At 44.7% G+C, this 72089-nt stretch overlaps 2 long non-coding RNA genes across 2 annotated transcripts; one reads left to right on the top strand and one right to left on the bottom strand.

Moving 5' to 3' along the window:
- The first annotated feature begins 22203 nt into the window (after positions 1-22203).
- On the top strand, positions 22204-26748 carry LOC133154765 (uncharacterized). Its single transcript, XR_009714526.1, has 3 exons — positions 22204-24604; positions 25131-25271; positions 25676-26748. It is a non-coding gene; the product is annotated as an uncharacterized LOC133154765 (long non-coding RNA).
- On the bottom strand, positions 24601-26849 carry LOC133154766 (uncharacterized). The gene is made up of 3 exons (XR_009714527.1): positions 26776-26849; positions 26562-26630; positions 24601-26307 (listed from the first exon to the last, which is right to left on the bottom strand). It is a non-coding gene; the product is annotated as an uncharacterized LOC133154766 (long non-coding RNA).
- Positions 26850-72089: the final 45240 nt, after the last annotated feature.

The following is a 72089-nucleotide window of genomic DNA, read 5'->3' as shown; positions in this document are numbered from 1 at the left end:
CAGCACCTATTTAGGGAAAACACTGTAAATCTTGATGAATGTACTATTACCCAAAGTGATTCTGTAATGAATCTCTGTGTTATATTTGACCAAACTCTCCTTTCAAAAACATATTAAGAACATAACTAGAATTGCGTTTCTTCACCTCCACAATATTGCTTAGATCTCTTCGATTCGTTCAACCCGTGATGCAGAAATTATTATACATGCGTTTGTTAGGTTGTGGCTTGATTATTGTAATGCTTGTTTCTCTGGTCTTCCTGTGTCTAGTATTAAAAGTTTACATTCAGTACAAAACGCTTCAGCTAGACTGCTCACGAGGATGAGAAAGTTAAGGTTAAAGTCCCAATGATCGTCATCAGAAATTATTATACATGCGTTTGTTAGGTTGTGACTTGATTATTGTAATGATTTGTTCTCTGGTCTTCTTCCTATGTCTAGTATTAAAAGTTCAAACCATCACCAGGAAACACCAACCAATGTGGGTTTCATGATCATGTCATATCTACAGTTGAAAACTGAATTATATTTCCACCCCAAATCCTCAGACATCAGATAGTTGATAGATTGGGGTTTGAGGAGCTTTTCTTGCGGCTTGCTATGAGCTTGGAATGAATGCATTCACACTTTCTATCTCAGGCTGCTAATCCATCAGCAGATCAGCCATTTAGCAGCAGCACAAGACTTCAAAACCTGAAAAGCCAACGTGAGGGAGAGTGCTAATAGTTGAACAGCTGCTTATGGAACAAGTGTTGCACACACGCACACTACTTCCCATACGGCATGGGGCCAGATGACAAAACCGAAATATCATTCCTTTGTTGAGAGCCGTATGCAACGAAATTTCGTTTTGTGTGCACCAAGTGTTTACAAAATGACAATAAAGTCTGTCTAAGTCTAATATTTTCGATATAGTGATTGATCGAACATTTATTGATCCCGGGCGTGGAGAAATTCAGGCCCCGGCAGTATCCATACCACAGAGCGGGTATACAAGATACACACAGATGGCATGAGCGCAACTCAATAGGATCTCATAAGGCTGCCACACAACGGGACCACAAAGAAAGTCAGAAAGTGCGAAAGATAAAAGCCATCAAAGCAAAGCACAGCAAAAAGACAAAGGAAAAAAGTAACAGCGGCTAACCAGCACCCCTCAATATCAGAGAAGACCCCAAAACACACAAAATAGCCTCCACGGTGCTTTTTTGGAGTCATCATCATTGGTTTAAAGTCCGCTTTCCAGGCGCCGCTGGGTTGGACTGGGTTCTCGATATGGCTTTCTTCCACCGGGAACGGTCCATGGCCATCTCGTGGTTGATGCCGAGTGCCTTCATGTCGGCTACCACGGTCGTCTGCCAGGTCTTTTTAGGTTGGCCACTGGGTCTTGTTCCTTCTAAGTTATACGACATAACTTTCTTCACCCAGTCGTTCTCGTTCTTCCTCACTACATGTCCGTACCATCGCAGTCTGCCTCTCCTCACCACATCCACTATGGCCTCCACTCCCATCTTCTTTCTCAGTTCTGCACTGGTCTTTTCCTCCCTCATAGACACACCACACATCCATCTGATCATCCTCATTTCTGCTCTGTTTAGTTTGTCTTCGTGTTCTGTTTTCAGGGCCCATGCCTCACTTCCACGGTGCCTTTTTGGAGTGTAAATCAGTAATTGACAGCGTCCAGCCAATGATATGATATGGGGTTCAGTTACGCCAAATAGCCAATCATAGCATTGACAGTGCCTGAAAATGTGTCCTGCTCATTCGTGCTGTGCAGGTTAGCTAGCTAACAACAGTGGGGCAGAGTCAAGAGATGCAAATGCTAAGTGAGCTAACCCCTAATCATGGCGAAACAAACGAGTGACACATCCACTCGCCAAGCCAAAGTAAATAAGAGATGCGGTGGTTCTTTCAAGATGGAATGGCTGTCCGTGTGTGTAAATAAAAGAACAAAAGGTAAAACTGGGTGTGATTTTCTCTTTTTTGAGTGAGAAAGGTCTACTATGCAAACCATGCAGTGAAGCCAAAGTGTCAGGCGAGTTTACGGAGGGGAAAATATGGACTGAAAAGTTTGGCTACCTCAAGCGTCACATTCAGCAGAAATGTCATTTGAAAACTGTTGGAATTGTACAAAGACTCAAGATGGGACAGGGGATCGGTACATTATTGCGAGAGAGTGCAAAAGACAGACAGAAAAGGAACGAGCTGTCACACCGAACAAAATCCGACCCGAGCAAGTTGAAGCTCTCATTGACAGTCTTATATTTATTTATTTATTTATTTATTTATTTATTTATTTATTTATTTATTTAGAGCAGGACACATTTTCACATAATTAATTAATTAATTAATAAGTTAAATACATAATTAATTAATTGATTAATTATGTATTTAACTTCCCAAATATGCGCCGTCTGTCTCTTACTGTAAATATTGTAAATATTCAGCATTCCCAACCCACCGACAAAATGTGGATTTTTTGTTTTGTTAAACCTAACCTAAGTAACCTCCATTTCGTCCCAGTTGCTCACTAATTTTACTGAGGTGCTGGTTGGTCTCTTCTTCTGGGCATATCAGACTTTTTCTGTGCTTCTGCCCCAGCAGCTGTTTATGAATTGAAATAAATTTGCTGTGAGTGTAGCCTTGCTTGCAAGCCTTCTTCCTGCTACTTTTTCTGTGCCAGTCAGCACACCGGATCAAAATGAGCTTCTTTTGTAAGATGTTCTGGAGCTCTGACAGACCAGGTCCCCCCTCCCCCCTTTTTCTCGCTTTCCTGAACTGCTGTCTCAGGGTCTTCAGTTCTCTCCTGAGTTGGGAAATCTCAGCCTCGCGTTGGTTGGCCTAATGATGATTTTGGCCTTAGGTTGCGTGATGCCAAACCTCTCAACCCCAATACTGGTAATCAACGTGCATATCAGCTGGAAACGCCATCCTCGCCAAACTGGTACTACTCGGCAGGACTGTGGACTCGGTTCGGACTCGGGAACTCGGACTCGGTCGGACTCGGTCATTTTTGCCGGACTCGGACTCAGTGCTGATTTTGACCGAGTCCACCGAGTCCGACAATAAAAAAAAAAGAGGCAAGACGCAGCCAGAGAGTGTCAGGTTACAGTCAGCGCGGTAGGAGTTGGAAGAAGCAGTAAAAACTCCACCAAACTCGTCGGAATGACCCGTGATATATGTTATATCCTTACTATTTTCCAGGTTCTTAGATAGCAAGAATAGGTCGGACAACGACGTTAATGATAACTGCTTTATTCCTTACTCACAGTGCGTTCACAGGGCGTACCACAACAACACAGAATGCAGAAGACTGGAGGCAGTCAGCCAAAGGAAAGGAAGGAGGAAGTCGACCACATGAGGTGCTGAGCTGCACGATGTGCCAGGAAAACCTCCCAATTATGCCATCGCATCTAATTTGACCAATGATCAGAACCTGAATCAAACTGGATTCGCCTGTTGATGAATCGTTAGAAGACTTGGAAGCCTACATCGACGCATTTTATTGTAATACGCCCAACAACAAACCCGAGGCCATGAATACGCGAGCCAAGTCGAACTCAAACGAAAAGGAAATCTCTGACATCAGTGAGTCTATAACATCTATAAAACTACAACTCAAGAAGCTTGATCTACTCGAGCAACTGACTACGGATGTAAAAGAACTGAAGCATTCTGTGGAGTTTAACAACTCACTGATCGAGGTGTTAAAAGCTGACAATGCGTCACTTCGGACCGAAGTAAACCACCTCAAACGCTTGACAGCCGAACTACAAAAAGACAAAGTCAACATGGCGAACTCCATTCTTGATCTGCAGTGCCGCAGTATGAGGGATAACATCATTATACACGGACTTACAGAAACAAAAGATGAAACTCACCGGAAATCAGAAGAACTTGTCAAAACATTTCTTGTCAACGAATTGAAAATGAAGCCTGAGGACGTCGGAGCTGTTCGCTTCTCCAGAGTACATCGCCTCGGGAGGATTAGGACCGACCAACAGAGGAGGCCCCGTCCCATTGTGGCTAAAGTCGTTGACTCAAAGATGAAGTCTGCCGTCATGTCGAGGGGCAGAGAGCTCAAAGGCTCCAACTACTCCATCAGCGACCAGTTCCCTCCGGAGATCATGAATAGACGGAGGCTGCTTCACCCGATCATGGCCGAGGCAAAGAAAGCCAAAAAGACCGCTCGACTGTTCATTGACAAACTTTACATCGACGGCAAACTGTACAGGAACCCCCAAACAACTTATTGGCTGAGTGGAGGAGATGGAGACATTAATTCTCAACTCCAAGAAGAACTGTCTACTAACTTGAAACATGCCGCCTCCCCATAACTGTAAACACAGGCGCGTGATGATGACGTCACCAAAACCAGCGTCCCTGTCGTCATGACAACCACTGAACCTGGAGACGGTGAATGACTGATTTCTCTCTTTTCCCCCCATCTCACCACTCGCCCCCCTCTTTTCTCTTTTCTCTTTTCCTCCCTCATACATATATTTTCTCAGTTTGGCTTGGGAACTGGCCTGAATACTACTGACTGGGCAGGACGAAGCAATTGTCTATTTGTCTGCTCTGTGACAATACAGCGGGTGATGTCTACAGAGTATTCTTGTGTGTTTGAGTGTGTAGGTGTATGTGTGTACGTCTGTCAGGCCAGTTTTGGGGTGGATGAATGTATGTATATGTCCATGGTCTTAAGTATGTGTCTTTGTTGTTGGATCTCAGTAAATCCCACTCGGTACCCTGTGCATGGCACTTAATGAAATGGACAGTGAAGGAGACGAGGTGATAAATTGCATTGACTATCATCGAAATATAAGTTGTAATCAGTATACTCCCGAACAATTAAAACAGTTAACAAATATAAAAAACTGCTCCTTTTTGCATTTAAACATCAGGAGCTTGAATAAACATCATGATGATTTAGTTACTCTACTTACAAACACAGGTTGTAGCTTTGACGTAATTGGCTGCAGTGAAACTTGGCTGAATGATCGCTCATACACTGACATCTTAAGTCTAAATGGCTATAAGTTGTTGATTAAGAACAGATGTGGCAGACCTGGCGGTGGCGTGTGCCTATATATTTCTTCTACATACAACGTGAGGATTTGTGATGACATTATCATAGCAGACAACCACAGTGACTCCCTTTTTGTTGAAATAAGCGGGAAAAGCAGGCAAAACCTCATGATTGGTATAATCTATCGTCCCCCAGACGCTGACTTCGAAACCTTTAGGTCCAAACTGGAGGAAGCATTATTTTCTATAAATGATAACAACAAAAGCTGTGTCCTCCTTGGCGACTTCAATGTTGATCTTTCCAAGGATGATACAGCCAAAAATGACTTTATAAACACATTACACTCTTCATCCTTCTTTCCCACAATAGATGCTTATACCAGAGTCACTCACTCAACTAAATCAGTTATTGATAATTTCATCACAAATCTTACAAACGCCACACTTACTTCTGGGACTGTACTCTCTGAGATTTCTGATCATTTCCCTATTGTATTATTCATTGACCTCCCTGCTAAGCCCTCACCTACTCGTCATTCAATAAGATTAAAAATACTTAATGAAGAAACCATACGACGTCTAGGTGAGGACCTGCAGACCAAGACATGGTCGGGAATATATGACTGTAGTGATGTTGATACTGCATTTGAAACTCTAACCAAAGAAATATCCGACTCTATTCAAAGAACCATTCCTGAGAAAGTAATCATATGTAAAAAAACTACTCAAAATCCATGGATCACTAAGGGCATATTAAAGTCTATTAAGCATAAAAATAAATTATATAAAAGATACATAAATGAACCTAACCATAAAAATAAAAATGCATATATTAATTATAGAAATAAACTTACACATATTATCAGAAAGCGGAAGAGTAAGCATTTTGCCGACTTGATAAATGAATCACAGGGTGATTCCAAGAAATCTTGGAATGTACTGAACGGGGTCTTGAACAGAAGCCAAAAAACTCCTGTATTCCCTGACCACGATCATAATATGGGCAACATCATCAGAAATAATGGTCTTGCCAACGATTTCAATAACTACTTTGTCTCTATCGGTAGAAACATATCCAGTAAAATCAGTCAGCCTCAGGATGCCTCGTTTAAAGACTATCTATCAGGTAATTACCTGGGCTCTTTCTTTCTGAAACCAACTAACTGCAATGAAGTGTATGAAATAATCATGAATATGAAGAATTCAAACTCAGCTGGAATAGATGGCATCTCAAGTAAAATTCTGAAAAGCATCTCCAATATAATAACTGCACCTCTTACATATTGCATCAATCTGTCTATACTCTCTGGAGTAGTGCCACAAATAGCAAAAATAGCACGTATCACACCGGTCTTTAAATCAGGAGATAAAAACAATCTTAGCAACTACAGACCAATATCAATCTTGCCTACTCTTTCCAAGGTTTTGGAAAGAGTAGTTTACAATAAACTTAACAACTATCTAAACAAACTAAACATCATTGCCCCATCCCAGTATGGTTTCAGAAAGGAAAACACTACATATATGGCAGTACTTGACTTGACTGATAAAATCTACGGGGCAATCGATAGAGGCGAATATGGTATTGGGATTTTTCTGGACTTGTCTAAAGCTTTTGACACCATTACGATTGATATTCTTATAAATAAATTACAACACTATGGTATTAGAGGCCTGGCGTTAGACTGGTTCCGCAGCTATCTGTTTGGAAGACATCAATATGTCTCCATTAACAACCATAAATCTTCATACAAGCCCATCAATTATGGAGTTCCTCAAGGGTCCATCTTAGGGCCGCTCCTGTTCATCCTGTACATAAATGACATTGTTAATACTTCACCCATACTACATAAAGTATTATTTGCTGACGATACAAACTTGTTTCTTTCCCACAAAAATCCAAATACACTTGAACAAATTATAAATAGTGAGTTAGCGAAAATAAATACATGGTTTAAATGCAATAAACTCTCCCTAAATGTCAATAAAACATACTACATTGTATTCCGGTCCCATAAAAAAAAGGACATTGACCAAATTTGCATAGAAATTAACGGACAAAACATTGAAAGAGTCAGCTCTACTAAATTCCTGGGGATCCACATTGACGAATTCTTGAACTTTAAAACACATATTGATGATCTCACAAGCAAACTGTCTAAATATGTGGGTTTATTCTTCAAATTGAGACATTATCTCCCACTCACTGCACTTCTTATTCTATACAAATCCTTATTTGAACCTCATTTAAAATACTGCAATATTATATGGTGTAACACATTTCCAACCCATCTAAAAAAGCTGGAGATACTTCAGAAAAAGGTCATACGCGCCATAACATGGTCTGAGTTTAACGCCCCCACTAAAACAATCTTTCACCAACACAATCTTCTGAGGCTTGTTGAATATAACTATTTCCAGAATGCTTGCGTCATGTATCAGACTGTCCATAAACGAAACCACAAACTCTGTCAACTCATCCCAATCTGTACTCCCAGCCACACCCACACCACCAGGAATAGAAATCTAATCATTGGGAAAAAACGGAAACTAAAATCTACAAGCTTTAGTATTGTGTGCAGAGGGCCACAGATTTGGAATGAGCTTGATGAAACACTAAAAATGTTGCAATCCATATCCATCTTTAAGGCAAATCTAAAAAATCAACTCCTATCAATGTATATTTAATGTGCTGGTTATAAACTGCATGAACACCTGTGTCCTGTTGTTAATATATTAGTTGTTAATTTATAAATTGCAAATGTACTTTACATCAAATCCAGAGTAACCAGAATACTGAGGTTGTCTATTGCTTGTCGTATGGTTGTTGTGTGCTGTACTTTGTTGTGTGTTTATTATTGTTGTCTATTATATATCTGTATGTTGTCCAAAATGTAAGGATATCTGGCCAATATCTGATACTTATGGGAAACCAGGCCCCCTATTAAAAGCTTTAAATAGCTTGCTTGGGGTGACCTTTCACGCATCCAGAATTACTGTTTGTTGTTCCATGTTGTATGTCTTGGATATCGCGTGAATAAACTCAAACTCAAATGCGCCCATCCCACTTCCGGGGGTTTTCTACTACGGAGTTTGAGTTAGCCCAAAATACACAACATCTCTTCCCCTCTTACAATGAACGTGCTATATGCACCTATAACTTGACATCTTTAAGATCTATCAATAACTACCATTAAACAATTATCATACATGGTCCAGACAATTATGAGAATAATATTCCCATGAAACCTTAACTTTGGGTGAGCGTGGACTACCTCAAATTATACCGAATTATAGCGAAAAACCGATGTCGTACGGCGTCGTACGGCGTCAGCACTATGTTGTTTTCAATAAAAACATGAAGAACTCACGTTTGCGTCAGTCTATTTAAATTTTTATAAAGGATTATTCTCATTTGATGTCTTTAAATTCATCCGCGTTCTGCCATTGAAGCGGGGTGCATTCAAAAACCAGTCGTACAGACGGAAACGTTTTGTGATCAAATCTTTCATAACGAGAATGATTTGAGTGAATTGATTTGAATGAATAATTGAGACGAAATTTCAGTTCTGAAGGCTCCTTTTGTCCCAAGCAAAGTGACAGATGGTGGGGAGGCGGGATAAAAATTGTAAAATCAATTCAGTCAAATCATTCTCGTTATGAAAGATTTGATCACAAAACGTGTGGCTTTTTCTTAAATGAACATGTTTGACATTGCGATCGTGTCAGCTTTTAATTATATTGCGCTGTCATGTTAAAACAAATTAATAAATGCAACAATATTAATTTGCTTTGAAAATACCTGAGTAATAAAATAAAATGGATGGATGGATGAATGATGATCACAAATTAAGTATAAAGTCTCCTTTGTAATATATACTCCTTGTAGCCTGTACCCAAAAAGAGGAGTTTCTTTGCATCGAGGTTTATGCAAAGAGCTCACGTAATTATATTGTTGCGTTTTGGTGAAGTGAATGAGTGTTCTGTCTGTACGACTGGTCTTTGAATGCACCCCGATTCAATGGCAGAACGCGGATGGCATCAAATGAGAATAATTCTTTATAAAACGTGAGTTCTTCATGTTTTTATTGAAAACAACATAGTGCTGACGCCGTACGACATGGGTTTTTTGCTTTCCAAATAAGGGGTCGTCACTAATTATTTGTGTTTGGATAAATGTCTGAGCTATAATGGTGTAATTAATGATTAAAACTTGAAAGTATCTGTTTATTGTATTCGTTTATATGTTTAATAAAGACAAAGCCATCACAAAACTGTTGTAATTATTTAGATTTTGATCTAAATTAGCCTTGAATAAAGACTAAGCAGTCACATGAATTAACAGAAAAAATGGACAGCCGGACTCGGATTCGGACTCGGACTCATGGCCAAGAGGCCGGACTCGGACTCGGTGCAAAAATCCGACCGAGTCCACAGCCCTGCTACTCGGACTCCTTGTGAGTGGCAGGCCATAATCAAAATACTTTGGTGGTTCCAGGACCTGGTCCTCCTCCGTCTCACTAGAGACAATGTTTAGCACTGACTCTGCGCGTTGCTCTGCTTGCTTACAAGCAATAGTTACAATGCAAAAAGCGATTTCGTTCTGTTTATTTTTTTGTTTGGGATTATTTTGTGTGTGTGTGGGGGAACTTGGTCTCGAACTCCAAAAGACTTAATCTTGTCTTGGTCTCAAAAACATTTCATTTGCTAATGGGACGTCGAACGCTCGCTTCTCTTCCGGGAGGGGGGGGGGGTTGCTAATGGGACATTGAACGCTGCGCACTCGCTTCTCTTCCAGGGAGGGCGTGCTAATGGGACGTCGAACGCTTCGCTTGATTTCATTTGTGTGGCGGGCGCCATCTAGTGTTGAAACTGAGAAGTGCAACAGAGTTGAGCTCAAGCTTCTTGTGCGGGCCATATTTAATTATGTTGTCAGAATTTTCTGCGGGCCAATAAAAACTGGAGCCCGCGGGCCGTAGTTTGGACACCCCTGGTTTACACTTTGCTGAGGCTCATCGGAGATTGCGAGCTGAGGCTCATGGGAATTTGCGGATGGCTAATGCTATAACGATAGCTGTCAGGTTTATTTCAATGACTGAATAACTATTAAGAGAAGAGCAACAGCAAACAAACCACAAGTGAGACAGAATATTAAGTATTTTCTCGCGAGGAGAACGATAGAGAGAGAGGAAACTCGGTTACAATCTCCATCAATTCTGAGTTCTCCCTCCACGTGCTCCTCTATTTAATGTTTTGGTTGCCCTGGTTACAGAGGCGTTGCTACACTAAAGGGAGGGAAGATTGTGTCTGTAGCAACGCTGATTAGCAAAAGAATGTAGTGTGGTGTAAATTAGCACTTCATTGTCGGCCCGTGACCCCCGCAGAGTTTGTCCATCTGTTCTTCTCCAGTTGTTAGCCGAGTCGTCCGCGAATGAGATCAGATAACTTCTATTGCCGCTTTCCTGTGGAACAAAGCAACTAGACCTTTGCTAGACTTTATCTACTTAGTAAATTAACACGCAATAACAAGAGTGACTTGTCCTAAACATTTGAACAAGACTTGAGTAAATATGGGATAACTTGTACGCAACCACTTCAAACTGTGTTTAACACTTAATAAAGAAAAACAGTTCTGATCAACAACAATCTATGAACCGAACCTACAGTTAACTAAAAGGAATGAAGTTTCTTTCGACCAAATAAGAACATTTCGCCTATGCAAATAAACTCTGCTCATTGTTAGTGAAGGCCTCATACAGGAACAAAAACACACAGATAACATAAGGACAGGAAGGATACATATGGCTGACAGGGATCAAAAGACTTCCCTGTCACTAAAGAGAAAGAGCCTAGATAAAAGGAAAGCCATAAACTCGTAAATGACAAGGCTTTACTTAAATTATTCCAACACTGACCCAGCTGTAATCTCTCTTCTGTGGTACATCATAAAAACAGCAAGGCCAAACAGCAAGCATCTCTTGCAGTACTATTGGGGTAAAGCATTGATTAGAGAACGCATGATAACATATATATATACATTTTTCTAACAATTCCCCCCTGTTTATCATAAGTTCTCAGAGACCATCTCATCACCTAAAATCGGCCACTTCAAAAAGATTTTCAGCCGTAGGATCATAATTCATAAGAACAAATTTACACCCGGGAGGAGATTGAGCCTTAAAAATCAATATCAGAGTCGGGAAACAAATCGGACAGGTTTACCACAGGAGCTTCAAAGATGGAGCCATCACCAGAGCGACAACCCTCGTCAGTCGCAAAGTCTTCCCCTTGGAGCAACGGAAAAGTCTCAGCCGCTGGAGAGATAGCAGTTGTAATTAACCTGTTAATTAGAGACCGGAGACACGGAATACAACAACACCCACACAAGGTCAAAACAGCAGAAAAAACGGCAAGGGAGACTAGGACCGAGGACACCAGGGTACGGTACTTTCCGAACACGTTTAGCCAGTCGTTCCAAACCTCCGTGTTCACTCCACTGTGTTCCTTCATTTTTCCATTCAAGGTCCTCAGGCCCTCAAGGGCCTGGGACAGGCTTCCATCAGCGGCAGTATTATTTGGAATAAACGTGCAGCATTGCTCACCAAACATGGCGCAGACACCACCCTCTTTTGAGAGCAGCATGTCAAGGGCCATTCGGTTCTGGAAAGCCATGAGGGAAGTCGCGGCCAGTTGGGAGTGGACCGCCCTGAAACCCGCCTCGGTCCAATTTCCAAGCCTCTGCACGTTGTAATGGATGTAGTTGATCCTGTCGACATTTTTGTTAAGAGTACACCACCAACACAGGGCGGATTCAAAACCAGCTGCTATCTGATTCACCAGCTTATACTCATCCGGTACTCCTCTGGGAACACCAATGGCATCTATGTATGTTGGATCTGTCGCGCCCTGCCATTCGGCGCTTCGCTTCGTTCTTAACCAGAATTTGGGTACCATAGACTTAACAAAAGATCCCAGATCATAAGGAGTCATGGGAATCAATTGAACAGGAAGCAAAAGGGTCACCAAAGCGCAAATTCCAGAGCTATTGAAAGGCAACCCATCATAAAGTTCGTTACTATTACACCAAAACCAAATATCACTACGAGCAATGGGTAAAAAAAGGGGCAGTAACATTTATCAGGGAAGCACACATTGGTGCGGCTAGAGCACCCAGCTTCACACCGGTACCAGGCAGCTTGATGCACGTGAAATTACCCTTAGCTACAGTGGAAGAAAAAAGGGGCTTATTTTTTGTTATGGGAGAAACGGGATAAATCCTATCCCATATAAAACAATCATGAGCAGGTGGTATGGATGAGTTCAACATTAAAACAACAACACACTTTGGAACAACGTTTGCAGGTATAATTCTTAAAAGGGGTCTTGGTCCCATACACACAACGCAACTGGTGTTAGCCATCTTAGCGGCTTGTTCAGTCATAAGGAGCCAGTTGTTAGTCTGACCACTTATTCCTGTGGAGGCCATGAAATAGCTGTCTATATCAGTGAGGCGCACACTCGTGATCTTCACCCCAACTGTTTCAGTATAATTATTCATACCGGGACGGTCGGCCACCGACATTAGTTTTGTTAATGCAGATTACGACAGGGAAATGAGGATCAACACCGGAGGACCAAGCCCACAACTGAAACCCCCAACAGGAAGTGTTAAACAAAGTGGCATTTGGAGGCCGAATTTGGCCATCAGGGAGTGCAAAGGTCAAAAGGAGGCTTGTGCCTTGTTTTTTTAAAGTTACTCGTCTAGCAAAAAACACAGCCTCTTCACTGGATCCAGAGGGCCAATATTCTAACGCTTGTGTGGTGACAAGGGTGCTCCAGTCAGTGCTAACTGGATGACCAGTTAAATACCACCAATATCCGAGCCATTTGTCCCCAGTAGTGGGGAGGCCATTTTGAAAACCCTTTAAACTCTTCATAGGTAAGGTAATAGTGGAAGATGTGTTAGGAGCCACAGTGAACATTAATGAGTTATTGTAAGTCCAAGACAAAAGCCACGGTACGCAAGTCGGAGCGTGAATAATGTGAGGCGCGCAGACAACATGATCAAAAGGGGGTTGGGTGTCACGCTTACGTCTAGCAGTCTCATCCCATGAACTATATTGGTTAGTATGAGCGCTAGCCAGGTTAGTGTTTGTCTGATGAAAAGAGGCTAGAGGCTCATAGCACACAACCCATGCTACTACAGCAACACACGTGAGAACAGTCATCCAGAAGGCGCAGGCCCGCACTCTCTCAAAGGATTTATACAGTAACATCCTAATTCAAATTTTTAATCCTAACCTTTATATTTAGATCTCCCCAGAGTCAACGCCCTGAGCTTCAGGTTGGTGTCTTAGAATTCTTCTGCTAGCTTTCGTGTCAACCCTGGATCTTGACACCAGGATCAGGCACTATTACCAGACTTTGCTCACCTTCCGTACTTAGGTTGGATCTGTGGAGATCACCTTTTTACAATGAGATAAATGAATCCACGTGTTGCGTTCAGCTATTTTCAAGGCATGAGGCGTTGTGAGCAATACCAAAAAGGGACCTTCCCACTTGGGTGAATGCCAATTCTTCTTCTTGATACTCTTGATCAAGACCCAGTCTCCCGGTACCACTTTGGGGTCTTCCTGCGGAGAAATGGGGTCATCATCAGTGTTAATGGTCTGGTTCTTGTGACGTTCTAGCATTTTCCTCATGTAATCGGCTAATGTGGCTTCTTCAGGGATGTCCCATGTGGTTTTAAACTGAGGAAGCCTATAAGGTTTTCCAAAAACGATTTCATAGGGAGTTAGCCCCGTTGTACTTGTTATATTAATGTACATTTTGACCAAGTCTAAACACTGAGTCCATGGCCGTTTGGTTTCTTCCATACATTTCTTTAGCCTGTTTTTTATAGTTCCATTAAATCTCTCAACCAGGCCTGCAGACTGTGGTCGGTATGAGCAATGATTTTTTATATTTATGTGGAACATTCTCCCAATGTTTTGTACTACCTGATTAACAAAATGTTGACCATTGTCACTATAAATTGTTTCTGGAATACCATATCTTGGAATGTTATCTTTGCATAAGGCTCTTGCCACTGTGAGTGCATCAGCATGTTTGGTAGGAAAAATTTCTACCCATTTAGAAAACGCATCTATTATGACCAGACAATATTCTTTTCCTTCGCTTTTATTTAATTGGATATAATCCATATGTATTGTCTGAAACGGATATAATGGAGTCGGGAACTTCCCTCTCCGAGGTCTTAAATTACCTTGTGGATTATGTTTAGCACAGATCAAACATGCTCTACAAAATTGCTGTGAAAAACCCGCAAATCCGTATGCTGTGTAAATAGCTTCAACTTGTTTTACCATACCCCCCGTCGAGACGTGGGTGACTCCATGACTCGAAATAGCAGCCCACTTAAACAAGTTCCGAGGCAAAACCGGCTTGCCCAGAGGTCACACAAAAAGGCCATCGTTGTTTTTTATTGCCCCTCGCCTCTCCCGAGAGAGCCGCTCCTGAGAGGGGCTCTGAGACTGCATGTCAAGCAGCACATCAGAGGAGACGTGTGACATCGAACCACAATCAGTGGAAGACGAGAGGACATGGAGCAGGCCCTCTGCGGCAGCCTTGGCAGATTTATCAGCAAAAGCATTACCAAGTGAAACAGGATCAGTCCTGGTAGTGTGAGCAGCACATTTGCAGACCGCCACCCTAGCGGGCAATTGCACAGCGTCCAAAAGTTGAGGCAGCAATGTAGAATGGGTAACGGGCTTGCCCGTAGAAGTTATCATGCCACGGTTGCTCCATTGTTGAGCAAAAACGTGCACCGTAGCAAAAGCATACTGGCTATCAGTCCAAATAGTGACAGACTTGTTAGCAAACATTTTGCAAGCCTCAGTGAGAGCAATGAGTTCAGCGGCCTGTGCCGACATATGGGATGGCAGTTTGACAGCTCTTAAAACCTCAGTAGCAGAGACAACGGCATACCCAGAGAGGGTCACGCCAAGTTCACTTTTCTTTGACGACCCATCAACGAAAACCACATGACTGTCAGGTAAAGGTGTGTCCTCCAGATCGGGTCGAGCCTTTGCAACTTGTTGAGCAGCATCAACACAATCATGGAATTCGCCATCGTCAGGAAGGGGAATAAGAGTAGCAGGATTGAGTGTCGTGCACCTCTCAACAGTCAAATGCGGCCGAGAAAGCAACGTAGCCATGCACGACAGATGACGTGCAGGCGACAAGAAGGTCATATTTGTTTGCAGCAAAAGAGCCGAGACCGCATGGGGAACCTTCAGAGTCAAAGGATGAAATAACACAACACTAGCACTGCTTTCCACAGCCATGGAGGCCGCCACCACGGCCCTCACACATGGCGGGAGAGCACAAGCAACACTATCCAATTTCGAAGAATAAAAGGCAATTGGTCGAAACTTTGAGCCATGCGATTGAAGCAAAACAGAGGTCATATAATGACCTTTGCAATCAACAGTTTGGACAAACGCTTTATCATAGTTAGGTAGGGCCAGAGTGGAGCTGGAGACCAGAGCCTGCTTGATTAGCACAAAAGCATCCTCAGCCTCGGGAGTCCATTTTAATTGAGTGGACATTGAGATGTTCTCTTCATACATCAATCTGGACAGAGGAGCAACAATTTGTGCATAGTCAGGTATCCAGCTTCTACAATAACCTGTGAGCCCCAAAAAAGACATCATTTGTTTCTTTGTGAGTGGTTTAGGAGCTAGCAAAATAGAGGTCTTCCTACTTTCAACTATAGTCCGACCTTGGGAACTCAGATTGTGGCCTAAATATTTAATTTCAGTGGACCACAACTGGAGTTTATTTTTGCTGACTTTGTGGCCTTCTTTTGCCAAGTGATGCAGCACTGCAAGCGTGTCTGTCTGACAAGAGGCATAATCAGGGGACGCCACCAAAATGTCATCAACATAGAGCAAAATCTGACTCCCCATTGGTGGGACAAATTTTGCCATGCTGGCTGCCATCACCTGTGAGTAAATTGTAGGGCTTTCACAGTACCCCTGAGGCAATCGGGTAAAGGTGTACCTCAACCCAGCATATGTGAAAGCAAACCAAAACTGACTTTCTTCAGCAATAGGGACAGAGGAAAAGGCATTGCTAATGTCAATTACTGAAAATATCTTCGCATCAGGTGTTAACGACAAGGGCGGTATTCATTTTTAGGTCTAATAACAACAGGAAGTGCTCCTTTCACCAAACCTACGTCAGAGGGACCTGTCGACCAAAGTTCACTTGGAATCCCAGCGAGGATTTGCTCGTCATCTGACGACAGCACAAAATGTCAAAATGAGGATGCTTTCTCAGAACAGGAGTCAACGTGAACTCCACTAACAAATGACAGGACCTGGTTCATGTTTTGTTTAGAAAACTTAGTAGAAGGACTATAAAAGGAGTCAGGCCCAACTTGAGTCCAATCAAAAGCCACCAGTGCATCTTTGGCCATAAATCCCAAACTCTGCCATGTGGCCGTAAAAGGCCGAAACAATGAGATGTGGAGCGGAGTGGGAGACATGTGCAATTTCTGCACCTCAGAGGGAGCCGGCCCTATGACAACACAGGCACGGCTTTCACCATCATGCAGGAGGAAAGATGTCTTCAAGGAGGCAGGCGTAACAGCCTCAAGCATGTTTTCGTAGTTGTGATCAGGACCAGGCGTGTCTTTATGCCACATGGTTACGTGCAGGTTGGTTGGGTCCATCGCCTGTTCAGGGCAGCGCAACAGGGTGCCTGCCTGGGCTAAAAGAGGGGTTCCAAACTGCGCAACTTCTGCATCAGTCAAATCCAATGAATAGAAATAATAGCAATGAAACTGGCCAAAAATCTGTAATTGATGTCGCCTTTTGACAACAATTTTGTCATTAATGGGCACAAGGGAAAGACTAAGTGCAGTGAGAGCATCTCTTCCTAGCAAATTAACAGGGCAATTGGGCATCAGCAAAATAGGAATGCAACAACTTCCCCCTTCTGGGTCCCGTATCCAGACTGGACGAGACTGGGGTACTGGGGTTGTCACACCATTTGCCGCTCTCACCCAGAAAGTCTTTCCTCCTTCTCGCACATCAGCAGGTATGTCGCGACATGTGGTCACACACGCGCCTGAGTCACACAAAAACGTTATGGGAGTCCCATTTACCGTCAAAGTTATCAAAGGTTTCTCTACATTGTTCATCAACAAGTCCTGAATGTTCAAATCTACATCAGCAGGGGGAGCTGTCGCCAGGACAGCCTTTTCAATTTTCTGTTGACCATCGGTTAGTCATAAGGGAGGATCAGCCTGACACTTATGGGGATTTGGACAGTATCTTGCTATATGGCCCTCTTTGCCACATGACCAACAAAGAGGAGGTCGGGAGTCATATCGCTTTGACTGACCCTGGGCGGGCTGGCCGTTTGGGTCATAATCGAACGCACCACGATTATACCCTCCTCTGCCTCTGCCACGGAAATTCTCACGACCGCGCCCTCTCTGGCGTGGTTCGAAGGTTCTGTTTTGATAAAACACCTCAGATGAATCATCATTTGCAAAAAAGATGGCGGCCACTTTCCCTTTTTCTTTTCCCTTTTTTAAATTGACAACCTTTTCAGCGTGTATAGCATGATCAATAAATTGTGACAATGTAGAGGTTGGGAAAGTACTCATGTGTTTAGCAACCCAGCTTTGGATTGCCGGTCGTGAATTTGCATGTAGAGCATTTTTGAGTTGTTGGTTATAGACATCAGTACCAGGCTCCAAACCACTATTGGCTTTGAACACCTTCTCCAATCTGTGTCTATAATCTTCAAACAACTCATACTCTTTTTGTTTGGTTTGGCTAATATCTGTATAATTTGCTCTACGTTGAAATTTTATTTTTATCCTACCCAATAGTTGGTCAATTTGAGTTTTCAATGGCACCCCATTATATTCTAATGGACGGCCTTGGTCATCAAAAGGATTCCACCCGCCCTTGACACTGGCCCAATCTTTGGTCAAGGTTGCCATAAAAACCTGCTGCACCTCATCACCTCTCAAGTTATAGGAAGCAATGAGTTGTATTATGTCGGTGCAGTATTGTTCAACGTCTTCAGAAGGCAATGCTATTCCTTCTGTAGCTGATTTTACATCAGCTTGTGTCCATGTTCTGTATACTAAAATTGTGGGGCCCCCGTCATCATGAGGATTTGCTACTTGAATCATTGGGTAAGCGTCAGCTACTACTTCCGCTCCCATGTAGCCTGGGCCGCAGCTCGCCGCGGGGGCTGAGGGAGAGGGAGCTTCTGACTTCACGCGGCTCCGCGTCACCATGGCATGAGCAGAATCACTATATTTTGGAGGATCACCAAAATGACAATTTGGGGTACAAAGTCGGAAAGGATGGTTCGCTTTGGCGTCCCACAACGCCTTTCTTTGTAATTTGATCATCCTTTTCTTCTTCATTTATCACACCCTCAGCTACGGCCCTCAAGCGAGGCCGCGCTGATGTCGTTTCATCATCTTCCTGCCTATGCAACAACAAGCTCTCTTTGGATTTTTCTTCACTTCCCTTATTCTTCAATTTTTCTTTCAGTTGTCCACATTTTCTTTTCAGTTTCCAATTCCCATTGTACTATTAAATGATACCCGTCTTTATTCTTTTTATTCGCGCCACACTTGGCTTTAATTGATTGCTTTAGGTCGTTTAATGATTTTGAGCTCAGCTGGCCATCAAAGTTGTAATCGGTTATCCATTTGTCAAGATATTTTACATTTTCTGGGTCGACCCATTCCATTAATTTCCAATCCTTGCATTTTAGTTCATGTCGGGGTAGGGACTTTCGCTTACTATTTAAGTTTCCCATGGTTTATTTTTCTAAATTTTGGAGTTGGTAATTTGGATGGCACCTACAGTGTCCTAAAACCAACTTTATTCACAGGACAGTGGTTAAAAGTTCAATGTGTGGTAAGTCTCCTTTCACCTCCCCCAAAAGGGAGCGGAGAGTTGTTACCTCTGCACCCACACAAAGCCACCGTTTACAATCCTGTGTGTTTATATAGAGGAGCGCTCAAATGAGATCACTCTCAGTCAAACCGTACACAAGCATACCACGCGCGATTTTATTTTTTATTTTTTTTAATAACAGAGGAGTCCGCCCCTCCTGCTGCGGAATTTAACTAGCTTAAAAGCTAGGGGGCTCCACATCCGCCCCTGCAGAATTTAACTGTTACTAATTGTACTTGATAGGGTCTAGAATTCTCAAGGTTTTTTTGTTTTGTTTTTTTTAATAACAGAGGAGTCCGCCCCTCCTGCTACAGAATTTAACTAGCTTGAAAGCTAGGGGGCTCCACATCCGCCCCTGCGGAATTTAACCATTTCTATTTAGTAGAATTAATATTCCTACTCACGGTCTGCTGATTCTCTTCCTCGGAAGATCTCGTCAACCCTCCCGGTGTCCAGCCGGACTGATCGAGACAGTCCCGTCAAAGGGCTTTTGTTTACCTCGGCCGAGGATTTTCGCCTGCGTCGAAGAGCCCGCTGGAACCGTTCAGGGCGTGTTGAGGTCCCGGAACGAGCCCCCAATTTCTGTCAGGTTTATTTCAATGACTGAATAACTATTAAGAGAAGAGCAACAGCAAACAAACCACAAGTGAGACAGAATATTAAGTCTTTTCTCGCGAGGAGAACGATAGAGAGAGGAAACTCGGTTACAATCTCCATCAATTCTGAGTTCTCCCTCCACGTGCTCCTCTATTTAATGTTTTGGTTGCCCTGGTTACAGAGGCGTTGCTACACTAAAGGGAGGGAAGATTGTGTCTGTAGCAACGCTGATTAGCAAAAGAATGTAGTGTGGTGTAAATTAGCACTTCATTGTCGGCCCGTGAACCCCGCAGAGTTTGTCCATCTGTTCTTCTCCAGTTGTTGGCCGAGTCGTCCGCGAATGAGATCAGATAACTTCCATTGCCGCTTTCCTGTGGAACAATGCAACTAGACCTTTGCTAGACTTTATCTACTTAGTAAATTAACACGCAATAACAAGAGTGACTTGTCCTAAACATTTGAACAAGACTTGAGTAAATATGGGATAACTTGTACGCAACCACTTCAAACTGTGTTTAACACTTAATAAAGAAAAACAGTTCTGATCAACAACAATCTATGAACCAAACCTACAGTTAACTAAAAGGAATGGAGTTTCTTTCAACCAAATAAGAACATTTCGCCTATGCAAATAAGCTCTGCTCATTGTTAGTGAAGGCCTCTTACAGGAACAAAAACACACAGATAACATAAGGACAGGAAGGACACATATGGCTGACAGGGATCAAAAGACTTCCCTGTCACTAAAGAGAGCCTAGATAAAAGGAAAGCCATAAACTCGTAAATGACAAGGCTTTACTTAAATTATTCCAACACTGACCCAGCTGTAATCTCTCTTCTGTGGTACATCATAAAAACAGCAAGGCCAAACAGCAAGCATCTCTTGCAGTACTATTGGGGTAAAGCATTGATTAGAGAACGCATGATAACATATATATATATACATTTTTCTAACAATAGCTGCTATACGCGCCAGGCTATTTCATGTCAAAATAGGCTGTCTGTTAATGTTTCGAGTAAATCTACGGATCGATATGGAAGGGAAACATAGGTAAGTAGTACCAATGCGTTAGATCGAACTTTAGTCAGTTCCGATCATTTTATAGGAGATCGTTTGAGAAACGCGATTGTTTACAGAGGGCTCGCTGGTTATTGGCTAGTAGATGCATACCGCAACCCTCGTCAACCTCAGTTTGTTGCAGTATAGCTTCTATTTTATGCGCCTTATAATCCGGTGCGCCTTATATATGGACAAACTTTTAAAATGGGCCGTTCATTGAAGGTGCCCCTTATAATCCGGTGCGCCTAATAGAGCGGAAAATACGGTACTTTGTAACAAGATTGTTGTACACCAGTGGTTCTTAACCTTGTTGGAGGTACCGAACCCCACCAGTTTAATTTGTGCATTCATCGAACCCCTCTTCAGAAAAAAAATCTAATTGCTTGCACTAAACTAAAAATAAACACTCCCTTGTTTGACTTGAGTGATAAAGAGAAAATATGAAAGCCATGCTTTCAGGACAAGACTAGGTTTTCCTAATTCCTAATAAGTGTCTGTGGAGAACACTTGTCCCTTCCCATGTAGTGGTTTCACAAGATTTACTGGACTGTCTTTTCCTCTCTTTGTTTGACAATATTTTCTTTGTTTTCTGTTGGAATAATTTAAGTAAAGCCTTGTCATTTACGACTTTATGGCTTTCCTTTTATCTAGGTTCTTTCTCTTTAGTGACGGGGATGTCTTTTGATCCCTGTCAGCCATATGTATCCTTCCTGTCCTTATGTTATCTGTGTGTTTTTGTTCCTGTAAGAGGCCTTCACTAACAATGAGCAGAGTTTATTTGCATAGGCGAAATGTTCTTATTTGGTCGAAAGAAACTTCATTCCTTTTAGTTAACTGTAGGTTCGGTTCATAGATTGTTGTTGATCAGAACTGTTTTTCTTTATTAAGTGTTAAACACAGTTTGAAGTGGTTGCGTACAAGTTATCCCATATTTACTCAATGTTTGTTCAAGTGTTTAGGACAAGTCACTCATTGTTATTGCGTGTTAATTTACTAAGTAGATAAAGTCTAGCCAAGGTAGTGGCATTGTTCCACAGGAAAGCGGCAATTGAAGTTATCTGATCTCACTCGCGGACTAATCAGCCAACAACTGGAGAAGAACAGATAGACAAACTCTGCGGGGGTCACGGGCCGACAATGAAGTGCCAATTCACACCACACTACATTTGTTTTAGTGTTTAGGACAAGTTACTTATCGTTATTGAGTGTTAATTTGCTAAGTAGATAAAGTCTAGCCAAGGTTTAGTTGCATTGTCCCACAGGAAAGCGGCAATTGAAGTTATCTGTTCTCACTCACGGACTTCTCGGCCAACAACTGGAGAAGAACAGATGGACAAACTCTGCGGGGGTCACGGGCCGACAATGAAGTGCTAGTTCACACCACACTACATTCCTTAGCTAATAAACGTTGCTACAGACACAATCTTCCCTCCCTTTGGTGTAGCAACGCCTCTGTAACCAGGGCAACCAAAACATTAAATAGAGGAGCACGTGGAGGGAGAACTCAGAATTGATGGAGATTGTAACCGTGTTTCCTCTCTCTATCGTTCTCCTCGCGAGTAAACCTGTTCTGGTTCTTTTCTCCTCTTCCTTCCAGCGTGTGGTTAAATGTCTGATGGTATTTAGACCTGACATTTTCCCAGTTTGCACGTATATTACCAGGCCCTTCTCTTTCAGTAAGATTTTGAATTACATCTCCAGGCAGCACTGGTTGGCACAGCCGCCTCACAATCAAGAGGTGCAGGGGTCGATTCCAGCTCTGGCCTTTCTCTGTGGAGTTTGCATGTTCTCCATACCTGTGTGGGTTTCCTCTGGCTACTCCGGTTTTTCGCTACATTTCAAAAACATGCATGGTTGGCCAATTGACTCTAAATCTTCCGTAGGTGTGATGGTGTGTGTGAATGGTTGTTTGTCTATGTGTGCCCTGCAATTGGCTAGCAACCAGTTCAGGGTGTACCACACCTACCGCCCAAAGACTGCTGCGATAATCTCCAGTACGCCTGCGACTGTCGTGAGGATAAAGAAATTAAGGAAACGAATGCATGGAATTGAGGTTGTAATACTGAGATTCAGGGGGCGTACGTTTTACACTTAAGATAGGATGAGTCGATACGATTTTTTCCAGTTTGGTATAACAGGAAGCAAATCCTGACTCCGTTTAGGAATCTTATTTTATCTTTAGAAATCTAAATCTAATTTTAGAAATCTTAGTGAGTTAGGAATCCTAAATAAGCGATCTAAACATCTATGATCGAGTTTAGTGTCTGTTACCTAGCAACTTATGCTATATTATGTCTTGTGAAGTTTCATCTTGTTAACAAAAACTACCTAGCCGAGAGTGTGAGAAAGAGAAAGATAGAGAGCCGTAAACTAAGTATGGAAAGCACCACTAAACAGCGGTGCTATAGTATTATAAGTATGATGACTTACCCGAAATAACGGAGCCTATTCAATTTGTTGCCAACGAGACCCAAAAAGTTTCCTACCACAATCATGTCTTGCCGCGCTGTCCTGTGTACATTTTACAATATTAACGACGTATGTGTTGTGTCGTAAACGAACACGTGTAGTCTAATAAATGTACTTACTAACAAAATAACACAAATGCACGAGAGCACTAACAGAATGTGCGTAGCCTACATCTTGCATGCTCTTCTTTACTTACTAGCCGACTCAACTCATGTTACAGTGTGTTGGGCTCCACCTAGTGAAGGGGATGAACATGAGATAATTGCCTATACCAGGGGTGGGCAAACTTTTTGACTGGCGGGCCGAATTTGGTTCTAAGTTTAAACCGGGGGGCCTAACCAGGAGCAGATGGATGTAGTGTTTGTGTGAAGTAATAGAAATGACATGTAAAAGTCATTGCATAAAAGGTTTGTACTTTTAGTAGGTAGTAAAGCATGGATATTCAAAAAAAGCCTTTTGAAAACAAATGCATTCATTACCAGCATTAAAAAATTATTTCACCAAAAGACTACTATCAGTGATTCTCATTAAATATGTCAAGTGACATGGTGGTACGAGATGGTGTAAAATTAGGTAGTGAATTTGGCCCAGGCACATTGGCTATCCCAAAACATGTAGTAGTTCAAAATTTCACCAGGAGATGGTGTTAAAGCTTCACATAGGGGTGACCTGATGGAAATTAACAAATCTAATAAATCAAATAGTTAGCAATTGGGAGGACACTGTTCAAACACGTAGCCACGCACAATTTTGGAATATGAATTTGCTATGTCATAAATTTAAGATGCAACAGCTTGAGCAATATCAATATATGTGTTTAGGTTGGAAGAACCCATTATTGCGTTAAGTACTATTATGTGTTGAGATTGATCTTTATTAGACAAGATATATGTGATTCATGTTGTAATGTTTTGTCCAACCTGTATTTAACATTGGTGTTCTATGGAAGTTTATCTGTGCCATCGGATTTTGAATTCGAATTTGTAGCACTGAATTTTTTTACATCCAATTTTTAACACTGAATTTTTTTTTGCATCTCAATCAGACTTTGAATTTTAAAAGCCATCGAATTTCTAGCACTGAATTTTTTTTTTCCTAAGACATTTTTTTCAATGTCTCAAAAAATTCAGTGTAAAAAAATTCAATGTCTTAAAAAATTCAGTGTAAAAAAATTCGACATCTCAAAAAATTCAATGTAAAAAAATTCAATGTCTAAAAAAAATCAGTGTAAAAAAATTCGATGTCTCCAAAAATTCAGTGTAAAAATATTCAGCGCGGACATCCGGGGTAACCAAGGGAGAAGTAATCGATCCCTGTATCAAATCATCCAACGTTCAGCCAATCAAGTTACGCTCCATTGGTCATGTGACGTCGAAACAGGAACGTCGTGAAGTTCAAAGGTGAGCTCCGGTCAGAGCTCAGGATGGCCCAAAACACAAATAATAACGCTTCGGTGAGTGTACTCTTTATTTACCTTTTGTGTTCGTAAAAGTCAGTATTTTATTTACCGGACACCTTAACAGAATTTGTTGAACAATGTCTACACAGGGAACTTTTAATGAAGTGGTGTTCCTTAAAAGTTTGCTAGCTATGAGCTAGCGTTATGTTAGCATGGTTACCATGGTAACATGGCGCTCGGTACTGCGCTCTTTACTACTCTGTTCCGATGTTATGATGTGGCTGGCAAGAAATATCTGACTCACCGTTTGTTTAACAGCAAACTAGTACTAGGTGATTTACTTTACCAAGTTGTACCAAGTTATTTTCTCTGAAACATAAAAGATAGTGGGTGGTCTGTAATACTGCAAATACAAGGAATTGTATCAGTCTGCAAGAGAAAAGTATTATTTCCACATTCACTAGAGGATTGAAGCATAATAAATGTATTAAAATGGAATTATTCTTTTTCTATGTTACTCTTCAAGCTTTTAGATGAAGAATCTTGTGTTCTATCCTCTCTGTCTTATTAATATTAACAGGTAATAGGACGTGTCACAAGGCAAATTAGGCAGCTGAGACGAGGTCTTAAAGAAACGCCAATTTGGAGACTGTTGACCCAAAGACCAGACACAGTGGCTTTGCTTTTTCCTGAAGAGGGAGCAGGAAATTTCAGCCCTGAGGTTAACTGTTTTCAATCTTGTTATTTCTGTTTTCCTACATACATAGATACCCCACAGCCTCCACTTGCTTTGAGACCCTGCGCATCCCAGGGCATTACAAGGATTACACATCTTTTAAATGTGACATCCTGGCCTGTATTTACAGTTGCCATACAGGATTTGGTCTTGTGTGAGACATTTGGCCTGTAGCCTTGTAAGACAAGATTGGATGTTAAAATATATAATATATATAATAATATATATACAGTAACATGAAAGCAGCAGTATAAGAAATGTGTTATGGAGCATACTGATAACTACCAAATACTTTACAAACACACTTTGAATGTATGCATTTTGCCAAAAACATTGCTTGATAAGAATTTACCGAATTAATTTATGGTTTGTATCTATGTGCATCAAAGACTGGGGTCCTGGAACTGAGTAGGTCCGTCGAGCGATACATCCTACGTGGACCATGCGGCTTATGACACCAGTGGTGTCAACACGGTGCATGGAGGCTCTGACGCGGTTATACTGCACCCTCAGTCCTCTGGCTCGCAGAAGGGCCTTCACCATCCGATATCCAGAGTGAGGCTGCCTCGACTTAATCTCTCTTACACACTGATCTAACTCTTCATCAGTCATAGTGCTGTATAATGCCTTAACTGAGAGATCAGACTCAGCCATGCGTCTGTATACTGTGCGCCTGGACATCCCCAAAAGTTTAGCTATACATGGAACAGACAGATTAAGTTCCAAAGGTTTGCTAAGGTACTCTGGGGATATGACCATTCTTTGTCGCCCAGCCGGTCCTTGCTCAAACTGCACACCTGCAATGTGTTGCTCCCTTTTGTCTTTTTCCAGATTGATAAGACTGTGTAGCTGTGTCAGTGAGTCTAGAATAGCTGGACAAACAGTTACTTGACTGGATACAGCATTTAATAACAAGTTCTTGTGTGCAAGTGAACTCTAAGTCCAGATCAAGAGGCATGCGTCCCAGAATATGCTCCAATCGAGAGCAAAGTCTTTCTAAAAGATGATTAAGCAGGAGTTCCTAGGAGAGAAAAACAAAATCACTGTGTGAGCACATTTTATGGAAAATTCAAACTAAGCATGGATTTGTTAACACTTTTATGTTCTCTTTTTATTGTCTCAAGTAAGTTAACATCTCATGAGTATCGGAGTGAGTTCAGAGCTGAGATTATTTATTTTCATATGAAAAATGCTCATCTGAAAATGTATTCTGTAATTCTGTAAATAAAATACTGACTTTTACGAACACAAAAGGTAAATAAAGAGTACACTCACCGAAGCGTTATTATTCGTGTTTTGGGCCATCCTGAGCTCTGACCGGGGCGCACCTTTGCACCTAGCAAACTTTTAAGGAACGCCACTTTATTAAAAGTTCCCTGTGTAGATATTGTTCAACAAATTCTGTTAATAAATAAATCTGTAATCTGTAATTCTGTAAATAAAATACTGACTTTTACGAACACAAAAGGTAAATAAAGAGTACACTCACCGAAGCGTTATTATTCTGCGTTTTGGGCCATCCTGAGCTCTGACCGGGGCGCGCCTTTGCACCGGAGCGTCACATGACCAATGGAGCTTAACTTGATTGGCTGAACGTTGGATGATTTGATACAGGGATCGATTACTTCTCCCTTGGTTACCCCGGATGTCCGCGCTGAATATTTTTACACTGAATTTTTGGAGACATCGAATTTTTTGACACTGAATTTTTTTAGACATTGAATTTTTTTACATTGAATTTTCTGAGATGTCGAATTTTTTTACACTGAATTTTTTAAGACATTGAATTTTTTTACACTGAATTTTTTGAGACATTGAAAAAAATGTCTTAGGAAAAAAAAATTCAGTGCTAGAAATTCGATGGCTTTTAAAATTCAAAGTCTGATTTAGACGCAAAAAAAAATTCAGTGTTAAAAATTGGATGTAAAAAAATTCAGTGCTACAAATTCGAATTCAAAATCCGATGGCACAGATAAACTTCCATAGTGTTCCATCCATACCTGAATGCATTAAGTTGAGAGGAGACTTAAGGGCTAATACTAAAAGTAAAGAACGAGCAAAACAGGAAACATCTGTTTCCGGTGATTGCTGCTTGAAGCAAGGTTGCCAAGACAACCAGTGGTTTCTAGCTGGCCTGGACAGGCATCAGCTAAGGAACATTCTCAAAACTTCCAGAAACTTCCAGGAAGGCCACCTGACGTGCGGGATGATGTAAATCCAATGAGGTAATGCCAGAAGCCTATAAATAGGTTGCCCGGACACAGAGCGGGCACACTTCTTCCTAGTCAGGGCGATGGCCGTGACGCTGCCCGGAGTAAAAGAACGAAGATGGATTTTGCATTATTTTTGAGATTGAACCAGAATCTACTAAAATGAATTTCCAGAGTCTTCGAATTGGACTTTGTCAAATTTTAAGCTTCGAGGAAAGCAGGGGAGAAAGCCGCTCCGGGCAGAAAGGGGAAGTCGCCACTTTTACTTTCTCCTCATGGCCAGACCTTTCCTCTTTTTTAAACAGAATTCGGATTTTGGAACAAAGGAGAGCCGATCACTCCACTTGTTCAACCAAATAGGATTTTAGACCTTTAGTCCCCTCTCTTGTTCTGTGTGGGTGAGTCTTGTTATTTTGTTTTTTCGACTTGCAATTCTTTTTCTTGCTTATTCATTAAATCTCTTCTTGAGCCTTAATTCGGTATCGATTATTTCGTATTAACTATGTCGAGCATGGTTTTATATGCGGTAATTACAACTTTAAAATGTCTTTATTTCCCTATCATAGTCATTCTTTAAATCCGTTCAATTCTTTTTAAAGTGAAGACAGCTTTAATCCTTAACATCAGGAATTGTCAGATCTGGTTCGAAGTAGTTATCTTGAGCTCAGCTAGGGTGAGGGCGCTCTAGTAAATTAACGAATCCTTGAGGTCTTAACAAAGGCATCTAAAAAATATCCGTAACGTAATACCAGCATCAAACAACCGAAGGGAGCCATCATTACGGCGCGGTCATACCGGCGACTTGCCTCGAATTGAGTTACTCGGCTCGCGCGTCGGATGACTTGAAAGGGGTTGGCGTCGTATAGAAATTAGATTGATTCTGGTAGAATTAATTTAACTCGGGTGGTCAGCTACGGACGAGTCCCTTCGCCCCGGCTTATTGAACCCGTTACTAGGGAGCCGGAGGCACTTCGATAAAAAGTGCGCGTTTGACAAATACAACACTGTTATTATGAATAATAGTTTCCATCACTTCAGCGCCTGCAGGTCAGATTTATGGAATATGTTTGTCTAATGAGGGGAAATCACATCAAACGGCAAACATTCTGACCAAATACATCGTCTTGAAGAATCAGTAGAATAATACATCTAAATAAAGTAAGAAAGAAATCAATAGTATTGTTGGGCTCCCTTTTTTGCAAGTGCATCATGGTCTGGAGTAAAATTTGTTGTGGTAATTCTTAGGATAGAGCAGAGGTGTCGGTCCGTTAACCTAGATCTGTGACGGGCTTTGTTAAAAAAAAAATTTAAAGTCCCAATGATCGTCACACACACATCTGGGTGTGGTGAAATTTGTCCTCTGCATTATATCCATCCCCATGTGATTTTAATCCATCCCCTGGGGGAGAGGGGAGCAGTGAGCAGCAGCGATGCCGCGCTCGGGAATCAGTTGGTGATCTAACCCCCCAATTCCAACCCTTAATGCTGAGTGCCAAGCAGGGAGGCAATGGGTCCCATTTTTATAGTCTTTGGTATGACCCGGCCGGGGTTTGAACCCACAACCGAGTGTGCACCGAGCTTTCTGACACGGCTTCCGGGAGTAAACATAGTAATTGCAGGGAAAATGACCAAAAAAAAGTTTAATAATACAATTTATTCATGTTTGGCAGGCCGGATTAAACGGCCCAGTGGGCCGGATGTGGCCCGCGGGCCGTAGTATGCCCATGTCTGGCCTATACCATAGTAGCCTACCCCAATTTATGTTGCACAACATCAAAATGATCTTAATTTATGAACTACATTGACAGTTTCAATGGTGAATGAACACAGCCCTGCAGCTCTTACTGTTGTACAACACTCATGAAATAACAGTTGTGTGTTTTGTATTTGTTTGCCTGACTGCTGCAACAATATAGGCCTATCCTTGTCCTCATCACTCAAAAACATCACTTCGGACAGCAAAGGGGGTTATCCTAAAGTTAGAACAATTCGAAGTTGTCAGGAACAGAGACAGGGCGACCAAACTTGACAAGCTGGGCCTCAGTACCTACCTCTGCAACTGGCTACTGGACTTCCTCTGTCAGAGGCCACAGGTGGTACGTGTTGGCGACAAAATCTCCGCCAACATCACGCTGAGCACAGGGGCCCCCCAAGGCTGTGTGCTCAGTCCGTTGCTCTTTACCCTCCTGACGCATGACTGCACTGCAACCTACAGCGACAACCGCATAGTGAAGTTTGCTGACGACATGACTCTGGTGGGTCTCATCACCAAGGGAGACGAGACTAAATACAGGCTGGAGGTTGACCTTCTGACCACGTGGTGCAGGGACAACAACCTCCTGCTCAACGTCGACAAGACCAAGGAGATTGTTGTTGACTTCCGGAAGGTGCTGTGGTGGAGAGAGTGAGCAGCCCCAGGTTCCTGGGGGTGCACATCAGTGAGGATCTCTCCTGGTCCACCAACACCGCATCACTGGCGAAGAAAGCCCAGCGCCGCCTGTACTTCCTGCGGAAACTCAGGCAAGCGAGCGCTCCTCCGGCCTTCATGACTACATTTTACCGCGGCACCATTGAGAGTGTCCTCTCCAGCTGTATTGCTGTTTGAAGGCCCTGCAGCGCATAGTGAACACGGCTGGTAAGATTATTGGTGCTTCGCTCCCCTCCTTGAAGGACATTTACACCTCCCATCTCACCCGCAAGGCGACCACGATTGTGAGTGATGTGAGTCACCCCGCTCACTCTTTGTTTGATCTTCTGCCCTCTGGGAAGAGGTACGAGAGCCTGCGCTCCCGCACCACCAGACTCTCCAACGGCTTCATACTCCAGGCTGTTAGGATCCTGAACTCGCCCCCCCTTTCTGCGTAGCGTCCTGTACTTTGCGCTATGCTTACTGTCTGCTGTATGCACACTGGCTCAGTTTTGCTCCTCTTATTTATTGGGTTATTTGTTTATTATTTATTCATCACTCATTTTGTTTACGTATTTATTATTTATTGTTTGTGCCTTCTTGCTTTTATTTTGTGTCGTCTACTTGTATGTCTATCGTGTTCTGTGTCTCGTCACCGTGGGATAGAGGAAACGGAATTTCGGTTTCTTTGTGTGTCTTGACATATGAAGGGATTGACAATAAAGCTGACTTTGACTTTGACTTGAAATGCAGCACAAACCTTTATTGAATAAGGGAAAGGGTAAGTGGAACGCTGGCGGGTGCTCTTGGCTCTCTTCCGGCAAGAGGCCACCCAGTGGCCCTCACCCCCGCAGCATAAGCATAGCCTAGCTCTGAGGCGTCTATGACGCTCCTCTGGCGAGAGCGAGATGCATCCAATCTCCATCGGCTCTGGCCAGCTGGGCTGGGTGGGAGGAGTTTTCATGGTGCGCTGGCTGACTTGGACGGGATCTCGGGCGGACGACAGGAGAGATGGGACAACAGGGGCTTCCCATGACACCCGAGGTCTCGGGCTGGTGTCACAGCAGCGGGAGGGGGGCGGAGTCGACTTCACCTTCTCGCGCCGTCTTGACTGGATCCGCCGATCGACCCGTGTGGCCAGGTCCATGGGATCTTCAAAGGTCTGAGTGCGCTCGTAGGAAACCATCTCATCCTTGATGTGAATCCATGGAGGAAGGTGCAGACGAGAGCTGGGGTGTTCCAGTCGCTCCGACGTGCCACTGTCTTCAACTTAATGGAGTACTGGGCCACGGACCTGCTGCCTTGGTGCAGCGTGATGAGTTCCTCAGAGGCGTCTTCCAAGGCTGAGCCCAAGTCGAACACGCGCAGAAGTTCAGCTGCAAAGGCGTCGAACGACAAATAGACAGGTCCCTGCCACTCATATTCCGCCATTCCCCACAGCCACGCCTTGCCCGTAAGGTGAGTGAGTACAAATCCCACTTTGGCTGGTTCTGTGGCGAACGTGACGGGCTGGAGGTTGAACAAGACGCGGCACTTTATCAAAAAGGCCCGGACGTACTTGGGGTCACCATTGAACCTCTCAAGGTTGCTGAGTCTGGGCTCCGAGATGTCCACAAGCTGCCTGGGCTCCGAGGCAGGACGGGGCGTGGACGTAACGGCAGGCTGATCGGTGGGGCTGAGTGGGATGGCAGTGGACAGGGTTTGTGCAGATTGGGTCGCAGCAGCCAGAGGAGCCAAATCCTTAAGTACCTTGAGAGCTTCTACAAGCTCTTGGTGGAGCTGATGGTTGCTGTTGCTGCTGCCGGACTATCTTCATTAAAGTCGCCATCTCCTCTGCAATCTTGCCTATGTCCCACTCTGCGTGGGACAGGCGGTCCAGGGCAGAGGGTCCGTGCGCTGGTCGCATAATGGCCAGTTCGTTCTGTCAGGAACAGAGGCAGGCCGACCAAATGCAGCACGAACCTTTACTGAATAGGGATAAGGGTAAGTGGAACGCTGGACTGCCAGTCTGGCTGGTGTCACTGAGCAGAAAAGCGCAGCGAGTAGTCTGAGACGCAGGCAGGCAGGTGGTCGAGGCAGGGAGTGATCAGAACGTGGTCAAGGACAGGCGAGTAGTCAGGGCAGGCAGCGAGCAAAGCGAGTTGGGTCAGAACACGAGCGAAGTCAACAACGGGAAACGTTTGGGCAGGGTACCGTGAGCAGAGCGCAGTGAGCGGTGGAGTCACGGGCAGAGTGAGTAGACGAACTGACCACTACTGGCTAAGTTTAAATAGGGCAGACCCAACGAGCCGTGGCAGGTGCTGGTAACCAGCTTGATTGAGGGCATGGCTGGAAGTCAGGTGCCGCAGGAACGTGACAGAAGTTAGGATGCTTCTGTAATACACTTTTCCTATCTTGAGATAGAATACCAAGTTAGGAAACGCTGTTCTGTAATAAGCGTTTCCTAATTACGGTACTAAAATTCCATAGACAGATAAGATTCTCTTAGAACGTTTCTGTAATATGCCCCCTGGTTCTCTGGTTAGAAAATGTTGTCCATTTTGCTTACTGGTTCACCAGCTCAGTGGCCCAGTGGTAGAGTGTCCGCCCTGGGACTGGAAGGTTGTGAGTTCAAACCCCAGCCGGGTCATACCTAAGACTATGAAAATGGGACCCATTGCCTCAGCACTAAGGGTTGGAATTGGGGGGTTAGATCACCAAATGATTCCCGAGCGCGGCACCGCTGCTACTCACTGCTCCCCTCTCCCCCAGGAGATGGATCAAAATCACACGGGGATGGGTTAAATGCAGAGGACAAATTTCACCACACCCAGATGTGTGTGTGATGATCATTGGGACTTTAACTTCCCCATGTTTTCTTGAGCTATACTATGCTATAGATGTTTTCTGCATTGATCTTTGCCATTTTCCAGCATATCTCTGACAATTTTTTGCAAGTTTTCTTGGAATCCAAAAATTAATTGGCAATATTGGCTAAGTAAAAAGGTGAAAATCCAGTAGATTATTGAACTGTCGAGTTAGTTATAAGCATGAACAAGTTTGTTCAAGTGGGCTTTGCAGTTTGGTTTTTAAATTTCTTTTAGTGTCCTAAGCATACTGAGTGACTAATGTTCTGTTAAAACACTCAGCTGGATTTGACTGGGATGGTTGTCCTTGAGTTCTATATACCATTGGTCCTCAACTACCGGGCTGCGGACCAGCACCAGGCTATGGGACACTTTGGACTAGGCTGTGGTGGGACACAGATGAAATAAAGAAAAATAACAAGTGCTTTCAGTTTATTTAATATTCTAGGCTGGGGGGCTGTTATCCTTCTTCCCTGAGGGCCTCAAGTAGTTTTAGGAACAACGCCGCCTGGCTCATTGGGTCACCCAACTTCTATCTATACCTCAAAAGCCATCTAGCAGAAACAAAGGACCATCATAGCATGTTAAAAGCACATGCTTTTTGGGCCGCTTGCACCCTACAGGCATTTTATGTGGGACAGCCTGAGCTTGCAGGATTCGCGTTTACACTGTGGAAAATATTGGCACTGCCTGAGTTCAGACCTTGTGCCATTGATTAGTGCTTAAGCTGCATGGCTGAGCTCTAACCAAAGCTGTTACATGTATTGACAGGATTGGCATAATTAATTACAAAGATTATGGTTTTTAGTATGGCTGGCTGCATGTAGCTCAAATGTAGAAAGTGGCTATCGCAGTGGCACAGAAGGGGAGGGAGAAGTACACACAGACACCACAATGACTGCATGTTGAGTGGGTGTATGAAAAACATTAACCCACAATACACTGCGAAGTTTTGACAGATTCTTCCTCCAGGGCTGTTGAATGCACAAGCTATTACTACTGCCAGCCCAAAATCTAGTTGGTGCATGTTCCATGTCTTTCTCGATTAGTGGGTCAGTGACTGACATCTATTGAATAAACCAGTATTGTATGACACAGGCCGGCTTGTGTGACATGCTTGGACTGAGAGAAGGCCAAGATGTGTTCTTCCCAGCAGCCCTTATACCACTTATTTTTCTGGTTCTTTAATTTTTGTTCATATTTGTAATGATCTCTGAACAATGCAGAAGCCTCCAAGGCCTCAAAGCAGCTATTATGCTATTTATTTTCCAGCTGACCTGTTTCCACATTGGTAAGTAGAACATTATTTGTTACTAGCACTCTAATAGGGAATAGTTTACCTCAGAGATGCGAGCTGGGTAATAAACTAGAAACAGCTATCCATCCATCCATTATGTGTACCGCTTGTCCCCACGGGGGTTGCGGGCATGCTGGAGCCTATCCCACCCATCATCGGGCAGTTGGCGATAATCAAAATAAAAAGGATTTGAAGAAGTAATACTGCTATGGAAAAAAAACTGAAAAAGAAATACTGTTACTTAAAACTTTCAAACACAAGACTGAAGACCTCCTTAAAGGTAAAAAAAAATCTGGTAATTAACAGTGCAAAAATGTATAAACATTACACATAAATGTGTATGATTCCTCAACTATCTCCACAAAGTGTTATGTTTGTAGTTTTTACATAAACAATCAAAAAATAAATGTGAACTTTTCATCAGTGCATTGTAACATTTGAAACAATTTTTATCAAATATCAACCTTGTAAAATACCACTGACACTCCTCACATAACTGTCCTGATTAGCTTTGAGTGTAAATAGGTTGTAAATGTGATGATGGAGGTTAATCAGGAAATGCTGTCCTGTCAACTTGTTCATATATTTCAAAGTAGAGGTCAATTTATTTGCTTATCCGGATATGCATGCATGCCTGACAAAATGCCAACAAATAATCTATAAGGCCTTGATGTTCCATTAAAAGATCGATTCAGCCCATTTAAAATCGGGCTGCTCAGGGACCATGTAAAGGTCAGTAGTTGTTAGTCCATTGACAGAGTGATTAATAAATCAATAAATGCTAGAGAAAGATCCAGTAAATCAAACATTTCCAGAGAGACTTGTGACTTAGCTTAGTAGAGCTGAATGAAGGTGACTTCTGCTGTATTTTGCTTATTTGTATGGATACTGCTATTCACACCTGAGGGCTACTGGAAGTCAGAAATCGTCATTTTTGCCTGTGTGTGCGTGTGTGTGTATGTGTGTGTGCGTGTGTGTTTTAGCAATTCTAAATAAGAATATTCTGCACAGGTTGGCGCAGTACCATCACAAATGCAAAATGCACAGTTTTAGAAATCGCCGATACAAGAAGAGGATGCCAAGATTCAGGTTTATAATGAAAGAGTCTATCAGTTGCATTGGTTTAACTAGGGCTCAACCAAAAGACACTAAGACAAAATATGTTGTTGCTACCTACAGCTACCTTCTGCTACATACATAGATTGTGGAACATCAGAAACTCAACAGGGCAAAACATATATAATGCATTTAGTCATATATTTGACAAAATAGATGGATGCACACAGTACAAGGTTAATTGACAACCTTTTAAAATGACATATTTCAATTTGCTGTAAATGTGACATTGTGGTCATTAGTAAATTAACAGTCAATTGCGTGCTGGTTAATGAGGAGCATAACACACACAGTTGACCCCAGTCCATGTTCTTGCTCATTATCTACAACAAGAGGTGTTTATTGCTTTTAATAGGTGATTATGTTGACATATTGTCATTATGGAGATGCTTTCAGAGAGAAGAAGGTGAAGAAAAGAGTAACCTAGGAAAGAACATACTGTCATGTAAATAGCGTCCAGAGGGAGGCAGTAGCACCTCAACTGTCATTTTAGGTATAACTTAGCACTTGAAAGGATCTGCATACTGAGCATTCATGTTTATTTTTCAGTCCATTTTGTCTGTGTAAACAAACAATAGCTCTGTAGCGCCACCTTGAGTGGAAAACTAAAAACCAATCCTGATCCTTTCTTCCTAGACCGATGGAAATTAGCAGGCCTGTGTAGCACCCCAAGACAAACAAAAAGTTTATTGCAGCCTATAATGAACAGGAAAAGAGTTATGCATTTTTGAATGTCAAACACTGGGCAATTTTTGCACATTTACATAGGTCATACTTTTGTATCCTTCTCCTGAATGATTCATCAGATTGACTTCCAACTTGGGTTAGACCAATGGTTCCCAAACTTTTGCAGGCTGGCGCCCCCTTGGCTCCCCAGTGAATTCCTAGCGCCCACCCCCCCCCCCCCAGACACATATGGAAACAAACACCTCTTTCTTGATATTTGGTATGCTGCAATTTGAAAAGAGAAAGGTTAAACACAAATGTGTATTTCACAAATAAAACCCAATTTAGTAAACCAATTTATTTTTTTAGCAGTTTTAACTGTTTCAGCAACATAGAATGGTAAATAAAAATTCCACCAGTAAACTTCATTGTCTCACACGTAATATTAATGGGATGGATGTGCTTGGTGCAGGGACATAAGCTTCTCAACATCAGGCTGGAACTCATTAAGAAGAAGTCATAGATCCCCGCAGTCAGTAATTTTCAGTCGGTTTCTTTGCTTGGAAAGAAGCAAGGCGACTGCACTGAAGCCCTGTTCTACTAAATATGATGTTGGGAACGCAATAAAGTACATCTTGACCTTGTTCCACAGCACTTGATAGCAGTCAGAGATTTTTTTTTGTAACCAAAAATCTTGATATGACTTTTTGAGCGGCGTGTGGTAACCGGACCCTGATGCGTCGTCCACTGACTCGTCCTGCTGCACGTGTTGTGTACAAATCGTCAAACAAACGTTCAAACTTCTGACTTCAACTTCGGACTGCCGCCCCCCTACCGCCCCTTTCTTCCTCACCGCCCCCCCAGATCTTTCCACCGCCCCCAGGGGGGCGGTACCGCCCACTTTGGGAACCACTGGGTTAGACCATTTTTAAACCAGGGAGAACAATTGGGATTTTTTTTTTTTGAGTTTTCAAAGTACCATCTTATGGTCAGACTGGTTGTTTCTTCATGCGTCAGCTTCTATACAGTTGCTGATCGCTAAAACAACATCCGGGGTCCGGGAGGCAAACGGTGAATGGATAATATCGCGCACATAGAATAGCGCAAGCACATTCGCGCAAGACCGAAAGAAAAAAACGGCATGAAAATGAAGAATCGAAAAAGCTAGATTTTTTTCAACCGGGGCGCAGGGTGTCCTAACCGGGGCGCCGCCCCGGCTCGCCCCGGCTTGGCTACGCCTCTGAGTTGCTGGTCTTTTATGCATTGTATTTATGTGTTTATTCAGTCATAAATCCTGATTACTGATGTTTCACAGAATATACTGTTAGGGTGTTGCTCACTCTAACTTATTTTGCAAGAACCACACTGGAGTCAAGTTAGTCGTTTTAGGCACCTGCAGGCGGAGAGTTCACTCGTCGCTGTGCTTACAGCGATGGTCGAATGAAGTCTGACTCAGGCCTCGTCAGGCGCTTATTTATTGAGAGAAACAGAGTGGGGTTGAAAGTGAGGGTGTGTGAACACACAGGATAAAGTGAAGACGGTCCCCTGCTGATCAAAGCATAGCAGGGGACCTTTTACGACGTTCTGTAAACAAAGCAACTTGGATTGCTTCCTCTGCAGCTAGTCAATAAGTTGAAAAGATCTTAGCACTTTGGTAAACTAATTTTGTCTAGACAGGACAAACTAGTTAAATTATTACAGGTTATATTCCAACATAATCATACGATGAAGATATTCTGCAAACCCTAACATATACAGTGCACACAATTAATAGACAAACTGTATTTTGAGGATTATTATTTTTTTGTAACAACTACAGTGCTCTCTGTCAACCAAAATGTTAATAAACCCCAAACTGGAATGTTTGAGAGTGAAAGTGAGATTCTGGCTTTCTTGGGAAAATTCTGTGTGCACAATTATTAGGCAACTATGAGTGTGAAGTATTATTATGCAACTAAAATGAAAAAGGAAATGTTTCCATCTCACTTTTCAGAGGGTTTTTTTGGGCCCATTTTACCTGAGGAAAACAAGCTGCCTAATAATTATACGCACTGTGTATAAAGTGTTGATCTCCTTAGGTCCTAACATCCCTCATTATTTAAATACACATCACTTCATATGCTTGTATCGCGTAAGCATTCAAGCTTATAGAGCATGGATTAGGAAACTATGCATACAAATTATCATATGGTAAGAATACACACTTGCCTAATAATTGTGCACAGTGTATTACAGCCTGAATTTCTTTGAAGTGTGTACAAGAAATGACAATTAAGGTGAGAGCACACTCAATTTTGAATATACTTAGCAGCTTGCATCAGCATTCCTGGTAAGTTTATAAATGAGAGTACAAATTAAATTGAGGGCGATACTGTGGGCTTGACATTTTTAGCTATAAAGGTTTAATGTATTTTAAAATGGAGCAAAAAACTATTGTTCACTTTATGCACACTTGCACTATGAATAAAATGCAAATATTTACACAGACAAAATTAAATGCGAGACATATTTTACTCTTCTCAGCCATCAACTACTACCGTTTTTTTCCGTGTATAGTGCGCCCCATGTATAATACGCACCCTAAAAATGGCATGCTGATGCTGGAAAAAAGCCTGTACCCATGTATAATACGCACCCGATTTTTATGAATTTTTTTTAATGAAATTTATTCATTTATTTATTTATTTTTAAGTCCCAATGATCGTCACACACGCAGGGAGGCAATGGGTCCCATTTTTATAGTCTTTGGTATGGTCTTAACTAGGCTGGATGTAATTTTTTTTGTTGGCGTTGATTTCTCCGACTGCCCATAAACGCACCACCGCGCTCCGTGCGCGCACGGGAAAGAGGCGTGCGGACGTGAAAAAGGCGGCTCTGTATGGGAGAGACGTTGAAGAGGAATAAAAACACCCTTGGAAACCAAAACTTGGTGATTTCAAGTTTCATTTCGAGGGACATTTGTCACGTCTCGTCCCCAGTTTTGCTATGTGTCTAGGTTGCCATAGTTTCTGTTCGCGTCGCACCTCTCTTCCTGTGTCACCTCAATCGATGTAACGTGTTTTGTATTTAAGTCCTGTCTGCCCCTCGCTCACCGTCGGATCATTGCATGTGTTACTGTCATGATGTCAAAGTCAAAGTCAAAGTCAGCTTTATTGTCAATCTCTCCACATGTCACAACACACAAAGAGACCGAAATTACGTTTTTCTCTATCCCACGGTGACGAGACACATAACACGATAGACATACATGTACGCGACACAATATAAAAACAAGAAGGCAAAAATTCAAACAATCAATAGTAAGAGTGATGAATAAATAATAAATAAACAGATAACACAATAAATAACGGAGCCAGCAAGCATAGCGCAAAATTAAAAAACATCATAAACAAAAAGGCACAAACAATGAATAAGAGTAATAACAAATAATAAATAATAAGAGCCAGTGTGCATTCAGACAGTAAAAGTACAGGACGCTACGCAGAACGGGGGAGCGAGTTCAGGATCCTAACAGCCTGGAGTATGAAGCTGTTTGAGAGTCTGGAGGTGCGGGAGCGCAGGCTTCTGTACCTCTTCCCAGAGGGCAGAAGCTCGAACAAAGAGTGAGCGGGGTGACTCGCATCACTCACAATCGTGGTCGCCTTGCGGGTGAGATGGGAGGTGTAAATGTCCTTCAAGGAGGGGAGCGAAGCACCAGCAATCTTACCAGCAGTGTTCACTATGCGCTGCAGGGCCTTCAAGTTGTAGTCAGTGCAGCCGCCACCCCAAACAGCAATACAGCTGGAGAGGACGCTCTCAATGCTGCCGCGGTAAAATGCAGTCATGACGGCCGGAGGAGCGCTCGCTCGCCTGAGTTTCCGCAGGAAGTACAGGCGGCGCTGGGCTTTCTTTGCCAGTGATGCGGTGTTGGTGGACCAGGAGAGATCCTCACTGATGTGCACCCCCAGGAACTTGGCGCTGCTCACTCGCTCCACCACAGCACCGTCGATGGTCAGCGGCAGGTGTTGGGTGTGACCCTTCCGGAAGTCCACAACAATCTCCTTGGTCTTGTCGACGTTCAGCAGGAGGTTGTTGTCCCTGCACCACGTGGTCAGAAGGTCAACCTCCAGCCTGTATTGAGTCTCGTCTCCCTTGGTGATGAGACCCACCAGAGTCGTGTCGTCAGCAAACTTCACGATACGGTTGTCGCTGTAGGTTGCAGTGCAGTCATGCGTCAGGAGGGTGAAGAGCAGCGGACTGAGCACGCAGCCTTGGTGGGCCCCCGTGCTCAGCGTGATGCTGGCGGAGATTTTGTCGCCAACACGTACTACCTGTGGCCTCTGACAGAGGAAGTCCAGTAGCCAGTTGCAGAGGTAGGCACTGAGGCCCAGCGCGTCAAGTTTGCTGATGAGGCGTTGTGGCACAATGGTGTTGAAGGCAGAACTGAAGTCCACAAACAGCAATCTCACATACGAGTCCCCTCCTCTCCAGGTGGGTGAGGGCCGAGTGGAGGGCAGAGCAGATGGCATCCTCAGAAGACCGCTTGGCTCGGTACGCAAACTGGAAGGGGTCAGTGGTGGGGGGGAGAACGGATCGGATGTGCTCCATGACAAGCCGCTCAAAGCACTTCATGATGATGGGCGTAAGTGCCACGGGGCGGTAGTCATTGAAGCAGGACGGAGCGGGTTTCTTCGGCACAGGTACGATGGTGGCAGCTTTGAAACACGATGGGACGATGGCCTGCTGCAGGGAAGTGTTAAAGATGTCCGTGAAGACATCCGTCAGCTCACCAGCGCAGTCCTTCAGCGCCCGACCCGGGATGTTGTCAGGGCCCGCCGCCTTACGGATGTTGATGGCGGCAAGCGCCCTCCTCACGCTGTCGGCGGAGAGGCACAGGGGCAGCTCGTGTGAAGGGGGAGTGGCCTTCAGCGGGCAAGTGCTGTTCTGAGCGTCGAAGCGAGCAAAGAAGCGGTTGAGGTCATTGAGCAGACGGACGTCGCCTTCACAGCTCTGCGGCGCGGGCTTGTAATCCGTGATGGTCTGAATGCCCTGCCAAAGGCTCCGTGCGTCCCTGCTGTCCTTGAAGTGGGCGGTAATTTTGCACGAGAACGCCCTCTTTGCTTCTTTGATGCCCCGGGACAGGTCGGCCCTCGCAGTCCTCAAGCCAGCCTCATCCCCTGCTCTAAAGGCTTTGTCCCTGGCCCTCAGCAGCCTGAAGACAGCCCCTGTCAGCCATGGCTTCCTGTTAGCCCGAGTGACGATGGATTTTGAGAGAGTCACATCATCAATACACTTCCTGATGTAGGAGGAAACAGAGTCAGTATACTCCTCAATGTCTGTCCGATCGTCGCAAGTGGCAGCCCTCCTAAACATGTCCCAGTCAGTAGAGCCAAAGCAGTCACGCAGTGCATCAGAGGCACCCTCAGGCCACACCCGTACCTGCTTGCGAACCGGCCTGGACGCTCTCACCATTTGTCTGTATGCGGGCAAAAGCATAACAGTGATATGGTCAGAAAGTCCAAGATGGGGGAGGGGGGCGGCTTTCAAAGTCTGTTTGCTTTCTGTTCCTGTCTTTGGTAATGTCACCCTGTCTTCTTGTTCCACGACTTTGTCGGTCAGTCCTGTTGTTGGTTTTGTTTTCTAAAAAAAAAAAATTAAAAAAAAAAAAAAAAAAAAATTTTGTACCCATGTATAATGCGCACCCCAGATTTTAGGACAATAAATTCGTTAAATTTTGCGCACTATACACGGAAAAAAACGGTAAGCTTTTTTGGTAAAGTACAGATGAGCGAAATTTTGGAAAAAGCAATGTGATAAAGTACATTAAAATACAGGCAAACACATGTATTGGTTTTATTTACCCTTCACTAATTTCAAACATTTTGCTGTGCAAGGCACGGGCCATTCTGTCCGATGTTTGATAGTAGTAGTACAGTTTGCAGTACAGTTTGCTTCTCAGGTGCGCAAATCCCTGAATGGTAACTAAAAACTAAGCACGGTAAGCGGCTACTTCGGGTGATCGAGGCACGGTGCTCCCACCCAGAACTCTGTGCGACTTTGTGAGCCAGCCAGGGTGAATGCCTGAGCTGGGTGACCAGAGAATAAGCAAAGTAAGTGGCGTCCTCCTCCAACTATAGCAGGCATGTCAAACTCAGTTTGGCTCTGGGGCCGCATCCAGACTTTTTGTTCTCAGGCGGGCGGGCTAAGTAAAAGAATGTCAACTCCAAATATTTAGCTTTGTTTTTCAGTACTAGCTTTTATCATTCAGTCAACATTTGTAGCCTACCCTACATTTTATAATCACGGATGACAAGGGATCTTTTCTAAGCACAACACATTCATTCACAAACAATGGGGAAAAAAAGATTTTCATGTTTGGCGGTGAATGTGTTAACAACTGGTTTATTTTAACATTTGAGTGAACGCAGTTTTACACCTGAACCAACTCACCACACTAAACGAACTGAAGTGGGAGCAATGACAATAATATTTTCACCTAATTGTCATACTGCTTTGAAATAAATACAAAAAGAAAAACAAAGTAAAATAAATACATTTTATAAAAGATTATGAGTACAAACAAATTTCGTGTAAACACACTTTTTTCTCCTTTTCTCACTGCACTTCTGTTGTCTACTTGCTGCTGCTGGATCCTGAAATTTGGCTTTTTTTGCCTAAACAAGTGGATCGATGTTAGGTGTCAAATCCTGAGTAGCAGCACATTAAATGCAGAGACAAATTTCACCACAGCCAGATGTGTGTGTGACAATTGTTAGGGTGGTGCTCACTCTAACTTATTTTGCAAGAACCACACAGGAGTCAAGCAAGTCATTTTGGACACCTGCAGGCGGAGAGTTCACTCGTCGCTGTGCTTACAGCAATGGTCGAATGAAGTCTGACTCAGGCCTCGTCAGGTGCTTATTTATTGAGAGAAACAGAGTGGGGTTGAAAGTGGGGGTGTGGGAACACACAGGATAACGTGAAGACGGTCCCCTGCTGATCAAAGCATAGCAGGGGACCTTTTACGACGTTCTGTAAACAAAGCAACTTTGATTGCTTCCTCTGCAGCTAGTCAATAAGTTGAAAAGATCTTAGCACTTTGGTCAACTACTTTTGTCTAGACAGGGCAAGCTAGTTAAATTATTACAGGTTACATTCCAACATAATCATACGATGAAGATATTCTGCAAACCCTAACATATCCCTCCTGTTTTTTTTTTTTTTTTTCAAAGTCAAAGTCAGCTTTATTGTCAATCTCTCCACATGTCACAACACACAAAGAGACCGAAATTACGTTTTTCTCTATCCCACGGTGACGAGACACATAACACGATAGACATACATGTACGCGACACAATATAAAAACAAGAAGGCAAAAATTCAAACAATCAATAGTAAGAGTGATGAATAAATAATAAATAAACAGATAACACAATAAATAACGGAGCCAGCAAGCATAGCGCAAAAGTAAAAAACATCATAAACAAAAAGGCACAAACAATAAATAAGAGTAATAACAAATAATAAATAATAAGAGCCAGTGTGCATTCAGACAGTTCAGACAGTAAAAGTACAGGACGCTACGCAGAACGGGGGAGCGAGTTCAGGATCCTAACAGCCTGGAGTATGAAGCTGTTTGAGAGTCTGGAGGTGCGGGAGCGCAGGCTTCTGTACCTCTTCCCAGAGGGCAGAAGCTCGAACAAAGAGTGAGCGGGGTGACTCGCATCACTCACAATCGTGGTCGCCTTGCGGGTGAGATGGGAGGTGTAAATGTCCTTCAAGGAGGGGAGCGAAGCACCAGCAATCTTACCAGCAGTGTTCACTATGCGCTGCAGGGCCTTCAAGTTGTAGTCAGTGCAGCCGCCACCCCAAACAGCAATACAGCTGGAGAGGACGCTCTCAATGGTGCCGCGGTAAAATGCAGTCATGACGGCCGGAGGAGCGCTCGCTCGCCTGAGTTTCCGCAGGAAGTACAGGCGGCGCTGGCCTTTCTTTGCCAGTGACGCGGTGTTGGTGGACCAGGAGAGATCCTCACTGATGTGCACCCCCAGGAACTTGGCGCTGCTCACTCGCTCCACCACAGCACCGTCGATGGTCAGCGGCAGGTGTTGGGTGTGACCCTTCCGGAAGTCCACAACAATCTCCTTGGTCTTGTCGACGTTCAGCAGGAGGTTGTTGTCCCTGCACCACGTGGTCAGAAGGTCAACCTCCAGCCTGTATTGAGTCTCGTCTCCCTTGGTGATGAGACCCACCAGAGTCGTGTCGTCAGCAAACTTCACGATACGGTTGTCGCTGTAGGTTGCAGTGCAGTCATGCGTCAGGAGGGTGAAGAGCAGCGGACTGAGCACGCAGCCTTGGGGGGGCCCCGTGCCCAGCGTGATGCTGGCGGAGATTTTGTCGCCAACACGTACTACCTGTGGCCTCTGACAGAGGAAGTCCAGTAGCCAGTTGCAGAGGTAGGCACTGAGGCCCAGCGCGTCAAGTTTGCTGATGAGGCGTTGTGGCACAATGGTGTTGAAGGCAGAACTGAAGTCCACAAACAGCAATCTCACATACGAGTCCCTCCTCTCCAGGTGGGTGAGGGCCGAGTGGAGGGCAGAGCAGATGGCATCCTCAGAAGACCGCTTGGCTCGGTACGCAAACTGGAAGGGGTCAGTGGTGGGGGGGAGAACGGATCGGATGTGCTCCATGACAAGCCGCTCAAAGCACTTCATGATGATGGGCGTAAGTGCCACGGGGCGGTAGTCATTGAAGCAGGACGGAGCGGGTTTCTTTGGCACAAGTACGATGGTGGCAGCTTTGAAACACGACGGGACGATGGCCTGCTGCAGGGAAGTGTTAAAGATGTCCGTGAAGACATCCGTCAGCTCACCAGCGCAGTCCTTCAGCGCCCGACCCGGGATGTCGTCAGGGCCCGCCGCCTTACGGATGTTGATGGCGGCAAGCGCCCTCCTCACGCTGTCGGCGGAGAGGCACAGGGGCAGCTCGTGTGAAGGGGGAGTGGCCTTCAGCGGGCAAGTGCTGTTCTGAGCGTCGAAGCGAGCAAAGAAGCGGTTGAGGTCATTGAGCGGACGGACGTCGCCTTCACAGCTCTGCGGCGCGGGCTTGTAATCCGTGATGGTCTGAATGCCCTGCCAAAGGCTCCGTGCGTCCCTGCTGTCCTTGAAGTGGGCGGTAATTTTGCACGAGAACGCCCTCTTTGCTTCTTTGATGCCCCGGGACAGGTCGGCCCTCGCAGTCCTCAAGCCAGCCTCATCCCCTGCTCTAAAGGCTTTGTCCCTGGCCCTCAGCAGCCTGAAGACAGCCCCTGTCAGCCATGGCTTCCGGGTAGCCCGAGTGACGATGGATTTTGAGAGAGTCACATCATCAATACACTTCCTGATGTAGGAGGAAACAGAGTCAGTATACTCCTCAATGTCTGTCCGATCGTCGCAAGTGGCAGCCCTCCTAAACATGTCCCAGTCAGTAGAGCCAAAGCAGTCACGCAGTGCATCAGAGGCACCCTCAGGCCACACCCGTACCTGCTTGCGAACCAGCCTGGACGCCCTCACCATTTGTCTGTATGCGGGCAAAAGCATAACAGTGATATGGTCAGAAAGTCCAAGATGGGGGAGGGGGGCAGCTTTGAAAGCTCCTTTATGCGAAGAGTAGACCCGGTCCAGGAAGCTGTCGCCACGCGTAGGAAAATTAACATGCTGGTGAAGCCTCGGAAAAACAGACTTCAGGTTAGCATGATTAAAATCCCCAGCGAAGATGGTGAAACCGTCAGGGTGCGCTGTCTCTTGTTCACTGACAGCCTGGTACAGTTCACTAAGAGCCGCGACCCTGTCGCCGTCGATGTTGGAAGGCGGGATGTAAACCGCGACTAGCAGAATCGCGGTAAATTCCCTTGGCAGGTAAAAAGGACGGCACTTAATGATCACGAACTCCGCCAGTGGCGAGCAGTGCTTGCATACCACTACAGAGTCCCGGCACCATTCGTCACGGATGTAGACGCATATTCCACCTCCACGAGATTTCCCCCCTTGTACAATGGCCCGGTCCGCCCGATAGCACGCTAGCCGCTCCAGATGTACGGCAGAGTCCGGAATGTTGACAGTCAACCAAGTCTCAGTGAACACGAGCACACAGCAGTCCCGCACTGTCCGGTTTGTAGATTGCAGCAGGCGAATGTAATCCATTTTGTTGTCCAGCGATCGAACATTCGCCAGAAGAATGGAAGGCACGGCCGGGCGAGCAGGGCTGGCCGCCAGCCTGGCCCGGACGCCCCCGCGTTTGCCCCTCTTCAGCCTCCTCGCACACCGCTTTCGACGCTTCCCAACCGGGGGAGGAATAGCAGACGAGCCCGGCGACGCTTCAGGACGTAGCAGTCCGAGCTCCTTTGATGTTCCCGCATCAAAGTCCAGAACTCGACAAAACTCGCTTTTGCCGATGTCAAGCAGAACCTGCCTGCCGTACTTGTAGCACGACTCAGTACGACGAGACGAACAAGAAAAACTGCCGGACAAACACTCATTAGACGAACAAAACACCGTTTGGGCGGGACAGAGAGAGGTCGCTGCGTATGCACGCGCCGCCATCTTGAAAGAATATGTCAATCTCGATCAATCAAACATAAGTAAGAAAATACAATGAAAGCAATAACTTCCAGTGAAGATGAGGTTTTTCCTCAATACTCCAGTCCAAATTGTGTGTGTAATTTAAAAACCTGCGGCCAGATTGAATGCAGGAAAAGAGTTACACGGTCCCTCTGCCTTAGGCGAGCAGAATGTTATCAATCAAGATAAAAATTGCTCGCGATTGTTCAGCCGTTGGGGGCTTGGCACGCCCACTGGTGGAGGGTGAGCACGATTCTCACCCCCTTCGCAGATCTGCTCCGTCCGGGGAGAACTTGGGAATGTCTGCTGCATGGTCGTTGTCTTCAGTGGCTCAGGGTGGACTACCTGGCCACCAAGGGGGAAGAGGATTATTCTGCCTCTGTATGAACTGGGGGCGGGTACTGTCGATGGCTGATCTGGTTCCCTGCAGGAACCCTTCACTGGGACACACTGCGACAGACGACGAATCTCCTTTGCCGGCCAGCCGGACGGCATGTGAGATGCGCTCTACCAATTTATAGGGTCCAGTCGACGCAGGCTCCGTCCCCCTCCTTCTTGGGACCTTCAGACAGAATGTTGGGGTGATCTGGACCTCGGTCTTTGCTTCCGTATCCGCAGTAGTTTGCTGACCAAATCCCGATCTGGATCCGCCACCGAAAGACCAGCAGCACGTCCGGAAAACAGCAAAAAACAGCACCTTTTCTGCAACCTTTGCATTAGTCATTTGAGATGTTTCTTCTGCTCCTTTTATCACTGTTTTGGTTGCCCTGGTTACAGAGGCGTTGCTACCCCAAAGGGAGGAAAGATTGTGTCTGTAGCAACGTTGATTAGCTAAGGAATGTAGTGTGGTGTGAACTAGCACTTCATTGTCGGGCCGTGACCCCCGCAGAGTTTGTCCATCTGTTCTTCTCCAGTTGTTGGCCGAGTCGTCCGCGAGTGAGATCAGATAACTTCCATTGCCGCTTTCCTGTGGAACAATGCAACTAGACCTTTGCTAGACTTTATCTACTTAGTAAATTAACACCCAATAACAATAAGTAACTTGTCCTAAACACTAAAACAAATGTTAAGTAAATGTAAGGTAACTGGTATGCAGTTCCTTAAACAAACATTGAGTAAATATAGGATAACTTGTACGCAACTACTTCAAACTGTGTTTAACACTTAACAAAGAAAAACAGTTCTGATCAACAACAATCTATGAACCAAACCTACAGTTAACTAAAAGGAATGAAGTTTCTTTCAACCAAATAAGAACATTTCGCCTATGCAAATAAGCTCTGCTCATTGTTAGTGAAGGCCTCTTACAGGAACAAAAACACACAGCTAACATAAGGACAGGAAGGATACATATGGCTGACAGGGATCAAAAGACATCCCTGTCACTAAAGAGGAAGAACGTAGATAAAAGGAAAGCCATAAACTCGTAAAGACAAGGCCTACAGGTCTGGCAGGCCAAGGCTTCACTTAAATTATTCCAACATTTCCCTCCTGTTTATCACACATTTGCTCAATTTTTACATTACCAAAAACAACCACTTCTCTTGATTTTCAGTTGTCGGATCACAAGTATGCGCACAAATATTTCCACCAAAGAGGATAAATGTTGCGACATCATTATTCGGAAACACACAGATCTGGGAAAAAGTCTGTAAACTCAAGTGCAAAAACTGCATCATCATCATCGTTATCATCAACATGCTGCCGTTCAGACATTAGGCATACCCGGGCCATCTCGTCGTCCATGGGCGAGATTGCTGTAGTGATAAGACGATTAAACAGAGCACGGAGACATGGAATACAACAACATCCACACAAGGTGAGTATAGCAGTAATTGAGGACACAAGGGCTTTATACTTCCCAAAAGCAGTCATCCACTTGTTGTGCTCTTTCATCCTCGTGTTGAGGGATTGCAAGTTTGCAATCACCTTCGTCAGGCTCCCATCAGGGGCGGTGTCATTCTGGATGAAGGTGCAGCATTGTTCCCTGAACATTGCGCAGACCCTTCCTTTCCCAGACAACAACATAACAAGAGCATTGCGGTTCTGGATTGACATTAGGGAAGGCGTGGCTAGCTGTTCGTGCACTGCCTCAAGTCCCGCTTGTGTCCGTTTGCCCAATTTCTGCATGTTGCAATGGATGTAATTTATCCTGTCAACGTTCTTGTTCATCGTCCACCAGCAGCAAATGGAGGACTCCCATCCCGCTTCAATTTGGTCAATTGATTCTTATTAATCAGGAACGCCTCTGGGGACTTTAATTGCATCAATTTCAGTCAGATCATCGCCGCCTCTCAAATTTAAAGATACCGTTTTTTTCCGTGTATAGTGCGCAATATTTAACTAATTTATTGTCCTAAAATCTGGGGTGCGTATTATACATGGGTACAAAAAAAAATTTCAAATTTTTTTTTTTTAATTTCTTTATTTTTTATTTTTTTTAAAGAAAGTCATGGTACAACAAAACCAACAACAGGACTGACCGACAAAGTCGTGGAACAAAAAGACAGGGTGACATTACCAAAGACAGGAACAGAATGACAGTAACACATGCAATGATCCAACGGTGAGCGAGGGGCAGACAGGACTTAAATACAAAACACGTTACATCGATTGAGGTGACACAGGAAGAGAGGGGCGACGCGAACAGAAACTATGGCAACCTAGACACATAGCAAAACTGGGGACGAGACATGACAAATCTCCCCCGAAATAAAACTCACCTTTCTTCTTGTTTGTTGTCAATCGCGCATCGCATTCAGCCATCCTGCCCAACACACTTAGTAAAATTCATAATTGACGACACATCGTTTGATGCGATGGTGCAATCCTCGATGGTGTGTTATTGTCAAATATTGTTTGTTTTTTAATCTCCATCGCGGACCGGACGTCATACGGAGGCCACCATTACAGATGCGCAGAACGGTTACGCAAGACACGTCAGCTATATAAAGAGCGAGAGTTCAGTTCTCCACCTATTAGTTTCAATTCACAGTTTAATTAGCAGTTTCAATCAGCAAATAACAAAATGCGTATTACAGGTAATATTTTATTTCACAACACTTTGCTTTGTTCCTTTGGTCTCTGCTGTTCATCCTAAAACACAAAGGCGCTCTTTAAGCAATGCGACAGTGAGCGCCCGGCGCGCTGCGGTTGCGCGACCGCACCAAATTAAGCTCCCTGCCCAGTGCGCACTGAGGTCCACTTAAATTTTAGAAAGTACATCAGGACTTTAAAAATATCTTCTAAATTTCAGCGACGGCTCTGTCACAATAATGCGCGGTCGGCGGCGCGCTACGGTTGAGCGTTCTCTCTCGCACTCTCTCTCTCGCTCTCTCTTGCTCTCGCACACACGCGCACACACGCACACCGGGTATCATACGGAGGCCGCCATTACAGATGCGCAGAACGGATGCGCAAGACACGTCAGCTCTATAAAGAGCGAGAGTTGAGTTCTCCACCTATTAGTTTCAATTCAGTTTAATTAGCAGTTTCAATCAGCAAATAACAAAATGCGTATTACAAGTAATATTTTATTTCACAACACTTTGCCTTGTTCCTTTCGTCTCTGCTGTTCACTTCAAACACGCTCCATACGACCGCAATGCTCTTGTATCAGATGCTCGCTCGATCACCTGCTAGTTTGCTGTCTGTCACAATGTACCCTACACAAATCCGAAACATTTGTTGCGGCTCCGAGTCACGACGAGAGGCAAGTTTTGGTTTCCAAGGGTGTTTTTATTCCTCTTCAACGTCTCTCCCATACAGACCCGCCTCTTTCCCGTGCGCGGACGGAGCGCGGTGGTGCGTTTAGGGGCAGTCGGACAAATCAACGCCAACAAAAAAAATGACATCCAGCCTAGTTAAGACCATACCAAAGACTATAAAAATGGGACCCATTGCCTCCCTGCGTGTGTGACAATCTTTGGGACTTAAAAAAAAAAAAAAAATTTTAAAAAAAATTCATAAAAATTGGGTGCGTATTATACATGGGTACAAGCTTTTTTCCAGCATCAGCATGCCATTTTTAGGGTGCATACTATACATGGGGGCGCACTATACACGGAAAAAAACGGTATTATGTTTTTGTTTTTTCCAGCTTTTTCCCAGATCTTGGCATGTCGATACATATACAATTTTGGTTGACTACTTTCTCTAAAAGCAATGGTTTCTTTTCTTTTTTCTCTTTTTTGTTTCTTTCAACGGATATTATATAGAACACTCTGTCGCACATTTCACAATCAGTAAACAAACTATCCACATTCATTTTCGAGATATTGATTCCATTCTTTAACATCTACAGCAATTGTTGACAAACTATTATTTCTTTACATAACCTTTCTGCCACTGTTAAGGCATTCAGTGTTTATTTTGAAGCCAATTCAATCCATTTTTAGAATGCATCTATTATGACCAGGCATTATAACCCTGTGGATTGTGTTTAGCACATGTCAAACAAGCTCTACAATTTTTTTTTTTTTATAAACGTTTTGAATATGAATCAAATTCATATGTTGTATAAAGCTGACTGAACTGCTTTTATCAGCAGGGGACCGTCTTCACCTTATCCTGTGTGTTCCCACACCCCCACTTTCAACCCCACTCTGTTTCTCTCAATAAATAAGCACCTGACGATGCCTGAGTCAGACTTCATTCGACCATCGCTGTAAGCACAGCGACGAGTGAACTCTCCGCCTGCAGGTGTCTAAAATGACTTGCTTGACTCCTGTGTGGTTCTTGCAAAATAAGTTAGAGTGAGCACCACCCTAACATTTTGGAGCCGAAACCCGGGACCCTCATACCCGCCATCTGGCTGACGGAGGAGGACGTGCTGCATTGTCGACAAGCCAGCGTCCTTTAGGGGGACCTGGAAAAGAAAGTCCTGGGAAGAGAATTTCTTCGCTGGGCCAGCATCTTAGGTCAGCCTTCGTCTGCCAGAGGTGGATTGACGGGGTTCCGGCAATGCAACGGACCAGGGGTCAGGTAAGTTAAAAATTGTGTGGTTGTGAAACGCGTAAAAGTAAAAGTGCACAGGAATAAAAATAGGCAAGACAGAAGATAAGAAGTCTTGTGGAAGGAGGGGGTGTTGTAGAGTCCCCCTCCGGATGAAGTGGCTCTTCTGGAGCAGTGGTTTTCAAACTGTTTTATATATTTTTGTAAAATCTCACGTACCTCCGTGTACCCTCATTTGACAACCACTGTTCTAAGGGGACAACTTCGCGTTGGCAGGGCTGGGTAACTGGACAGTTGTCTTCAGTTCCCAGGGAAGGAAGGGGTGTTGTAGAGTCCCCCATCCGGATGAAGCAGCTCTTTTATTTTTAAAAGAGGACTTCGCGTAGGCAGGGATGAGAAATTTGTGTGGTTGAGTGTGCGACTGGTAGGATAAATTGACTGCAAAGAGACTTTGGTGGAAGGTCAATTTAAACCTGCATTGAGGATCCTCAAAGAAAAGAAAAAAGAAAAAAGAAAGAAAAAATTGTATACACCTAAAATACCAAACTAAGATGGGAAACAAAACCGGTAAATCCCTAGCTCTTGAAGGAGATGAGAAGTACATGGCGAGTAAATGTCTTAATTGTATGCAATACATGGCAAAGTGGAAGAAAAAGTATGGAGTAGAAGCAAAGTTGAAAGTGGAAGTCTGGAAGATAGTGGTTGATGTTTTGGAGGAGAGTGTGAATAGGAAGTCAAAGGGACTGAAAAAGAAAAGTAAAGAGAAAGAATTGATTTGTGCTAGAATGTGGTTGAATGCTTCACAAGAGAGAAGAGAACAAATCCAAAAGACAAGAGATAGAAAGTTGAAAAGTGATGAGGCTGCGTCTATGTTTGTCAGGCCGGAAGACAATGAGGCCACAGTGCGCAGGCGCACTGTCCCGGCCACGGCTCCAGTCGCAGCTGGAAATGCAGCTCAAGCGGAGCAAGAGGGATCTTCTGCTTGTATGCAAAACTTGTATCCAGGTTTAACAGACCTGCACCCTCCCCCATATAACAGAGAAAAAAGCCAGGGTCACATTGCTAGAAGTCCTGCACAAACAAGAAGTTTGACCACTGCTGCTAGGTTTTCCCAAAATCTGGACAATGTTGATGTGTGCCCAATGATACAGGTGCCAAACCCTATTGTAGGGGAAGGCCAACCTCCACATACGTATGTTTTTCGGCCATGGACTTTGGAAGAGGCAAGAAAAGCAGTTGAAGGGGTTACCCCTGTTGCTGAAGACCCAGATAAATGGGCAGAAGACATGGCTGGAATCATACATTCCTATAGACTGAATGGGCATGAGGCAGGAGAAGCTGCAATGTCTTCTTTGGGGAAAGACTGGGCAAAGGTTAGAGGTCATTATACAGGTAGAAATAATCAAGGGCCCTTTCCCTATCCCGGTGAGGGAAATCAATTGGTAGGGGAGTATGCAGCACAATGGGTCTTTACCTCTTGAACAATGTCATTCAAGTGTTTATTTGTTAACCTTGAGCGCTGCTTTTTTTTATTATTGTTCATGACAGAGAACACCTGTTCACAAAGATAAGTAGTCCCAAACATGGATAGAACCTTTGCAGCCATGGCTGTTAATTTGGGTTAACCTCGCACGCCATATTGATACAACTTATCCAATCGCACGGACCCAAATTCATCCCTCATAGCGGAATTGCAATGCAAATCAATAAACTCGAGTTGAATGTCAGCTGGCATATCAGAAGGCTTCACTGTAAATGGCGAGCGAAAAAAGCCAAATTTGTACCTAAATTCACTTAATATTCACCTAATACCTGAAACCTCTGCTCAAACTCTCGCAGAAAATCTGTTATATTGACTTTATATTTATCCAAATCGTTATCGGGACGATCCGGTGCCTTCAGACGCACAGCTGTGAGTCAAGAGAAATGTGCGGTGTCACCGTTGGATAGCTGAGTCTCCCACAGTGACAGCTTCATCTTGAACACACTTATGTTGTCATAATATTGGGTGACAACTCTTTTACGGCCCTGCAATGTAGTGTTAAGCGCATTCAAGTGTTGTGTACTGTCAACTAAAAACGCGAGATCCTGCACCCATTTCTTGCATTTAAGATAAGATAAGATAAGAGGAACTTTATTAATCTCACGTGTGAGAAACTGCATGTAACAACAGCTCAATTTACAGGAAGGTACAAGTTGGGGGATAAAGGTGCAAAAAGAGACTCCTGGACCGTAGTCTTCCGGCATAAAAAATAGAATACAATATAAAAAGAAAAATATGGAAAAATAACAGCAATTGTAGTAAAACTAAAAATATAAGCTATGAATATTTACAAAAAGAAGATAAAATAGTGGTAAAGTGTCGTAAAGTGTATGAAGTGTATGAAGTTTAGTAATGCTAATAACAAAAAGAAATAGTGCACGGGTTATAGAAGTGAAATAGATCTATGCATTGTGTGGCAGAGGATATTGCACATTGGGCTTAAATTGCACATTGGGGTTAAGAATTGCACGTTACGGCGAAAAGTATTGCACAGAAGGATGTGTTTACAGGTTGTCATTGTACAGCCTGATTGCGGTGGGGATGAAGGAGCTGCGGTAGCGTTCCTTCTTACACGAGGGGAGTCTGAGTCTCTGACTGAAGGAGCTGCTCAAGTTCTCCAAGGTCAGATGCAGTGGGTGAGAGGGGTTGTTCCTGATGGATGCTAGCCTGGCTAGCACCCTCCTCTCGCCCACCTCCTCAACAGTGTCAAGAGGGCAGCCCACCACAGAGCTGGCCCTCTTAACCAGTTTGTTGAGCCTCTTCCTATCCCTCTCTGTGCTGCTCGGAGCCCAACAGACCACAGCGTAGAGGATAGCAGAGGCTACCACTGAGTCATAAAAGGTTTTTAGCAGAGGCCTGCTCACTCCAAAGGAGCTGAGTCTCCTCAGGAGGTGGAGGCGGCTCTGTCCCTTCTTGTAGACGGCGTTCATGTGATCAGTCCAGTTCAGTTTATTGTTGAGGTGAACACCCAGGTACCTGAAACTGTCCACGACCTCAATGTCCTGACCCTGGATGTTCACCGGTGAGTGGGGAGGTGCTCCTCTCCTAAAGTCAATCACCAGCTCCTTCGTCTTACTGGTGTTCAAGCACAGGTGATTGTGCTCACACCAGTCCACAAAGGCGCTGATGGCCGACAGGTACTCCAGCTCGCCCCCCTTAGACATACAGCCAACAATAGTTGAGTCATCGGAGAACTTCTGGAGATGGCAGATGTCAGTGTTATACGTGAAGTCCGAGGTGTACAGTGTGAAAAGAAATGGGGACAGGACTGTGCCCTGAGGTGCTCCAGTGCTGCAGACTACCACCTCTGATCGGCAGCCATGCAGTTGCACGTACTGGGGCCGGTTAGTGAGGTAGTCAATGGTCCAGTCAGTGAGGTGATGGTCCACTCCAGTGTCTAGCAGCTTCACTCGTAGCAGGGCCGGCGAGATGGTGTTGAAGGCACTGGAGAAGTCAAAGAACATGACCCTCACAGCGCTGCCGGCGGACTCCAGGTGGGTGAGCGTCCGCTGCAGCAGGTAGATGAAGGCGTCTTCCACCCCAATGCCGATCTTGTAGGCAAACTGCGGCGGATCCAGAGTGGGGCTCACCACGGAGCGGAGGTGGCTGAAGACCAGACGTTCCATCACCTTCATGATGTGGGAAGTGAGGGCGACGGGTCTGAAGTGGGCCGGTTCCTTGGCGTGCGGTGTTTTGGGAACTGGGACGATGGAGGATGTCTTCCATGCGCTAGGCACCTTCGCCAGGGTGAGGCTCAGGTTGAGGCTCAGGTTGAGGCTCAGGTTGAGGAGGTGGCACAGAACATGGCAGAGATCATCAGCACATGTCCGTAGCAGCCTGGGGGAGATGCCATCCGGTCCCGGGGCCTTTCTCTGTTTCAGCTTCCCCAGATCTCTCCTCACCTGAGCAGGAGTGAAGGAGAGGGGAGGGGGCTGAGATGAGGTTGAAGGCCGTGGTGAGTCATTGAGGGAGATGGGTGATTGTCCATGTGGTGGGCGGGAGGGTGTTAAGTGGCCATGAAGCAGGGGGGAGTGGGTTGATTGTCCATGAGGCAGGTATCCAGGCAGTGGGAGGCTGGGGGGGGGGCAGCGGACAGGGGGGTGAGAGGGAGTGGGGACAGGCCAAACCGGTTGAAGTGCTGGTTAAGCTCATCCGCCCAGCGTTGATCCCCGTCAATGCTGCCACTCGCTCTCCGTCCAGAACCAGACATAGTCCTCAGGCCACGCCACACATCCCGCACGCTCCTCTGTGCGAGTTCCTCCTCCATCTTCCTGGCGTACTCCCGCTTTGCTTCGCGGATCGTCCTCTGGAGCAGATGCTGCAGCCTCTTCTGCTCCTCTCTGTCCCCGCGTCTAAAAGCCCACCACTTCTTGTTGATAAGGGCTTTCAGATGCGGGGTCATCCAGGGGTGGTTATTTGAGTAGCAACGCACCCTCTTAGTAGGTATTGTGCTCTCAACGCAGAAATTAATGTAATCCGTGATGCAGTCAGTGAGGGCGTCGATGTCCTCGCCATGATCACTGTAGAAAACTTACCAGTCGGTAGACTCAAGGCAGCTTCTCAGATGCTCGATGGCTTCCTCGCTCCACACCCTCACTTCCTTTACCTGCCGGGGGTCTCTCTTAAGTTCCTTTACTGGGCGTCCCTTCTTCTCCATGAACTGTTCAATTCCTCCTCATAGCTCAAAGAAGCGCTTGAGTACTGCACCTCTGCTTAACCACCGCACGTTAGTGTGGTATGGTTGGCCAGCATGGATGTCATTATCACGGAGAAATGCGTCAAACTGACGGTGATTTAGAGCGTGCGCTCTGATGAAATTGACAGTTTTCAAAACCATACTCATAACATGGTCCATTTGAAGTGTTATGAAACGTAACGCCTCTTGATTCAAAATCCAATGAAAGGCCCAAAACTCTTATCCTCCATTTGCGGTTTGTAGTTTGTCACGGAATTTTGTGACAAGGCCTGCCTTTCTCCCGACCATTGATGGCGCACCGTCGGTAGCCAGGCTCACGACACGGTACCAGTCCGCTCCCACCTTGTCCAGCGCTCGAACGAGAGTGCTGAAAATGTCATCTGCTGTTGTGTCATTCATGGGCACCAATTCAAGCAGCTCCTCGGTGATGGTCAACATTTTATCAACACCTCTAATGAATATGGCCAGTTGAGTGGCATCGGTGCTCTCATCTATTGCAATTGAAAATGCGATACATGACTTGATTTTCTCTTTCAGTTGGCTACTCAAGTCACTTGAGAGTTCTGTCACCCGATCTGCAACAGTGTTCCTTGTTAGACTAATATTGGCAAAGAGAGGTCGCTTTTCAGGGCACATGACTTCTGCAGCCTTCAGCATGCATGTTTTTACAAATTCTCCATCAGAAAATGGCTTGGATGCCTGCACTAGCTTGTTGGCAATAATGTGGCTATCTCTTACAGCCTCATCAGCGATATCGCTGCACGTAAAAGTAAACTGCTGTTTCTTCAGACCAGAGACCATTTTTTTTATCTCGTCTTTCCTTATTTGTCCTTTCAAGTGGTCATACTTGTCTTTATGATGAGTCTCATAGTGGTGTCGTAAATTAAACTCTTTGAACACTGCAACTTGCTGATTACATACCAAGCACACCGGCTTTGCATTCACTTCTGTAAATAAATACTTCTCAGGCCATTTTCCCTGGAAAACTCAGCACTCCGTGTCCACTTTTCTTTATTTTGACAGTGCCATTTTGGGAAGGGTGTGTTGACCGCTAACTTGTTTCGTAGTGGTGGATGGTGAAGCAAGATCGTCGGTTTATTTTTACGTGGACACACCGTTGCAAATGTTTATTCCCTGTGACTAACTCATGTCAGTGCCGCATGCTGGACGTGAGCGCCTTTACACATTTACTGCCTTCGAGAGGCCGGAGGGAGCATTTGGTTTGTATTTATTTAAAAAAATCATAACTTTTGAGAGAAATGAGCCAGAGTCTCGCTTTTTTTTTTTTACATACTCAGAAATCTATGGCGGGCCGGATTAAATCATCCAACGGCCCAAGTCCGGCCCGCGGGCCGTACGTTTGACACGCCTGAACTATAGGCTCGCTCCCACCACACCAACCCACAGGCAGCTATGACGCGCTGTCGGAGAAGGCCCGCTGGCTGATCTTGCACCGGCGTTCGGGCGGGTGGATCCTTCGGGCCATATTTTGCTCTCAAGCCACGGGCGAGTGCACCAGCCCTGCCCCCTCTCCCATCTAGTACACCCGCTTGACAGTGAGGCTGAAAGTCCCCCTCATCCACCTTGCTACTAATGGGAAAGGTACTTTTGGCAGTTTGCAAACACATTTGATTAAGGCTGCGTTAGACACATATAATCATATCAATATAATTTTTAGTAGTAGTGTGGTCGCTTAATAAGTGGAAAGGAATGTGCAGACTACATTAATTTGTTTTCTTCAAAGTATTGTGGAACAGGATGTCCAGAAAGGGAGGATATCTCAAGGCCGATGGGGAACGCGAAAAACAACTCGTCTTTGTGGTCCAGACACCTGTGCTGAGCAGGGGAAAACCCAAACGAGGAGGAGATGACCATCGACCAATCACCACACAATAATTTGCATGCTTGAATATTCATATTGTGTTTCTTTAAAACTGGGCAACCCGGAAGAACGTCTTGTCTTTCTGGTCACGAAGGCACACGAGTTTTTGTGTTAAGGACCCAAGGCCCAGGCGCCTGTATTAGCTTGCTTTGTCAGGATTAAACAATTGGTAAATTCGGTCTGATTGATCTACTGGTCTTCTCTTTGACAGAACGAACTCGCAAAATTGTTAGGTGCGCCAGTGTGTGGATTAGAACATAGCAATTCTTGTGTTAAGTGTTGATCACAATATGGAGTCAGATCAATAGCTAAAATCCGTATCCTAACAGTTTCTTGGTGACCCCGACGTGATGTCAAGAGAAGGGTAATTGACAAACTCGTGGTCTGTGTCCAAGTCATCGGACAGTTAGTTTGGGACAGCTGTCTCCCGGTCGGCGTACCGTTTGAATAAGGAATAAGCACACAACGTTGAGCTGGTACAACGTCTCCTGAACCCTGAGCTCATCAATGATAAGGTAAGCAGAATACCTGTTACTATATGTCGAAATTCTGCAAATTGAAAGAGGAAATTTAAGAGGAGACTGTCGTTCAGATCAAATAAGGTGTGCAAGCAATTAGAAACAGTTAAATTCCATGGTGGGAGTGCGGGCTCCTCTGTTCTTTTAGAAACAGTTAAATTCCGTGGTGGGAGTGCGGGCTCCTCTGTTCTTTTAGAAACAGTTAAATTCCGTGGTGGGAGTGCGGACTCCTCTGTTTCGCTTCGTCGTGGCGGACAAGGGTGCGGTGACGATCGCATTCAAATAGCTGGGGTGCTTGTGAGATCCCCGAGGAGAAGTGAGGCCTCCTTAAAAAGTATCCGGTGGTAACAGTTCCTCCTGTGAGAGACCAGACCGCTAAAATATCCAAAATGTGCAACCAAATTGGGGGGAGTATGTGTGTGATGAGAAGAATGAATGGAGTGAGATTGAGAGGAATGTATGCTGATGTGGAAGCGCAAATCGTGAGCTACATGAGAGATGGATTCGAATCCCTTTGTCTGTGTGTTCTGTGTATGTGCGTAATCTCTGTAAAAGTTTGTGTCAGTCTGTCGTCGTTCGTCTGAGATCTGTGCGAGCACTTTGTGTATTGGCGTGCGTGCCGTGCGGATGCGCGTGTGTTTTTTGTGCGGTTGTGTGCGCGCTCGCTGCGGGTGCGTTTATGTGCACATGTGTGGGTGCGGGCGTGTGAGGAGGAAGATGGGCTGGATCAGAGAATGTTCAAGAAAGGAGGGGGCCCGTTCGGCTCATACCGGCAAGGGTGGGGGCCAGCGGGACGTGTGGGCCTGGCCAGATTGTGACGTCAACATTGATACAATGTTGAGGAGAAGTGAGAGAAGAGAGGGGGGCTAACTTGTAAATAGTGATGAGATAATTGCTCAATTGATGGGGGTTAATAATTATCCAAATTTTAGTCACATGTTTTGAGGGACCACAGCAACAACATTGTATTTGCAGGCCATTAATTTATGTAGTAGGTGATGACAGTGTTTAGATAAGTAGACTGTTTTATCAAAAAATGTGAGAGTGAAGGAGGAGGTTTGATTTGTAATCTGGCATTTGGGTGCCATTTTTAAGAGTCTGTGTAGGAGCATAGATTGTTTTTGGTTGTTTTTAAAGATATATTTAACAAAATTACATTTTAATTCTGACATATGCCAGCTAACATGAGGATAGCAAATAAATAAATGAATAGATACTAGCTCAAATGTGGCATGGGTTTTAAATTGGGCGATAAGACATTCACTTTCGAGCACTATCATTTAGCGCTGCTGACAACAATAATTTATGAGATGGTAAATCAAGGAGGAGTGTCACAGGCGCTGTATGACCTATAGATTGAACAATAACATTCATCGCATATGTTGGTAGATTGTTAAATTATATTACAGTTTATTACAAAAGATTTCGGAACTTTATTTGATGATAAACACTGGAACGAGGATTTTAGCCGTGTTAATGGGTAGGGTGGATGGATTGCTCAGAAGAAAAAAAGCATTTGATAAGGGCGGCTTGATAGTAAGATGATGAGTGTGCGCAACTGATAGGATACAAAATGTTAATAGGAAGATTTGGGGTGTAAGGAACAAATACTACACAGGAAGACTGATAACACAAAGATAGTTTTGTTAAATTTATGTCCCAGTGTGTTCTTCCCTAGCGCGTGGCACGATTCCTGAACTGAGTCCTCTTACTCCACTGGCTGTCTCAAAATCAACAGAGGACTGTCCCTGGTCATGAGACACCTTTGACCTTTGGGAGAACAACAGAAACTGCTATCATGCTTGAAGGGGGCAAGCACAGCTTTTCACAGGACAAGAACCATACAGTTGGTGGAATACACACAGTTGCAGATCAAAAAGAAAATGGACTGAAAGAACAAAGACAAGATGGACGCATTTGAGAGTGGCGGATGATCCAGCCCTGAATCATCATCATGAGAATCTAAGAGGAGAGGCTGCTAAAGACTTGCATGAGTCACATGAAGTCAAACTGGACACATTGCTAAAGACTGCTGAAGCATTACAAAGTTGGTGGAGTGTGGGACAAAAGGGATGGAAGTGTGTTTGGGTGCTGGGGCGGACATATCTGAGGAGTTTTGATAAAAGAGGGAATAATAAGGCTGCTTATTGACACTGAAACGGGGATAACAACAAAATACATAGATATGGGACAGCGAAGATGCACTAATAATAACAAATCATACGACAGCGTGATCAGAAACTTTGCAAAGTGGATATTGATCGATAGAAATTGCCCGATGACGGCTGGGATAGGCTCCAGCACGCCCGCGACCCCAGTGGGGACTAAGCGGTACAGAAAATGGATGGATGGATGGATGGATGGATGCGACTGATTTATAGGATGCATATTTTTGCTTGAAGGGGTGAGGGGCCATAGGAAAGTTGGAATTTTGGATAGTCAGCAAAATAGTAATACAGGGCACTACTTTTAAAAAGGATACAGTAGGGCTTTGAATAACAAATACAGTGACATGACTCTTGCGACAATTGATTTATTTATTTTATGATAGGCACTTAGGGTTAGGATTAACAATCCATCCATCCATCCATTACTGGTGCGGCTTGTCCTTACGAAGGTCACTGAGGATTAACAATAATAACTAGAATTTGTAATTTTTGGAGAAATTGTGTGTGCAGGCGAAGAGGCTGAATACAAATTCGGGGAATGCTACAAGATTATGTTTAAATTTAGAACGTGTTGAATTGGTCAGAAAATGGATGAAAATACCGAAAGAATTGGGCGTGAATTTTAAAGTTGAAAATTTGAAATCTTTCACAAGTGGGAAGTTTTGGAATAGGTAGGCATAAGATGAATAGTTAAAAAAAATTGAAAAGGGTTGAGTCAGTGAAAAAATAGTTAGAAATTAGAAGGGAAAAAGGAAATTTTGCAAAATGTTACCGCAATGTTGAAAGTGAAAATGTGAAATTTTAAGCTAGAAAGTGAGAGAAGGTGAATTGGAAAGTGAAAGAAGGTTAATTGGAGGAATTATGTGGAAGAAAATGAGAAATATTGAATGTGCCATGAAGAATGAATGGTGAAATTTTGGCTTAAAATTTGTAAATTTCTCGAAAATCGTAAATATTTAGAATATCTGGCATGAATATTTGGAATGTGTTAAAAGTGGAATAAAGTGAATCAGATGAATTCGTAGAAGTAGTTAAGCTAAAAAATGAATAAATAAAAAAGAGGCAGAAGAATGCAGAAGAAGTTGAATAATGATAAAGTCAAGGCAAGGCAAGTTTATTTATATAGCCCACAAGCAAGTCTCAAAGGGCTTCAAATGTACAAAAATTGACAATTTAAAGTACAGGAACAATAAGTGTGAGGGCCACAATGATGATCATGACAGCAAAAATATTCCTAATTGGTTTTGATAGGTAGAAAGGGGGAGCGTGGAAGGTTTTCAAACTTTGTGATATAGCGTGACTCCATTATCAAAAGAAAGCATTTAATTTTAAGAATTGGCATCAACAAAAATGAGAACGATAGTCTTCAAGGTGATAGCGTAAGTGGCAGGAGGAAGCTGTGTATATTGTTTTTAAACAATGTTTTATTTTTGGTATCATTATTTTTTAGGAGGGTCAGTTATGCTTGTGAGAAGATGACTGAGGGAACAAGGTAACAGTAAAAGGGAGTGCACTATAAATTGTTGGTTCTTTGCCAGAGGTAGTTATTTGGAGGGATGAATTTAAACTGAAAGCCAAATGGAACTGTTTAGTGGAAGAAATATGGGAATGTGGAAATATTGAAGTTACAGCTCAACACAAAGTGTCAAATAGTCTAAGTGAGAGATGTGAGCAAACTAAATGGGGAGTTAAATCATGTTCCGGCATTATGCATATTGGCAAACGAGGAGAGGACAGGAAACCAGACAATTAGATATTAACTTTGGATTTAAAATAAAAAAGGGAAATTTTAATTGAGGAGAAAATTTTGCGTAGGGAGGATTCCTTTTACAATTTAATATTGTATGGGGTTTTATGTGTGTTGTGGAATGACAGTTTGTTTGTAATGGTGTATGAATGTCAAGTCTGTGCTTGTGGTGTGGTGTTTGTGTATTGTGAATGGTTGACATGATTCAAAGTTGGGGTGATGTGATCACAGCAGAGGATAACATTCCTCTCACCTGAAAAATATAAAGATACTACAGATTTGAAAAAGCACGATTGATTGAATTTTTGACTAAATATGGGTTTAGGATTACTCAGGGGCACCATCGACAACAAAACAGTGCGATGGAGAAGGCCCATTTCAGTAATATGGTTAGACAAGACAGAACTGGTATCGAACATTAAGACTTTGGACGATTTGACGTGTGACGACTTTGAGCTCACCCGACGGGGTGACGGACTAGGTGGACAGTGACCAAATGTTTGACGCTTGAGCTTGCTTGCGACAAGTGCACGCTCTGCTTTGTTTTTCTGTGTGACTTAATTTTTTTTGCAACAGCCACCAGCCAAGGAGCGGATTGCGCGCTGCTTGCGTAACTTGTTTTCGTTCTTGCAGGTTGTCAATTGCGTTCGTGGAAAATTTGTATTGAATTTACAAGAATATGTTAACCTTTGCCCTTTTGGTTTTTATGATGAACTTGTTGATGACATGGTTTTCAGGACATGATCCGCGGGCGCCAGGATTCATTTTATGACTGTTTTTATTTTGATACTTGATGTCTGTTTTTGTCTGTACAAATGTCCGCTATCAGCAGGGCTATAAGCTCACTGACAGGAGTGCGATGATTTTTGTTTGTGTTGCCGAGCGTGTGGTGGACGAGCTAGAGGTTCCGCAGGCCTGGCTACAATGAGTGTGGTGATGAGAGGGGATGCTTAGCAGGTTCCTTTTGATACATAATGACACATTGGGTGAATGTGTCAAAAGGGGGAGTGGTAAAATAGAAATGGGTGAGTATGTGGTAAAATAGAATTGGGTGAGTAGGTTGTAAAATAGAAATGGGTGAGTAGGTTTCAATTTGTAATTTTGATATCCAATTTTTTTTTCCAAATCCACTTGTTTTTAAGCTTTAACAGGACATGCCAGAATTCGACTAGCAGTGATGGAAGGAGCAGAGGAAGACCAGTGACATCTGGTTGTGGTGTGGTGACAACAAATTATAGCATTGCTTGCCAAAGGATGCATAGGGTATCTGTGCCCTCGTGTCTTTGATAATGCCTGTAGTGGTTGTCCCCATTGAAACACAGAACCTCAATTGGAACATGGAGTCCCCACTGGCGGGGCTCCTGAAGTGAGCCAAAAGAGACGTTTTGCCCCCATGGTTGAGCGACAACGATCCAACATATATTGACGCCATAGGTGTGCCAAATAAGTATGAACTCGTTAATCAAGTGTCCTCGGGATTCAGAAGCATTTTCCTATGGATCACCCCCAATAAAAATGTATCATTTGCAGCGGTCCATGAACAATTGGCATTGATGTCGTTCCAAAATAGAATTGCGTTGGACATGCTATTGGCTAAGGAACATGGTGTGTGCGGAATGTTTGGTGATGCATGTTGTACTTTCATCCCCAACAACACAGCACCAGGGGGCCGACTGACCCAGGCGTTGGAAGGACTAAGGACACTGAATAAAAAGATGAAAGATCATTCAGGTGTACGCACCGATATTTGGTCTGATTGGATGAAAACGTTCGGAAGCTGGAAAGGCCTCATCATGTCTGTGCTCGTTGCTGTGGCTTTACTGCAGTGATGATTTTGTTGTTGTATTCCATGTATTAGGTCACTCACTGTCCGGTTGATCGAGAAAACCGTTGGCCCGTTGTCACCGAACGGCCAATATACCCTGGTGACTCAACATGAGCCGCGGGGGGAAGAAAGGACCGACAGTGTGCTGGCCGCTGCTTGCTAGAGTAACGGGTGATGACCTCATAAATGAGGTCATGAGAGGGAATAAAGGGAAATGTACTTTTGGCAGTTTGCAAACACATTTGATTAAGGCTGCGTTAGACACATATAATCATATCAATATAATTTTTAGTAGTAGTGTGGTCGCTTAATAAGTGGAAAGGAATGTGCAGACTACATGAATTTGTTTTCTTCAAAGTATTGTGGAACAGGATGTCCAGAAAGGGAGGATATCTCAAGGCCGATGGGGAACGCGAAAAACAACTCGTCTTTGTGGTCCAGACACCTGTGCTGAGCAGGGGAAAACCCAAACGAGGAGGAGATGACCATCGACCAATCACCACACAATAATTTGCATGCTTGAATATTCATATTGTGTTTCTTTAAAACTGGGCAACCCGGAAGAACGTCTTGTCTTTCTGGTCACGAAGGCACACGAGTTTTTGTGTTAAGGACCCAAGGCCCAGGCGCCTGTATTAGCTTGCTTTGTCAGGATTAAACAATTGGTAAATTCGGTCTGATTGATCTACTGGTCTTCTCTTTGACAGAACGAACTCGCAAAATTGTTAGGTGCGCCAGTGTGTGGATTAGAACATAGCAATTCCTGTGTTAAGTGTTGATCACAATTTGGAGTCAGATCAATAGCTAAAATCCGTATCCTAACACTACGCAGTCCAGCACCACACTACCACTGCCATCCCCTCCTTGCCCACCCACTGCGATGGAAGTTTAGTGAGGCCCTGCAAGTCTATGGTAGGCCTTACGGTTCAGCGCTTGTAGATAGTCATGCAAGCTTAAGTACACGTGAATATGGAACCAAAATTCTGAATGACAGCAAGGGCTCATCATTGAAGTTTTATTCACCTGGCTGTCGGCAAAAAAAAAAGCACCCCTGGGGCTTGTTGGGAATCTGGAATATCCAACCAGTCCAGCGTGCACGTGAAACATCTAATTATGTGTCCTTTTAATCAAAGTGAGATGTGCATTTACTTTGGCGAATGTTGACCGATTTAAATCATTATTCATTGTAAATTCTTGCAAACTTTTTGACTGGCGGGCCGAATTTGGTTCTGAATTTAGACCGGGGGGCCGAACCAGGAGCAGATGGAATTTGTGTGAAGTAATAGTAATGACATGTAAAGATCATTGCATAAAAGGTTTGTAATTTTAGTAGGTAGTAAAGGATGGATATTCAAAAAAGTCTTTTTGAAAACAAATGCATTCATTAACAGCATTAAAAGATATATTTCACCAAAAAACTACTATCAGTGATTCTCATTATATACGACACTGTTATTGTGAATAATAGTTTCCATCACTTCAGCGCCTGCAGGTCAGATTTATGAAATATGTTTATCTAATGAGGCGAAATCACATCAAATGGCAAACATTCTGACCAAATACATCATCTTGAAGAATCAGAGAAAGAATACATCTAAATGAAGTAATAAAGAAATCAATAGTATTGTTGGTCTCCCTTCTTTGCTAGTGCATCATGGTCTGGAGTAAAATTGGTTGTGGTAATTGTTAGGATAGAGCCGAGGTGTCGGTCCGTTAACCTAGATCTGTGACGGGCTTTGTTGACATTCATGTGGCTGAACGCCTGCTCACACACGTAGGTCGAGCCAAATTGTCCACTCTTTTTCAAACACTCGGCACTCAGTGTCCACCTTTCTTTTCCTTGGGCCACTCATTTTAATGGAAGGATTCCAGGGGAAGGTTTGTGGGTGGCATTAGCCCAGTGCTTCTCAATTATTTCCTGTGACGCCCCCCCTAGGAAGAAGAAAACATTTTGCGACCCCCCCCATGTTATTAACATTAAAGGAAAAACAAAAAATAAATAAAAAAGAAAGATCAACTTACAATAAAGAATAACTTTATTAATAACAGTGTTTTTTAGTCTATAACTGTCACAACCGTGCCAGAGCACGGGCTGCCTGCACTTCCCTCGGCCACACCCCTTTCGTTACCGTAATGTCTGTCACCTGGTTCCTCTTGTTACCCTGTGTATTTAAGCCCTGCCCGTGTATTTCTCCCTGTCGGTGTCTACTGCTGTGATCCGTCCCTGTCCGCGCCCAGTGTTCCTGTCGTTTGGTTTTCCACGGTCTGTCTGGAGGCTCACGGTCAGAATTTTATCCTTGTCCAAGTGTCCATGTATCCAAGTGTCCAAGAAGACTTCTGTCTGTTTGCTGGCCGTGAGTCTCTATCCCGTTTGTGTCTTCGTTTCCCCACCTGACTCCCTTCCCACTCCCTTTCCCTTCAATAAATCCTAGTCCAAGCTGCGATTGGTCGCCCTGGCTCACCTCATTCCTGACAGAAGACACCGACCAACACAGCGACCAGCGCTTGGACCCCCCTCTACCACCAGCTTCCGTTGCCAAAGCCAAAGCCAAAGTCAAGCCGAAGCCATGCCAAGCCACAGCCGGGCCACAGCCAAGCCACAGCCACAGCCCAAGCCACAGCCCAAGCCACAGCCCAAGCCACAGCCCAAGCCACAGCCCAAGCCATAGCCCAAGCCACAGCCCAAGCCACAGCCCAAGCCACAGCCCAAGCCACAGCCGAGCGAAGCCACAGCCGAGCCAAGCCGAGCCAAGCCGAGCCAAGCCGAGCCAAGCCGAGCCAAGCCGAGCCAAGCCGAGCCAAGCCGAGCCAAGCCGAGCCAAGCCGAGCCGAGCCAAGCCGAGCCGAGCCGAGCCGAGCCGAGCCGAGCCAAGCCGAGCCAAGCCAAGCCAAGCCAAGCCAAGCCAAGCCCCATCTGCGACGCCATCGGTTCCCCAAGTCGCCGCCCGAGTGCGGTTCATGTCCCCCAAGTCGCCGCTCGAGTGCGGTTCATGTTCCCCAAAGTCGCTGCCGATTGCGCGTCAGGCCCCCAGTGTGTGCCGCGAGTGTGGCCCTGGGCCCCTGACCTCCGCTGAGTGCAGTTCTGTTCCCCAAGTTCCTGCCGATTGCGCGTCAGGCCCCCAGTGTGTGCCGCGAGTGTGGCCCTGGGCCCCTGACCTCCGCTGAGTGCAGTTCTGTTCCCCAAGTTCCTGCCGATTGCGCGTCAGGCCCCCAGTGTGTGCCGCGAGTGTGGCCCTGGGCCCCTGACCTCCGCTGAGTGCAGTTCTGTTCCCCAAGTTCCTGCCGATTGCGCGTCAGGCCCCCAGTGTGTGCCGCGAGTGTGGCCCTGGGCCCCTGACCTCCGCTGAGTGCAGTTCTGTCCCCCAAGTCGCCCCCGAGTGCGGCTCTCTGCCCCTAGTTGCCGCCGCCCGAGTGCGGCTCTCTGCCCCTAGGCGCCGCCCCCCGAGTGCGGCTCTCTGCCCCTAGTCGCCGCCCGAGTGCGGCTCTCTGGCCACCCGCCCCCCCGCGTGCCGTCGTGAGGGATTGGATTTTGGGACGTCGGGAGCCGTCCCTTGTGGGGGGGGTACTGTCACAACCGTGCCAGAGCACGGGCTGCCTGCACTTCCCTCGGCCACACCCCTTTCGTTACCGTAATGTCTGTCACCTGGTTCCTCTTGTTACCCTGTGTATTTAAGCCCTGCCCGTGTATTTCTCCCTGTCGGTGTCTACTGCTGTGATCCGTCCATGTCCGCGCCCAGTGTTCCTGTCGTTTGGTTTTCCACGGTCTGTCTGGAGGCTCACGGTCAGAATTTTATCCTTGTCCAAGTGTCCATGTATCCAAGTGTCCAAGAAGACTTCTGTCTGTTTGCTGGCCGTGAGTCTCTATCCCGTTTGTGTCTTCGTTTCCCCACCTGACTCCCTTCCCACTCCCTTTCCCTTCAATAAATCCTAGTCCAAGCTGCATTTGGTCGCCCTGGCTCACCTCATTCCTGACAGTAACAGAACAGATTCAAAGTGCTGCTGTAGAGCAAATACTCTTCCAGTGATACCGCCACCCCCACCTACTGCAGTGGATGTGTAATTACCCTTTAATCTAATACAGCCAAAAGAAAAACATGCTCCCGCGCCCCCCTTGGTATCGCACTACGCCCCCCCAGGGGGGCCCGCCCCACTATTTGAGAAGCACTGCATTAGCCTAAAACTGTATCTGAAAGCTCAGCGCGCGAATTACGAGAATGCTAACGTCACAGCCCACACTCAGAATTCGGCACTGATGGAAATAGAACGCGGAGTCCGTACTACTTAGTATGTACACGCACTTATGACTGTGCACCGAGCTTTTTGACACGGCTTCCGGGAGTAAATGCGCGGCCGGGCGCTTCCCCATCTATTAGAGAAACAGTAATTGCAGGGAAAATGACCCAAAAAAAAGCTTCTCCAGACTCTTGCTAATAGATTTCTAGACTCTAGAGTTAGTGGCTTTTACGTTACAACCATTTAGTTTTGAAAGAAAAAGTCAAAGTCAAAGTCAAAGTAAAAGTCTGCTTTATTGTCAATGTCTTCACATGACAAGACACACAAAGAAACCGAAATTACGTTTCCTCTATCCCACGGTGACGAGACATAGTACACAATAGACATACAAGTACACGACACTAAATAAAAACAAGAAGGCACAAACAATAAATAATACGAGTGATGAATAAATAATAAATAAACAAATAACACAGTAAATAAGAGGAGCAAAACGGAGCAAGTGTGCATACAGCAGACAGTAAGCATAGCGCAAAAGTACAGGACGCTATGCAGAAAGGGGGAGAGAGTTCAGGATCCTAACAGCCTGGAGTATGAAGCTGTTGGTGAGTCTGGTGGTGCGGGAGCGCAGGCTCCTGTACCTCTTGCCAGAGGGCAGAAGATCGAACAAAGAGTGAGCGGGGTGACTCACATCACTCACAATCGTTGTCGCCTTGCGGGTGAGATGGGAGGTGTAAATGAAGGGGGTTGTTGGAGTGGGAGTAAATTCTAAACACACTTTTCCTACGCACTATATCGAAAATATAAGGAATATTTCTAATAAAATTTTGAATTCATCATTGATAGATTAATTGCCTATTAGGGTGGCAAAACAATTCGTAGGGGAGGCAAGATGCTACCCTGTAAAACCGCCTATGTCCTTGAACTTTGGCCCCTTGCCATATGGGAAGTAGTGTGCGTGTGTGCAACACTTGTTTAGTTTAGTTTATTGTTTAGCACATATTATTACAGCAATAACAGTGCAAGAAGGGAGACGAAGTCTAGGGCTTGTAAAGAGCTCCACTCCTGTACAAACAAAGTGCAAAAACAAACAAAGCAAACAAAGTGCTGTGTCGTCAAATGTCATTCAAGTGTTTAAAAAAATATATATATATATACATATATATATATACATATATAAATACATACATATACATACATCATCATCATCATCATCATCATCATCGGTTTAAAGTCCGCTTTCCAGGCGCCGCTGGGTTGGACTGGGTTCTCGATATGGCCTTCTTCCACCGGGAACGGTCCATGGCCATCTCGTGGTTGATGCCGAGTGCCTCCATGTCGGCTGCCACGGTCACCTGCCAGGTCTTTTTAGGTCGGCCACTGGGTCTTGTTCCCTCTACGTTATACGACATAACTTTCTTCACCCAGTCGTTCTCGTCCTTCCTCACTACATGTCCGTACCATCGCAGTCTGCCTCTCCTCACCACATCCACTATGGCCTCCACTCCCATCTTCTGTCTCAGCTCTGCACTGCTCTTTTCTTCCCTCATTGAAACACCACACATCCATCTGATCATTCTCATTTCTGCTCTGTTTAGTTTGTCTTCGTGTTCTGTTTTCAGGGCCCATGCCTCACTTCCGTACGTCATACTACCTCTAACACAGGCTGAGTACACTTGGCCTCTCATCTTCAGGGATGGGGCCTTAGATGTTAAAAAGGGCATGAGTTCCCTGAATTTCTTCCACCCGCTTCTCACCCTTGTGGTCACTGCTAGGTCCACCCCCCCATCAGCGTTAATCATGTCTCCAAGATAGCAGAAGCTGCCCACCACCTCGTACATCTCCCCATCTACCACGAGCCCCTCTCGCTCAGCTGGGTTTGCTTGGGCGACTTCTCCCCTACACCGCTTGCAATGGAAGGTCTCACTTGCAGCTAGTAGGCTGCCTTTTACTCCACTGCATCTTCGATGTACCCATCTCTGGCAACCCTTGCACCGGATAGAGTTAGCTTGCACTCCCTTCCCGCAAACTCCACATGGCCATGCTCCTGACTGCGATATCACTCCCAGGCCAGCACCACCGACCATGACCTTTGATTTTGCCGCATTCACCTTCATTCCTTTCACTTCCAGGCATGTCTTCCAAGCCGCTAGCTTGCTAGCTAGGTCTTCTCGGCTGTGAGCCATCAATACCAGGTCATCCGCGTAGAGCAGCTCCCATGGTAGTCCACCCCTCACTTCCCTCGATACCACATCCATCACGATAGCAAACAGTAATGGGCTGAGCACTGATCCCTGGTGCACCCCTACCCTTACTTCAAACCCATTACTGTCGCCAACTCCTGTTCTAACAGTTGTGCAGGCTCTGCAATAGAGAGCCATCACAGCCTTTACCAGTCCCTCTTCCACACCCGACTTCCTTAGGGCCCACCTCACCACCTCCCTTGGCACCCTGTCGAACGCTTTTTCCAGGTCGACAAAAGCAAAGTACAACCTCTTCCTCTTCGCCTGATGTTTCTCTTGCATCTGTCGGATGACAAAAATTGCATCTGTTGTACCTTTACCAGGCATGAAGCCATACTGCATCTCGTCCACCTTTACCCGTGTCCTCACCCTCCTTTCCAACACCCTCTCTAATAACTTCATTCCATGCTCCAGCAGCTTTATAGCCCTGTATGACCCGCATGCGAGTGGGTCCCCCTTCCCTTTGAATAGAGGCACCAGGACGCTTCTTGTCCATTCCTCCGGAACGTGCCCCTCAGCGATGACACTGTTACACAGGTCGGTCATCCACTGCACACCGACGTCTCCTGCTGCCTTTAGCATCTCTGCCACCACTCCAGATGGTCCAGCTGCCTTTCCATCCTTCATGGCCTTCATGGCTTTTCCCACTTCTGTCCGTGTGATCGGGTCACATTCACCCTCCACTTCGTCGCATCCTGTCTCACCATCCCAGTCATTCTCCACATTCAGCAGCTTCTCCATGTACCTCCGCCATACTTCCTTCACTTCTCTGTTGTCTGTCACGATGTTGCCATCCTCGTCCTTCACACAGTTTGCACCGGTCACATCACGCCTCTCCTTAACCATTTGCTTCGCTATCTTGAAGAAGCTCTTTTGTCCTCTCTCACTCTCCAATTCACTTGCAAATTCTTTCCTCTTGGTCTCTTGAGCCTCCCACACCGCTGTCCGTGATGCCCTCCTTGCCTCTACATACTGCACTCGGTCTGCCTCCCTTTTAGATTCCTTCCATACTTTATGGCACCTCCTCTTCTCATTCACCGCTCTTTCGACGCTGTCATTCCACCACCATGTCTCTCTTTGTCTTGCTTTACCCTTTGACCATCCGCACACCTCCTCTGTGGCTTGAAGCAGAGCCTTCTTTATTGCCCGCCACTTGCCATCCACACCACCCGACTCCATCATCTCCTCCACTTCTTCTGCTATATACTCAATCTTCTCCCTAAACTCGTTTTTATTCCCTCCGCTATGAAGCTTCCACACCTTCAACTTGGGAGGATACTTCTTAGCCCCCACATACTTGATCCACAGAGTTAGGTCTCCGATGACTAGGCGATGCTGAGATACACACTCTTCTCCGGGGATTGCCTTGACATCCC

Source organism: Syngnathus typhle, linkage group LG5 (assembly GCF_033458585.1).
Source record: "Syngnathus typhle isolate RoL2023-S1 ecotype Sweden linkage group LG5, RoL_Styp_1.0, whole genome shotgun sequence".
In the NCBI taxonomy this organism is placed as follows: Eukaryota; Metazoa; Chordata; class Actinopteri; order Syngnathiformes; family Syngnathidae; genus Syngnathus; species Syngnathus typhle.
This window is presented reverse-complemented; position numbering and strand designations above follow the sequence as displayed.